The following is a 65,666-nucleotide window of genomic DNA, read 5'->3' as shown; positions in this document are numbered from 1 at the left end:
AAAAAGCCAGCGATGGAACACCATAATGACCGGGATGACTGGTCACTATGACGCCCACTGTGGCCAGGAGCCAACCAATCGGCAGGTGGGGCCGGTAGCCAGCCTCCTGCAGCCCTTCCCCATGGAAGCCTCACCCCCAACCGTCCCCTCCATCCCAATCGGGGGCGGGCCGCTGGCCCATCTCCCCCGTCTCCTCCTCTAGACAGGCCGGACCCCACCCGTGCACGGATTCCTGTGCTGGGCCTCTAGTATAACAATAAAAGGATAAATAATCCAATAAAAATGAACAGAGGATCGGAAGAGGCATTTTCCAGAGGCGATGATGAGATGGTGAACAGGTCCATGAAAAGACACTCAGCACCACTAACCACAGGGAACTGCAAACCAATCCACAGGAGACACCACTCCTCACTGCATCCAAACACCGAAAACAGCCCGCGCCGGTGAGCAGGTGGGGAGGAGGCACTGTGGCTGCTGGTGGGAACAGCATGGAGATCCCTAAAGAATAACATGGAGTTCCCGTATGACCCGGAAACCTCACTCCTAGGGGTATAACCCTATCTAATAAAGAGGGAATATGCTAATTGGCCACCATGCCCCTTGCACAAGATGGCCACCCCATGTTGTCACAAAATGGCTGCCACAAGATGACTGGCAGGGGAGGGCAGTTGTGGGTGACCAGGCCAAAACGGGAGGGCAATTAGGGGCGACCAGGCTGCAGGAGAGGGCAAGTTAGGGGTGACCAGGCCAGCAGGGGAGGGCAGTTGGGGGTGACTGGGCCTCTAGGGGAGCCGTTAGATGTTGATCAGGCTGGCAAGTGAGTGGTTAGGGGGTGATGAGGCTGGCAGGCAGGTGAGCAGTTGGGAGCCAGCAGTCCTGGATTGTTGGAGGGATATCTGACTTCTGGTTTAGGATCAATCCCTGAATTGGCAGTCAGACATCCCCCAAGGGGTCCCAGATTAGAGAGGGTGCAGGCTGGGCTGAGGGACACTCCCCCACTTCCCATGCACAAATTTTGTGCACCGGGACTCTAGTTTAGTATAAGAGACTTGAAAACACACGCCACACGAAAACGTGTACACAGATGTCCATAGCAGCATTGTTAGTAACAGCCCCAAGGGGAGCCAACCCAGGCATCACCAGCTAACTAGCGGGCTCTAGTGTGGTGTGTGCACACCGGGACATTCCTCAGCCACGGAAGCGAGGGGCACGCGCACTCCTGCCACTGCGTGGGCGGACCGTGAGGACATGCGCTGAGCGAACTCAGACACAGCGTGCAGGCCACGTGACTTCCCTGAGACGAACCGTCCATCACAGGCAGACGGACAGAGGCCGGGAGGCGGGGCCGAACAAAACACACGTGAAGAGGCAATGGCTGCACACGCCCCAGATTTGGCCAAAGATGTAACATGAAACAACCCGGATGTCCTCCCCTGGTGAACAGACGAACGAACGGGGCTCCATCCGTGTGACCACGTGATGGCGCCCCCTGCACGGCCTCCATGCCCACCCTCCTTCCTGCGACTTCCCAGCGGCTCCGTCCCCGCCGCCGTCCGTCAGAGAGCTCCAACGTGTCCTTCATTTAGATGACCTTCTGGAAAAGCAAAACCCTGGCACGCAGAGCAGGCCCGTCGCCAGGGGTCAGGGGTCAAGGCTGGAGAGGGGCCCCGGAGCGAGGGGGCGTCCTGGCGCTGGGCTGCTCTGGACGGCCCCCGTGCGGTGTGCTTACACACATCTGCACGCGTGTTGGAGCTCACAACACGGGCGCCCTGAGGCGAGTGGCCAGTGTGACCACGGAAACCATGAAGTGCGTCAGGAGGAAGAGCAAAGTGTTTTCTAAACCTGCTCATGGTCCTGAGCCAAGACTTCAGCACCGGATTAAGAAACGGTGGAAGCCGGCAGGCTCCGCGGCTGAGCGTCGACCTAGGAACCAGGAGGTCAGGTCCGGTTCCCAGTCAGGGCAGAGCCCGGGTTGTGGGCTCGATTCCCAGTGGGGGCGTGCAGGGGGCAGCTGATGGATGCTTCTCTCTCCCTCCCGCTTCCTCTCTGAAAACAATAAACATGTTTTCTAGATCCACCCTGCATCTCCAGGGGACGCTGAGTCCAGGGGATGAGGCTTATCGCTCAGGCAGCGAGCCCGCAGGCGCCTCCTGGGTGTCAGGGCGCCTCCTGGGTGTCAGGGCGCCTCCTGGGTGTCGGGGTCCAGGACTGCAGCCCTCCCCCACTCCCCCCGACAGGGGCAGCCGCGGGGAGGGAGGGGCAGAGCCAGGGCGCCCCGTGTGTTCTACCGAGGCCTGGCTGCAGCCCCCTCCCCCTGTGCGCCCCCTCCTCCCCTCCTTTCTCCTTCCCCTCCTCTCCGTCTCCCCTCCCCTGCTGACCTCTGCCCGGAGCCTGTGCCTCGCCTGCACGGGAATCGGCCTCCCAGCCTCCCAGGCGGGAGCACGGCCTCTGGAGCGAGGTGGCTGAGATTCCACGGGTGCCGCTGACCTCCTCCAGAAACTTTGCTGAGCAGCACATTCCTGAGCTCGGCCCTTGGCTGACGGCCTCTCCACGCTCCAGGGGCCCAGCCGCCCTGGCTCTCAGCGAGGCCGCATTCCTGCCTCTGTCCGTCCTGGGCCTCCGCGGAGACAGCCGGAGCCCGTGTCACCTCAGGGGCACCTCCCAGGAAGCCCTCCTGACCACCCTCGCCCCTGGGGCGGGGTTACTTCCCTCAGCACTTGTCACACTGTCTGTGGGAAAGGACCGCCCACCTCAGGCCGAACGGGGTCCTGCTGTGTGGGACCGTGTGCATCCCGTGTCACGTGAGTTGGCGTGTGCAGGGTCTCCAGACCCTGGCTCTCGGTGTCTGCGCTCGCCCTGGGCTCGTGAGAAGCATCTCAGGGACAGTCCCCCAGACAGCCCCGGTGCCGCTCAGCTCTGGAGCCTCGAGTGGAGGGTAGCTGTCTTCCCTGTGGTTGGTCCAGGAAGCCCTCTCTGACTGGAGACCCTGGGCACAGCCGCCCGGACACCCCCACATCTGGGGGCTCAGGGTTCGGCCTCTGGCCCAGAGGCCAGCGGGGCCTGGGGTAAGCGGGCTCTGCGTTTCCAGGGGCCACATGTCGGAGCTCTTGCCCTCCCCCCTGGAATCGCAAGGGAGGCCAAGACCCACGACCTGACCTGGGACCCCCTGGCCAGCGCCTGTCACCCCTCACCACACGGGTGCCCCTGGCTCCCGCGGGCTCCTCTGGCGCCAGGCTGGTGGTGGCTCCCCGCACAGAGAGACACACGGGCACCGCGACAGACTGGGTCAGCCATCGAAGGCTCCACCGCTTCTCCCTTGGCTGCGGGCCTGGCCATTTCCTGAACTCACCTGTTTCCTGGTCCGGAAAGCAGTGCCAACAGGTGACCTCTGCACCTTCCCACGTGTCAGGACTGAGAGTGGATCCTTACCACTATCCCTCTCCTGTCTGCCCCCCAAACCACCTCCCCCCGACCGAGCGGTCCCTGGGGCAGGAGCCGAGTCCGCCCATGGGTGTCCGTGCTGCTGAGCGGGGTGGAGCCCACAGCGGGCCTCGGGGGAGGGGAGGACTGTGCGGGAGGGCCAGCAGCCAGGACGGGGCCGGATCTGAAGGGCCAGCAGCCGGGATGGGGCGGGATCAGGAGGGCCAGCAGCCGGGACCGGGACGTGGCCGGGTCGGGAGGGCCAGCAGCCGGGACCGGGACGTGGCCGGGTCGGGAGGGCCAGCAGCCGGGACGGGGCCGGGTCGGGAGGGCCAGCAGCCGGGACCGGGACGTGGCGGGATCGGGAGGGCCAGCAGCCGGGACGTGGCCGGGTCGGGAGGGCCAGCAGCCGGGACGGGGCCGGGTCGGGAGGGCCAGCAGCCGGGACGGGGCCGGGTCGGGAGGGCCAGCAGCCGGGACGGGGCTGGGTCGGGAGGGCCAGCAGCCGGGACTGGGATGTGGCCGGGTCGGGAGGGCCAGCAGCCGGGACGTGGCCGGGTCGGGAGGGCCAGCAGCCGGGACGGGGCCGGGTCGGGAGGGCCAGCAGCCGGAACGTGGCTGGGATCGGGAGGGCCAGCAGCTGGGACGGGGCGGGGCGGGAGGGCCAGCAGCCGGGACCGGGACGTGGCTGGGTCGGGAGGGCCAGCAGCCGGAACGTGGCCGGGATCGGGAGGGCCAGCATCCGGGACGGGGCGGGGCGGGAGGGCCAGCAGCCGGGACGGGGCGGGATTGGGAGGGCCAGCAGCCGGGACGTGGCCACCATCCTCCCCAGCACTTGTCACCGGGGACGCAGCCCAGCACCTCCCGCTGAGCGAGCGGCCAGCCTCGAGAGGACTTCTCCAGATGGCCGCTCCTCCTGCATTCCGCCGCCCGCGCTCTCCGGCCGTGTGGCAGCCCTGAGCTGGCCGGAGGCTGGGTGCTGGGCGGGGCTGGCTGGGGACCGAGGGTCGCCCACGGAGGACACAGGGAGCCGGCTCAGGTGGGGGCCCAAGTCCCCGACTTCCTCTCCTGCCAAACGGCCTCATTGGGAAAGAAGACATGCCCAAAGCCCACCAGACCCTCCACAGGACTCCTTTGCCCTGGCTGGTGGCTCAGTGGTTAGAGCGCCGCCTGGAGGGCAGAAGGGTCTGGGTTCAATTCCCGGTCAAGGGCATAAACCTGGGTAGCAGGCCTGACCCCGGTCCGGGTCCGGGTGTGTGCAGTAGGCAACCAGTCAATGGTCTCTCTCACATCGATTTGCTCTCTCTCCGCTCCTTCTTGCCCTCCCTTCCAATTTCTGTTAAAAAAAAAAAACACACAGAAAAATCAGTGGAAAAATAAAAAGACTCCCGGGCCCTTTCAGGGTCCAGCCTGTGATGGGACAGGGTGGGAGGGGACGGAGACCTGGCCCTGCCCTCCACCTGGTACTGCCTCCCGGCGGGCACCCCCACTCCTCACTGCTAAAGGGCCCGGACTTTGGGGTCCGGTCCACTCCCTCACTCCTCTCTGTGCCTCAGGCTCCTCGTCAGCTAACGGAGGGCCTGACAGCCCCGCCCACCGCCATGGGGGAGTGGGACTTCCATGCCCCCCCTTCGCCCGCCCAGGTCGGGGCCAGCAGACAGGAGACAGGCAGAGGCAGCGGAAGCCAGAATCAGCTTCATCTATTATACGTAAGAGGCTGGACTCGGAGGAACACAGCTCAGACGTGCAGTAATAACGGTCCCTGATGCTGGCCACAGGGTGCGGCCACCACCAGCCATGCAGCTGCGACCCCGCAGTGCCACAGGGAGGCGGGACCACACTGCGCCCGCGTGGGCGTGGACGAGGGCGGAGAGCGGCACCCGCACCCACTCTGCGGGGAAGGAGGCCCGTGTGCCAGGGCCGTGGGCCTGAGGCCAGAGCCCAGAGGTGGGGAGGGGTCAGGAAAAGCCCCGGTGAGGGCACTGATGGGGAAGTGCATGCCCCCCCCCCCATGCAGCCAGGGCTGGGGCACCTTACTAGGGGCCTCAGCCCAGCCGCTTCTGCAGCCCCGTCAGGTTCCCTGCGAGCCGGCCTGGGGTGCCGGTGAAGACAGCCTCGCTCCTCTCCGGCTCAGGCCTGCTATTCCCTCCACCCGCCTCCTGCCTGCTGGGCGCCCAGCGTGACGCCGGAGGGCCCGGTGGGAGCGTGGCTGGCCGGGCCCGCTTTTGAGGCATTGTCCTTCCTCCGCCAGGTGCGACGTGGACAGGGGCTCCGGGGGGCCCTGTCAGCGGCAGGGAGGCCTCGGTCCTGGTGCCGAGAGCTTCTATAAGAAATAAACGTTGGCTGAAACCGGTTTGGCTCAGTGGATAGAGCGTCAGTCTGCGGATTGAAAGGTCCCGAGTTCGATTCCGGTCAAGGGCATGTACCTTCGTTGCGGGCACATCCCCAGTAGGGGGTATGCAGGAGGCAGCCGATCGATATTTCTGTCTCATCGATGTTTTTAGCTCTCTAGCCCTCTCCCTTCCTCTCTGTAAAGAAGCAATAAAATATATTTTAAAAAAAGAAAAAAGAAATGGACATTGGATTGTGTCAAAGTACTTTTGTGGGTTTTATTTTATTTTATTTTTTTGCCTCTGAGATCATCATGTGGTTTTGCATTTTTAGCTTCTTAAAGTGACAAAATTGCACTGATTGTTCTTGGATATTAAACCAACCTTGCATTCCAAGATAACTCTGGCATCTCAATAGATATGATCATATTTACACATTATTGGCTTCAATTTGCTAAAATCTTACTTAGAAGTGTCCTTCTGTTCATAAGGGAGATGGGTCTGAGCCTTTTCTGGTAGGGCTGTTGGGTTTGGGGTCAGGGTAACGGGGCCTTACAGAATGAGCTGAGAGTTACCTCTTCCTCTTCTATGTTCCAGAGGAGTTCGGGTGCAACTGGCAGAATTTTGGCTAAAATTTTCCAGTTCTGCCACCTGGACCTAATTTTCTTTGTGGGCAGGTTTTCACCTAGTAATTCAATTCCTCGGGCAGAGGCGAGGCTGTCGGATCCCTTTCTCCTCTCCAGTGAGCCTGGGTGGCCAAGGAATGTGCCGGAGACAGCCAGGTTATGGGACGCGCTGGCCGGAGGCTGCCCACCCGCCTCCTCCTCTCCTCTCCGTCTGTGGGATCCGCCGCAGTGACGCCTCCGCCCGTCACGATATTGGTCTATCGGCAGGCTCTGTGTGACAGGTCGCTCACCAACAGGAAACCCTCCCATCAGACGTGCCGAGCCAGCAGGCACCCTGTCCTCCTTCTCGTCCCCTCCGCCGGGGCCTGCGGAGCCACGTGGGACAGGGGACGGCTGCAAACCGCAGGAAACAGAACCAGGAGGCCGGGCAGACCCCGGCCACACTCTCAGGTGGATGCCAGCAGTGGGCAGGCAGGAGGGTGAGGCGGTGGGGACCAGCCCCCCTTTCGGCTTCACCATCCTCAGCGCATGAGTCTGTCTTCAGTGTCACCTGTGGCTGCTGGAGCACCAGCAAGCCCAGCTGCCTCCCAGCCAGGAAGGGAGGAGCAGGGCCCACGGGGGTACCTGCCGTCTGTCCCCCTCACAGGAGCGCTCCTGAGTCCCACTCGGGTGTTTCCACGGCACTTACGGCCCGGCCTGCAGCGGCGGCCTCACCCGCTCTGTGTGCCTGGGGCTCCCGCCCTGCGGCCGGCCTGTCTCCTCCAGCAGGAGGGCGCCGGGCTCCGGGGATGCTCACGGGCGGAGAAACGGGGCCCCGAGGAAAGGGGTCCCCCAGGGTCGCTGCAGGGATGGTGACTCGGCTGGGTGACCTCACCAGCCACTGTCCTCTGGGGCGTCGCTGCACTGTCCACTGGCTCTCTGAGGACCTGGCTCTGAGGACAAGGTCCAGCCAGGTCACCGGGGCAGCCAGGCCTCACCCGCACCCACAGGTGGGCTGGCCCTGACACGGGGGGCCCAGCGCCGGCTCCTGTCTCTTCCCAGGCTCATCCCTCACACTGCCCCCCACCAGACTCCTGGGAGCACAGCACAGATGGAAAACGGGGTGTAGGGGCAAAAAGGGGGAGAACAGGCAGAGCCCACCCACACCCAGGGCAGCAGAAAGCACTGGAGCAGGGAGCAGCCGTCCCCTGCCCCGGCCCCCCAAGGACAGGTAGGCAGCCGAGGTCCCAGTAGCCCGGTCCAGGCCGTGGACCAGGCGGGTGTGAGCACGTGCGCCTGCACCCAGGGCTCCCCTGTGCCCTACGAGGGGAGGGCTCCCTCCTTTGCAGGCGGGAGCTCAGGTTAACTGGCCCGAGGGCACCCGCCGCCAGGAGCGGGTGGGGAGGGTCCCACGGAGCCCCGCTCCCCAGCCGTCCCAGGACCCCGGGCTGTCCGCTCCGCCAGCGGCCGCCGGGCGGAAGCGGGCTTGGCAAGGGCCGGGAGCGTTCTCAGCAGAGATTCCTGATCCAACTCGGTTCTTGGAAATCCCTCCCTGCTCAGCCAGGCAGAGCGGCGCAGGCACGCCCTGCCTCGCCGGCCAGAAGCCGTGCCTCGTGGAAGCTGGAGAGCCGCCTCCGCCGGGGCTGCTGCCGGCGTGGCCGGAGCGGGGTCAGCGCGGGGGCGGAGGCGGCCACGTCGTCGGAGGGGCGGCTCTGCAGGCGTGTGTGGGGCTCGCTGCCGAGGGAGCGGGGAGACTGCCCGTCCCTGTCCCGTCCCCGTCCCCGTCCCCGCCCCCGGGGCAGACACGCAGGGCCTCCCAGCAGCCCGGCCACCTCCCTGGCCCCTCCCCGCAAAGCCAGGAGGGGCTGAGTCTTCCTTGAGGTTCGGGACCCCCAAAGGCTGTCGACATCAGGGGCCTGGGACCCCCCGAAGTTGAGGGACCCTAGGACCTGCCCGTGTGCCCCCGAGGCCCAGCGCGGGCGGCTCCCACTCGCACAGAGGCCCCTAGCCCGGGCACCCCGCACTCCCCTCTAAGCGCCGGCTCTCCCCGCCCCCTCCTCCTGCCCCGGCGTGGGGGAGGGGCAGGGCCTCCGCCGGCCAGAGAGACATTAAAGGTGGACGTCTGGGCGCCCAGTTGCCCCGCGCCCCTGGGCAGTGCTCTTCGGCCCGCCTCCCCAGGGAGGGGCTGGCCACAGCCGTGCCCCCCTCGCTCAGCGTCAGGATCAGCCTGGGTGCGCGGCCTCCGGAGGACGCTGCGGCAGAGCAGGCTGCCATCACAGGTCACAGGAGGTGGCACTGGGCCCCGCCCAGGCCCGGCAGCCGCCAGCACGGGACGGCTCGTTGGGGGGGCGGAGATGGGAGATGGGCAGCGGAGGATGGTGCCGGTGCACAGGCGCCCTCACTCCCTCCCTCACTCCCACGTTCATTCTTTCACAGATTTCCCCGGCCGAGCGTGGGCCACGCCACCGGAGCCCAGGTCCGCGGTGACTGGAGGCCCGGTCTGGGGAAGCTGGGCTCCGTGTCCGGCTCAGGCCGTCAGTGACCTGCCCGGCTCAGAGCTCCGGCCTTTTCCTGGCTAATCCTCACCTGGGGCCAGTTCTTCCATTGCCTCGAGAGAGGGGAGGGTGAGAGAAACATCAGTGAGAGACATCAATGGGCTGTCTCCTGTTGGCACCCCAAACCAGGGCCGGGGGTTAACCTGCAACCTGGTGTGCGCCCTTGACCAGGAATCGACCTGCGACTCCGGGGGTAAGCGTGGCTGATGCTCTAACCACTGAACAGCCCGACCAGGGCTCCTCCTGTTCTCTCACTTCCTGGGTTGTCCTCCTGAGGGTGGTTGTGAGGGACTGACATCCCTGATTCTGTCCCCAGTTCACAGGGAACTTCACGGTTGGGCATGTGTCCTGGTGGGGAAATGGAGTCAGGTCACATCCTGGTTTCTTCTCACGGCTCTGTGCCCCAGGGGCCAGGCGGGCAGGGGACCTGTGCTGAGGAGCTGGGCCGGCGGCTGGCGGGAGCTGCCTGCCACCTTGGCCCTAGCCGGTGGGGTGCGTGTGCACCGGGCAGGGAGCGCCGCAGAGGGCGGGCTGCAGGGAGGGAGCGGGTGCCTGTGAGGTGGGAGCAGGGTGCCCATCACGGGACGTTCCCGTGTGCTGACCAGAGGCCCCCCCGCCCCGAGGCTCCAGTGTGGCTTGGCAGGGCGGCCGTGGTCACAGCCTCGGCCCTCGCTGTGCTGCCAACAGAGCCGCCTGGGGTGCCCAACGGCACAGGCTCGCTGCCAGGTGCCCCCCCCCCCTGCTCTTTCCTGGGGCGGGGCGGGCAGGACTGGGGAGACCCCGTGTAAGGGCGGTGTTAGGTGCACGCTCATTGCTTCTCTGCTGCTCAGGAGAGTTCTGATTACAAACCGATTTACCTGAGCGCCATTTCTGGTTTCCATGGAAACCTGCTGCCTCCCATCTGCTCAGGGGGCTGGCTGGACCCGTAGGTCCACTAGCAGCCGGGCCTTCGGCGCAGTGGGGGGTGCAGTGGGGGGTGCAATGCTGGGTTGGAGGGAAACGGGCCCTGAAGAGATGGTGGGCCGGGACTCAGAACTCCCCGTTCCCCCTACACAGGCCAGCAAGCCGAGGCAGGGGTGGGGTGGGGGAGGCCCCAGCCCCGGGTGACAGCAGTGCTGGGACCCGCTGGCAAATGGGACTGCGTTGTGGGCAGAGCCCGAGGCATGTCAGAGCCGCTGTCCACGCCACCGCAGCCCAGGGTCAGGGTCAGCGCACACACGGCCACGGCCACAGCCACGGCCTCCCTCCCTCCAGCCCACGGGCCTCTGGGCTGTGCCTGCACAGGTCATCGGGCGGGCGCTCGGGGCTGCTGGAGGCCTCACCTCTGTGGCCATTCACCCGGAGGGGGCCCCCCACCCCCCACCCCGCTGCTCTGGCTCCGCCCCGTCACCTGCAGCCAGGCAGCCCCAGCCCTGCTGATGTCCTCACCACCCAGAGCTGCCTCAGCCCCGCGCAGACTCAGCAGGTCCCTGAGCCAGAGCCTGGGGTTCGAGTCCATGCCCCAGCTTCCCGGGGGGCAGTGGGTGCAGGCATTTCTGGGGCTTCGGGCTCTGCCTCCTAAGGGACCCATCCCTGGGGGCGGTGTGGGGTGCAGGGGGTGAAGGAGCCTGTGGACATGGGCTCAGCCCTGGCCCTGGGCTGGCCTCCAGGCTGTGGGCGGAGTGGGCAGGGGCCTCACTCCAGGGGATAAACGTTCTGGATGCAAGTAACACAAGCCAACCAGCGTCAGCCAAGAAGGGAAGGGGCCCCCACAAAGAGCCATCCGAGCCCATGGGGGCGGGGGAACTCAGGAGGCAGCCGGGCCGGCCCCCTGGCGCCTGCTCGCTGGCCGTGCTGCTGGGTGGCCACCCCGTGACCGTCCTCAGAGCAGACCTGTCAGAGCCAGCCCGCGGGGAGCTGGCCTGGCCCGGGTCCCGCTCCCTGCAGAGCGGCCAGCCCGCTGTGGGGGGCGAGGGGCAGGGGCGGCCGGCACTGGGCCCAGCAGGCGGTGCGGGAAAGCAGCTCCCCAGGCAGGAGGGAGGGGACGGGGGAGGGGGCCGGAAGTGGGTGTGGTCACAGGCTGAGTCCTGCTAGCCCCAGGCTGACCCGGGGTCAGCAGCCCCTCTGCCCAGCCTGAGGCCCAGGCTCCGCTGGCCAGCTCCCCGGCCCACCCCAGCGGCAGCCAGGCCCCGGAGCCCGCTGCCCGGCCCACCAGTGTTTTCCTCTGGAGCAAAGGGAGCCGAGCCAGTTTATTCCTGCCAAGAACAGCGCCCAGGGCTCCAACCGGCCGACCTGCAGGGCCCAGCAGGAAGTGCAGCCCGCTGGGCCCCTGCCCTGGGCAGAGCGCCCCGGGCGGGGAGGGACCCAGGACCAGGGGTGAAGTCAGGTTAAGCCGCGCTGCAGGCTGAGTGGAGCCGTGCCCTGGCTGAACGCTGGCTCAGCACGGGCCTGGTCCCCTCAGGGGGCGGGGCAGGCGTGGACTCTGCTCTGTGTGTCAGTAGCATGGAGGCTCGAGACCTGAGGATCCGGTCAGTGTCTCCTCCTGGGGTGTCTGGACTTAGGAGCCCCGGGTCCACTCACTCCCAGCCCTTCCTGCGGCCTGGTCCCCAGTGTCCTGGAGCTGTGACCCCCCACCCTCTCCCCGGGCCCCGTCTCCCAGGCCTGCATCGCCCCACACTGCGTGGGGTCCAGCTCCGGTGCTGCCCTTCACTGTGTGGCCTCGGGAGTGCCTCACCCTGTGTGTCATTCCTCAGGAGCGCGCGGAAGGGAGTGGGCAGAGGCCACTCAGCCCAGCACTGAGGGCAGGTGAGTTTCCTGCTCCCCTCCGCTGACTCCACCGAGACCTCGGCTGCCCACTACCCACGGGCACTCCAGGGCCAGAGCCTTGGGTCTCCCCCCCTGTCTCACAGGCCAGGAGCAGAGCGGGAAGCAGGAGGGAGTTTTCCGGAGGGGAAGTGGCCTAGGCCAGTGGTGGGGAGACTCATTAGTCAGCAGAGCCAAACACCAACAGGACAACAGCTGAAATGTCTTTGGAGAGCCGCGTTTTTTAAACTTCTTCCGACGCCACTTCTTCAAAGTAGACTCGTCCAGGCCGTGGTATTTTGTGGAAGAGCCACACTCCAGGGGCCAAAGAGCCGCATGTGGCTCTCGAGCCGGTTTGTCGGCCAAGGGGGTTGGAAAAGGCTGGGAGATGCAGCCCTTTCTCCAGCTCAGCCTCCACCCCCCAGCCTGCTGGCCCTGCCTCAGTGGCGGTGACGGGCAGGTCGTGGGTGGGCCTGCAATTCTGAATTCCTAAGGCACTGCCAGAGGAGCGGATACCCCGAGCGGCAATGACCTGGAGCCTCTGTCCGACGTGTCAGCCCAGGGGGGAGAGCCTTTCTTGGATATTTTATCATTTGTGACCACACAAAGTAAAATAAAAATTAGCCTGCTCTGTGTGGTCAGCATTTGGTTAACTCACCCAATGCCTCGGCAGGGCTGGACCCTGGTGCTGGCACGGGCCACAGGTGGCTGTTGGTGTTTAAACTAGTGAGAGGATCAGCCCTCAGTCCCCGGTGGCAGCAGCCACACTTCCCGCGCCAGAGCCAGCAGCCAGCACACGGACCTGCCAGGAGCGGCCGCAGCCAAGCCAAGGGTGTGCGCATGCAGGCCTCGTGCCCTCCCCCCCCCCCTCCGGGATCCTCCCTCGCTTTGGAACAGAGCCTGCAGCCACAGGGAGAGTCTGGAATTCAAGTGCTGCCACGTTAGGGGCTGGGCAGCACCGGGGCTCCCCACGAAACCCCGGAAGCCCCTTAGAAGGGCCAGCCCAGGCTGCAGAGACGTGGACGAAGCATTGGAATCGGGCAGGACAGGAACAGACCTGCCAATCAATGCCTGCTGCCCGCCTCCGTCCAATCACAGCGGCTCACCGATAGGTAAATGAGCACTAAGGGAAACTCCGCTCCCTGCACAGGAAGAATCTAAACTCTGCCAGTCGCCCACAATCTCCAGCACACGTGACACTGGTACATACGAACAAGCTATAGTCACATGAACAAAGTGAGACGCACAGTCAAGAGACTGGGTGAGACGGGATGGCACGCCCTGGAGCCCTCCCATGGTCCCTCTCCGGCCCCAATCATGCATCAGGGGGTCCCTCAGCCTGGCCTGCGCCCTCTCGCAATCGGGGAACCTCTCAGGGGATGTATGAGAGCCAGTTTGGGCCCGATCCCTGCAGGCCAGGCCTAGGGACCCCACCATGCACCGGGCCTCCAGTGTACATATAACTGGGAGCAGAGAGAATGGAGCAGGAAAAACATTTATGGACTATTGGCTGATTTTTCCAAATTGGATCAAAAAACAGTAACCCAGGGACTTATAAGGTTTAGCAAAGCCCAAGCAAGTTAACAAAAAACACAGCTTATGCCCTTACACAAAACTGTTGAATACTAGCCCTAGCCGGTGTGGCTCAGTGGATAGAGTGCCAGTCTGCAGACTGAAGGGTCCCAGGTTCGATTCTGGTCAGGGGCACATACTTGGGATTGTGGGCTTGATCCCCAGTGCGAGGTTGTTGATTGGTGATTCTCATTGATGTTTCTCTCTTCTCTGAAATGAATAAGAACATATTACAAAAATAAATTATTTTTTAAGAACAGAAAAACTGAATATTAAAGGTGGAAAAAGGTTTAAAATCAGCCAGAGAAGAGCACGCAATGCAGACAGGGGGCAATAGGAACAATCAGGATGACTTATCAGGAGCCACGGAGGCTCCAGGCCCCCTGGGGAGAGCAGTTGCTTAGAGCAGTGTTTCCCGAAGTGTGGTACGTGTACCCCCAGGGGTACGGGAAGTTTGGTGGGGATGTGCACTGCACCGTGCTTAGCTGCGCCTAATTCTACGTTCTCATGAGTACGAGGGGTACTCGGCATTACGAAAATTATAGAAGGGGCACACATATGTCAGAAGTTTGGGAAACACTGCCTTAGAGCATAATCCGGATACACCGAGGTCGAGGGCTGGGTCTCCGGTCGGGAACATGGAAGAAGCATCCCCTTGGGAGTGGAACACCGTTACCAGTGTGTCTCTCTCAAGTTAAGAAAAAGGAGAAACGGCAGCGGCCGGAAGACACCGGAATGGCGACCCGAGCCAGAAGATAAACGGTGCTGGGCTGTCCCCTCCCACCCTGCGGGGGTGCACAGGCCCCTCCACAGGAGCCGCGGGCAGGGCCACACCTGGCCGAGCTCACCCACGTATGGGGGCTGCGAGGCAGCGGGCAGCGGGACACTGGCTGGCCGTGACCTTTGAGCGAGGCGGGGTGCTGGGGCCTCTTGGGTAGGGATGGGGTGGTTTATCTGTTACTCAGAACGTGCTGAGAGTGCCCGCACTACGTGCCACAGAAAAACCACGGACCACGACAGTGTGTGTGTAAACTGCACAAATAATTTAATGGGAACGTATCCGCACTTGGTGAGACACCGCGGGGTGGGCAGGAGAGGGAGGCGCTCTGGCCGCTGGTCCCCATGGGTCTCTGGGGCAGCGGGCACTTCCGGTGACCCTGCCTCCACACATGGGCACCCAGGGCGGGCGCTGCCCGAAGAGCCGGCTCAAGCACTTCCTCCGTCTCCTGACACCCCCCCACCCCTTCCCCGATGCCGAGACCCAGCCTGTCAGCTCCCTCGTTTAACGCGAGCCCTACTTGGGTGGCCGTGGGGCTCGGCGCCTTCGGCTTCTCCAGCTTCCGTCCCTGGAGTGTGATGCCCCTGGAGCACTGATGGCAGGCGGAAGGCAAGTGGCTTGAGCACTGCCAGCCCTGGAACCGCAGGGCTGAGGAGCGGGCAGGGCCCCGGGCTCACAGAGGCCGCTTCCTCCCCTTGGAGGCGGGGGGCGGCCGCAGCTCCGCAGGCCCGTGGGCAAAGGGGCAGCCGTCCGCGGGCAGGGCGCAGCCGTCCGGGTGGTGCGAGAAGAACCAGCAGAGGCGGGTTTTGAATGCCGTGGAGAGCAGCCGGCGCTTGGCTTCCGGTTGCTTCTCCTCCTGCAGCTTCTCTTCCCTCCAGTCTCGAAAGCGCACCCGCCCGTTCAGAACTGCAGCTCGGACAGAGAGACACAGCAGTGACTAAGCCCATGTGCCGACCCCCCAGCTCCGCGCTCCCAGCACGGCGTCCTGTGTGCCGACATGCACCGGCCACGGGGGCTCTGAGGAGCGGGCACCGCCGCCACGCCTGCCACAGCCTCCGTGGCACAGTCCTGGCACCGCCTGCACCGCACACGTGATGGGAGACACGGCTCAGCAGCCCGCAGGCTCAGGCATAGCTCTCGCATGACGCACGCTGCCTGCTCCCACCCCACTCGCCGCCTCCTCAGCAGCGCTTCCAAAAATAAAGCTCCCCTGCGTACACCACAGAGGACAGCAGACCCATGCGCGCTCTAATGGAAAAAAGATGTTCCCGAAACCAAGCAAAGAACGTGTGGGGCACGGAAGGCTGCAGCGGCCTCCGAGCTGAGCTGCGAAGGCAGAGCGAGCCCAGGCGCCGACGGTCAGCTCAGGGCCTCCTCTGGCTCCGCCCAGCCCGAGGGCAGCATGCACCCAGGGAGACCGGGACCTCAGCCCAGCACGTGCACCCGCTGGGCCAACTCCAGCCCGGCCTCCCTCACTCCGGAAGGCCCCTCCTTCCCAGATCCTGACCCAGCGCCTGTCCTGCTGTGGCCCTGCCCGAGGTGGGAGCCTCCTCCGCCAGGGCCTGGGACAGGACAGAGGCCATCGCCCTGGTCTGCAGCCTCCAGCACAGCACACAAGGGACAGCCCTGCCCCGAGATGGCACCTCCTGGGCCAGACCTCCTCCTGCGGCACCACAGCCTGGGCCCCCGCGGCCGCCCTGCAGGGAGCTCATGGCCTCGCTGGGGTGGGGTGGGGTGGGGTGTGACGTGTGCAGGAGGAAGTGACAGGAGCACCTGGGGCCCCGGCCCGGAGGCAGGACCGGGATGGGGAGGTGGGGTGGAGGGGGGCAGGCGGCGTGGGGAGGTGACAGCCACAGCCACAGCCACGCGGGAGGAGCGGCGGGGGCGGTGCTCACCTGCGAACACCTGGTGGCTGTTGCGCAGCAGTGTCTGCAGGCCGCCGCACTCCCGCTTCAGCCTCCGCAGCGTCTCCCTGTCCAGCTCGCCCGCCACCTCCGCCAGGGAGAGGCTCGCTGTCCAGAAGGAAAGGGCCGTCACACCTGGCCGTGGGCACAGACCAGCCTCCCGCGAACCCAAATGCAGACGTTCAGATTAACGCGCTGTCCTCTACAGCCCCGAACCAGTGGCAGGGCCGCCCCGCGCTGCCCGAGGCGGCTCTCCGCCAGGCCCACCCAGTGCTGCCCGCAGCCCTGCCCTGCAGCCGAGCCCAGGAGCCGAGCTCCCGCAGGTCAGGGGCTGCGACGACCGCACCTGCAAATCCCCCTCACCTGCTCCGCCTGCCTGGAGAACGCGGGACGCTAGGGGGAGTGGGACGCTGGCCCAGAGCGCCCCACCTCCCGGCTCCGCCCAGGAGCTCCGCCCCACGAGCTCCCCGCACTGACCCTCACGCAGCTCAGCCTGGCCATGCCGCTCCCGGCTGCCGCCCTAGCCCCTTCCCCCGGTCCTGCCGCAGCTCCCACACCGCTCAGCCAGCTGCCCAGGTAGGTCCTTGAGTCCCGCAGCACAGGCAAGAGGGGCCAGGCCTGGGGCGGCGCTGGGAGGCTGAGATCACGCCTCCCCCTCACGGGAACATGCTCCCGGCCGACAGGAGCTGAAGCCTCCGACAGCCCTGGAGCACGTGCCCGGCTCCTAGACATCTCCAGAGTGTGTGTGTGTGGGGGGGGGCTGAGGAATGATAATAGAGCCCCCTCCACCGGGGCCTGGGAAAGGCCCGTCCTGCTCACTAGGAGGCACCCCAGGCTCCCGAAGGACCCCCCCACCAGGGAAGTGCCATCCTGGGAAGGAAAGTCAACCTCCCGCCTTCAGATGCACTGGGCTCTGGGCCCATCCAGCGTGCCTTCCTCTGCCCTGGCTGTATCCCTCAGGGGGATACACCTAGGAGGTGGGGTGTCACCCTGAGCTGCTGCAGCCACAGCGCCACCTGGGCCAGCCGCCCCGGATGCCAGGAGGGCGGTGACTCCTGGGAGGGGACATGCTGGACGGGGCGCTGTGTCACAGGACGAGACGGGAGGGGTGAAATGACGGGACACGCACTGCGACCACCTCATGGCCGAGGAAGAGCAGGAGGTTGAAGGGCCCACGATCCCTCCGCCCGGGCCTGTCCCGCCTGCGGGGCCAGCAGGGGGGCTGTCCTGACAGGCTCAGGGGGAGAGGGGTCCTCGATTTCCTCTGGCTGGTGACAGCTCCACAGCGCCCCCTGGTGGCGGGCCGAGAAGCCTGCCAGGCAGAGGAGCAGCAGGGAAACCTTCCCAGCAGCCAGGGCCCTGGGACCCCAGGAACAACTGTAGGAAGACAACTGGGGCTCACACTTGGGCCCCTACCCCCTCGGATGCCACTGGTTGGAGGGGGCACCCTCCTACGAGAACAGTCAGGCACACGCCCTCCCTCCTCACGCCTGCCTTGTCTGGGGCCTTCAGAGAATTACACCCACCATACCGGGTCAGAGCCCGCCCCGCCGGCACCCAGTCAGCCGTGTTCTGCTGGGACAGGCCTGCAGACGGAGTGTCCCGACTGACCTGCCCGCCCCGCCGCCCGCCAGCGGGACCTCAGGAAACCGGGCCTGAGCGTGCAGCCGCCTGCCTGCATCACCGTCTCTCACACACTAACCGACCAGCGCACCGGCCATGCACAGGGTGCAGGCACTACCGGGCCACCGCGGTTACCTCCTGGGTTCCAGGTCCGCGTGCTCCCGCTGGGAGGACTTCCGCTGGGAGGACTCCCGGGGCTTAACGGCGCTCCGCCCAACAGCAGGCTGGCCACCTGCAGAACCACCTGGTCCACGAACTCCCTCGGGAGGGTGGTGCAGTTCCTCACGCGCTCAGCTCTGTCTCGGGGGTGAAAGCCGGGCAGCCAGCGCCCCTCAGCCCCAGGCTCCAGGGCTCTGGGACCATTGGGGGGGTCCCCGGGGAGGCCATCGGGGGGACCGTCAGGGAGGCCTCGGTGACAGCAGTGCACGCTGCCAGTCTCAGCCCCGGGCGGGGCGGGGGTGAGGGTGGGGGTGGGCCCCGGGGCACGGCGGCTGCTGATGTACTGGGCCCTCCGCTGGTCGGCGAGGGCTTCTGCGGCGGGCGGGTAGGTCCTGGATCTCCCCAGGAGGCACACCTGCGCGAGCGAGAAGGGGAGTCACCCTCCGCCCTCGGATCCTGCGCGGAGCGGAGCGGAGCGGAGCACAGCACAGCCCCCCCTCCTCATGGGAGAGCAAGCGTCCTTCACGCTCCAGTGGGTCCAGTGACCAGACCGTGAGCAGCAGCGGAAGCCCAGGACACGCACGCTCAGGGCTGCACTGGACAGACAGACTGTGTACTGACAGCCGCGTCACTGCGCCCACATCAGCCCCCCTGCCCCGTGCCTGAGGCCACCCTAAGAGCTTCCGGGGAGCGACAGGAGGAGCTGTCTCTCTATCGGTCTCACCAGAACAAGGGAAGGCGTGGTGCCCGCTGAGCTTGGTCCGGTGCGGATGTCCACCTGGCCTCCCTTCCTCTCTCCCTCCCTCCACACCTGCCCAAGGCCCCCTGCCTGAGCCCTGGCGCCAGGCCATCCAGGGCGCCGCCCAGCACAGCGTCCGAGCTTCCTCTGTGGGCACCGACTACAAAGCCAGGCGACAGGAGAGGCCAGAGAGCGGGTGTGGTCGGCCCCTCCGGGGCCAGCTCCGCCTCCTGCAGCGTGTGACCGGGCAGAACTCCCTGTGGGGAACGGGGCCTGGTGCAGGATCAGCCCGCGCTGTGCGTATCCACTCCCGCCTCTGACCCCAAACCACCGTCACAGGAACCAAGGCTCGGAGATTAGGGAAGAGGGGCTAGTCTGAGGCACCTACAGTAAGTGCAGGGGAGCAGCTAATAAAAAATCAAACTGTGGCCGAGACCAGTTTGGCTCAATGGATAGAGCGTCGGCTTGGGGACTGAAGGATCCCGGGTTCGATTCCGGTCAAGGGCATGTACCTTGGTTGCGGGCATATCCCCAGTAGGGGGTGTGCAAGAGGCAGCTGATCGATGACTCTCTCTCATCGATGTTTCTAACTCTCTAGCTCTCTCCCTTCTTCTCTGTACAAAATCAATAAAAATATATTTAAAAAAAAAAAAATCAAACTGTGGCACCCCCGTGCCCACCCACACCTGTTTCCAGCACCTCTAACCTCAGGAGACACTGACCTGCCCAACGAGAGGGCAAGTGAGAGAAGGACGAGCCCTACGGAAGCCCAGGGTGCCTGAGCAGTGAGCACCGGAGCCCGGGCCTCCCACCGCCCGGGGACACCGCCTCGGAGACCAGGCCCTGAGCGCCTGGCAGACACAGGAGGGCGCCGACCACTCCACTGTGGGTGAATCTGAAGTGGAGGCTTTGGCTGAGAAAACCTCGCACAGCTCTGAGCTGCCACGACAGCCTTCAACTTCAGCCACGTGCTCGTGAACCCAGGACATGGAATGAGCGTGCTGAGCCTCAGACAACACTGCCCAGGCCAGAGGTCTCCGCGCAGGCCCAGCAGACTCCTGCCTGGGGCCCTCGGGAGCCGAGAGACGTGCCAGGTCCCCCGGGGAGGGAGTGTGGGAGAAACACCGAGCACAACCGTGTGCGCGACCGGCCCAGGCACCTCCAGGACACCCTCTTCCCAGCACCATGGCCCCGTGGCCCGGCCCTGCCTCAGCCCTCCCCCCTCGGCGCCCCCCGCCCAGGCGCCTTCAGGAACACCCTCCTCCCAGCACCATGGCCCTGTGGCCCGGCCTGGCCTCAGCCCTCCCTCGGCGCCACCCGCCCGGCGCCCAGGCTGCACGCACGCGCTTGGTGGAAGGGATCCGCAGGCAGTCCTCCTCCACGTGGAACCCGCAGGCCGAGCCCACCTCCCGGACGAAGTCCAGGTACTCGCGGTACTGCGTCTTCCCGCTCTGCCGCCGCCGGTACCTTCCGGCGAAGTCGAAGAAGCAGCAGGGGAGCACGAAGAAGCGGCAGCGGTAGGAGGACCTGCAAACACAGGCAGACACGGGTCCTGGCAGGCTCGTCAGGAACCCAGACCACCGCCACGGGCCCTCCCCACAGAAACCACCGCCACGGGGCCCTCCCCACAGGAGCCCCCACTGAGCCACGGGGCCCTCCCCACAGGAGCCCCCACTGAGCCACGGGCCTTCCCCACAGAAACCACCGCCACGGGCCTTCCCCACAGGAGCCCCCACTGAGCCACGGGCCTTCCCCACAGGAGCCCCCACTGAGCCACGGGGGCCTTCCCCACAGAAACCACCGCCCCTCCCCACAGAGGGGGCGCCCCGGCTGAGCCCGTGGCCCTTCCCCACAGAAACCACCGCCACGGGGCCCCTCCCCACAGAGGCTCCGGCTGAGCCCGTGGCCCTTACCCACAGAAATTACCACCACGGGCCTTCCCCACAGGAGCCCCCACTGAGCCCGTGGCCTGTCCCCACAGAGGGGGTGCCCTGGCTGAGCCCGTGGCCCTTCCCCACAGGAGCCCCCACTGAGCCCGTGGCCCTTCCCCACAGGAGCCCCCACTGAGCCCGTGGCCCTTCCCCACAGAAGCCCCAGCTGAGCCATGGGCCCTTCCCCACAGAGGCCCCGGCTGAGCCACGGGGCCCCTCCCCACAGAGGCCCCAGCTGAGCCATGGGGCCCCTCCCCCCCGAGGCCCCGGCTGAGCCTGTGGCCCTTCCTCACAGAGGCCCCGGCTGAGCCCGTGGCCCTTCCTCACAGAGGCCCCGGCTGAGCCCGTGGCCCTTCCTCACAGAGGCCCCGGCTGAGCCACGGGGCCCCTCCCCCCCGAGGCCCCGGCTGAGCCCGTGGCCCTTCCCCACAGAAACCACCGCTGAGCCCGTGGCCCCTCCCCACAGAAGCCTCCGCTGAGCCATGTGGCAGCCGTGGATCAGAAGGCAGACGTCTGCTGCCAGTGCGCTTTGTTTTACACGGAAAGTGAAGCACAGCCCTCCCCCGTGTGATTCTGGAAACGGCGCAGCCCCGCGGACCTCCCGGTGCGGTGCTCGGCTACCTGGAGTCAGAACTCGGTAAGAGAATGCCCCACGCAGCGGTCGGCAAACCAAGGCTCGAGCTGCATGTGGCTCGAGAACCAGTTTGCCGACCGCTGTCCTAGGAGACACGAGCGGACTCCCACAGAGATTCCCCCTCCAGCTGCTCTGCCCGCCCCCCACCGAGTGCAGGGCTCCGGGGTCTCAGGCAGCGGGGATGGGAGGCAGGCACAGTGCGGGCAAGACTGGCTCTGTGCCCGCGGCTCCGAGAGCTGGCACGGTTCACTAGCCGCCGGGGTAAGTCTCTCAGGGCGGCAGGAACTGGCACCGAAGGTCTCCCCTGACAGAGGCGAATGCCATCTGAGGCCCGGGACGCTGCCGGAGAGATAGAAGTGACAGGCTTTCCTTGAAGATAAACCCTCCTCTGATAAAAACAAAGCAAAAAGCAAAAAATCTTCAAAAAAGCGACGCCTCTTCCACCACTGGCTGTGTAGGCCGTTACCACAGAAAAATGTTCTGGTCGTCCCCGTCCAACAGGAAGAGCAGAGCCACGGGTGTGACGGGTTCTCTCTGGCGCCATGCTGTAAGCAGTAAGCTGGACGGAACTCCAACCTTGACCCAATATTCTCTGTATCTCACGTCAACAAGCGGAACCAGCACCTTGAGGCTCCAGCGCCTGTGCACTGGCGGCTGCTGCGCAGCCAGACGCTGCCCACTGCATCCCCCCCTCACCTGGCTGCGATGACGGGGACCCACGGGGTCAGCTCATCCGAGTGGTTCCCGATCAGCCAATCGGCGTCAGGGAAGAGAGTCTCGTCGCTCGGGGTGATGGCAGCTTCCTGAAAGGAAGACCGGAGCCAGATGGCAGGTCAGGGAACGCCGAGCCGAGGCAGGGGCGGCGGCCCCGCAGAGGCACCGCCTTGCCTGCCCCGTCCTGCCTGGCAGGGCTCAGCGCTCTGAGCTCGGGGAGGGGAGACCAGGGCCGGAGTGAGACCTGCCCTGACCTGCTGCGGCCGGCCCGAGGGCACCGCTAGAGAAACCAACCTCCTCGGGCGAGCCTCCTGTAGTCATGGAAACTGTTGCCTCACAAGCATACCGGGCCCTGGGGGCCGCGTGAGCTGCGCACATGCCAATGCCCTGAGCCCGTGTAGGCCGGTACCTTCTGACCCCTGACGGGCACAATGCCCTCCTGGCTGCTGACGAGGCCGCTTTTACCGTCGGAGGGCTCTCAACACCAGCCTCTGTGCTCTACCACAGCCGCCTGCCCCTCTCCCCGGCAGGAGTCTGCCCCGGGCCTGCGGACACGGGAAGTGTGAACTCAGCCATGTCACTCGGCCCCCTTCAGACCCGAGTTAAAATGCTTTGTTATAAGAGGGACCACGCGCACAAACAACCCTGTACGTGAGCAGAGCATCAACACACAGCAGTGTCTGCACCGGCCTCAGCCTCTAAAAGAAAACGTGATGCCACCGTGTGCCGAGCCCGCACCGGAGTGTCCTGGCTCCCCACTGGCCCCGACTTCTGTAATAACTGAGCACGTTCTGAGCGGCGTGCCGCTGGGCAGCGTCACTGTTGTGCGACCACCCCCCGGAGTGCCGCTCAGCTGCGCGGGCACTGCCGCGGCCGCCCCCGCCCTGGGAGACGGTGCTCCCTGGGCACCAGCACGATGGCTCTTGGCGGAGGCGGAGTGACCCGAACTTCAGCCCACGGTCACGGCTGGACTGGCTACCAGGCGGCTGAGAGCAAACGCTGCCCTCTCAGCAGCACGTCTATGGCTCCACGGGGCCCGGCCCGGCCCTCGCCAGCTGCCCTCTGCTCCAGGCACTCCCAGCACCAGGAAGATGCGGCCCCCACGCAGGGACACAACTCCAGCTCCAGAGGCCAGCATCCTCTCCGGCTGCACGAGAGGCTTTGGAAAATCTAAACGTTCCCCTTTTCCCAAACTTCAGGTGAACGGGTGGGCGGCATCACTGGGCCACACACACACACACACACACACACACACACTCAGCACACCGCAGTGACGAGGGCGGCCACGGGGAGGCAGGGTACCTCTAAGCGAGTCTGCGGCCCATACACGTCCCAGATCTTCCTTCTTCGGACATCAACCCCCCTGCCTGGATGCTGAGGGTTTCAGAAAACCAAGGTTAAGTTCTGTCACCAAACCAGACTGGCCCGCAGCACGGCCGTCAGCAGCAAGCACAGGGACCTGCGCCGAACCTGGACGTGACAGCTGTTTCTCAGAATGTACAGACGCCCCTGCCAGGCACCGGCGGCCCTGCGCTCTGCTGGCAGCCACCGTGCGCTTCAGCAAGGGGACGGGGCGGGGCAGGGAGCAGCTCTGGGGTCTCACAAGGGGACAGGGGTGGAAGCAGCAGCTCTGGGGGTCTCACAAGGGGACGGACGGGGCAGGGAGCAGCTCTGGCTGGGAAGAAGGGGGGCACCTTGGCCGTCGGGTTCAGACCACAGGTGGCTCCTCGTCCAGCTCGCATCCCCCCACCCCTCGCCCCAAGCCCATCCTCCTGGTGGCTTGGCACTGGGCACACAGGACCACACTCTGGAACCACACCTGAGCCCTCAGAGGCACTGCATTTCACGCCCCGGCCCCCGTCCCCACCCACCACCTCCTGGTCACCAGCAGCACAGTCCCTCTCAGCAGCAGCTCGGGAGTGCAGTGACGGGCCCGTCCACGCCCCCGTGAGGGCAAACATGTCTGACCCGCAGGCAGAGGCTACGGCCGGGAGGAGGTCAGCCTGGGCTCACCGCGGGCTTCCAATCCCAGCTGTCCCTGCGAGTGAGGCCGAGCCCTCCGGCTGCGCCAGGGGACCAGGGGGCCGTCCTAGCGCACGGGACCCGCCGGGCAGGTGAGACGGTGGCGGGAGGGGGGCGGGTGCTGGGCCCGGTGCAGTGCCACTGCCTACGCCTCGCAGACCAGGCAGCAGCTGCCAGCGAGCCCCGCAGGTCACAGCACCAGTGACGGCTGTCCTGAGCTGGACGTCAGCTTCCTGAGGCGGAACCCCCGCCCGTTCCCCTCTGGGAGCTGGAAATGGCAGTTTCCCGAGGGAAGTACTGACACCACCGAGCAGTGGAAGCCTGACTGTCCTGGCCCGCACGCCCCCGAACACCTCCTCCAGCGACCCTGCCTTTCCCGGCACAGCCACCCGCTGGGCAAGGCGCTGTGGCCGCCAGCCCGCTCGCCTCAGGGGCACCAACAGAAAGCGCTCAGCGAGCCTGTGCCAGGCATGAGGACGCTCTGGGAAAGGTGCCGCCAGGCCCCGGGCCCGCCTTACCCCCGCCCCGCCCAGGATGTGGCCCAGGAGACCCTTACCCCCGCCCCGCCCAGGATGTGCACCAGGAGACCCTTACCCCCGCCCCGCCCAGGATGTGCACCAGGGGCTGCCTTACCCCCGCCTCGCTGAGTATGTGCACCAGGAGGCCGTTTCCGCAGCCCAGGTCCACGAAGGACTGCTTAGCTGTCACACCCTGTGCGGCTCGCTCTTCTTCCCACAGAACCTAATAGCAAAAACAGTGTGTGTGATTCACTCTAACCTGGAAAATCCAGACAACAGCCCCACGTGGGCCTAACTGGTGCTCAGAGGGGTGGGAGGCCTCTGAGGCCCTGGCACAGGTGGCAGGCCCAGGTGGGCAGGCCCAGGTGGGCAGGCGGGTGGGTGTGGGTGGTGCTGCATGCGGCAGGCTCCCTCCTGCCAGCAGTCACATTAAGGGGCCGTCCCAGGGCGGCAGCTGGAGAGCAGCCCCTTCCTTCGTTCTGTTCTCTCACATTTTGTGCACAATCATCACCAAACAAACCACGCTGTTTCTAAGGAGCCTAAAGATGCCAGTGGAGAGGAAAAGGAGATGCTGGTTTAACAGTCGTAGGTAAGAAATCAAGAGCGGCGAGGCAGGGCCGGACCATGCGGTGGGGAGCAGCCGGTAGGCACGCCCCACAGCCAGGCCCCGAGCCCCAGACGGCGCCCAGCGCTCCAGGCGCCACCAGCGCCCGTTACTGCGGAGTGCTACTCAGCTCCGGTCCTAGGCAGGCTGCCAGCACCCGCGGCCCTCGGGCAAGATGAAGTCAACATTCGTGTGCACCCAGCCTTGCCGAGGCGAGCCCCCTAAGGGAGGTCGGCAGCCCTGCCAGCGGCCCTCCCCAACGCCGTGTCCGCCCACCAGTGCGTCCTTACCAGGAGGTAGGCAGCAATAGCCACGTCTTCATACACAAACTTCTCAGGATCCGTCACTTCAGGCCACACCTGAAAAACGTCCGAGGACAAGTGTCACTCTCCGCCTCCACATCTCACTGAGGACAGTGTAAGGCGGCAGGCACTCTGGGCTCAGGACACAGCAACGTCTAGAAAACACTGGTGCGAGGCCCTGGCGAGGAGACTGCCGGCGCCAAAACTGTGTCTGTGTGTAGAGCTGGCCCTTCGCCAGAGGATGAGCAGCAGGAAGCGAGGTGGGTGGGAGCAAGAGCCGGGCAGGCCCAGAGCTCGGTCTGCAGTGATGGCTGTCCCTCCCAGCTGTTCTGTCCCGCCCCCCTGTCTGTAAAGCAGGAATAACCCTCTAACCACCCCTCAGGATGACCCTGGGTGTGCAAGCATGGGGGGGGGGGGCGCCTCATCATTAACATGAACAATTGTGGGGGCGGCTACAGCATTTGCACAGGTTTAAGCCTCGGACTGATGAGCGGGCACAGTCCTCTCGTGGCCACGTGCAAGCCCCCGCCTGGAGGGCAGAGCCTCCCCGCACAATGACAGCCAACAGCTGTGGTTGTGAGCGTGAACCTGTGGTCACGTGGCCTCAGAGTCTGAGTGATAGAAGCTGCAAGGAAACAAAGCATGATCAGGTGCATGTAATTGAGTAGGATCAAACCCACAGGAACGTTGTAAGCATCTTGAGCAGCCCTGACTTTGCCTCCTGGCATCTGCTATAAAATAAAGGACCATAGTTCGTGGTCTGCTGTGCTGCGGGCTCCAATCGGGGAAGCAGCATCCCAACGAGTCCCAGCTTTCCTTCTCTTGTCTAAGCGGTTCTCGCCCCCTACTCAGTCCACCCTGGGCTGTGCTGGGGAGGCCCAAACAATGTGTGTAACGGCCCTAGCCAGGGTGGCTCAGTGTGGAGCATCAACCCATGCACTGAGAAGTCACTGGTTCGATTCCCAGTCAGAGCACCTGCCTATATTGCTGGCTCCATCCCCAGGAGGGGTGTGCAGAAGGCAGCCAACTGACGATTCTCTTTCATCATTATGTTTCTACCTCTCTCTCTCCCTCTCCCTTCCTCTGTCTCTGAAACAAAACAAAACAAACACAAAAACAATAACAATGCACAGCACAGGCATCTGGCAGAGATGAAAAGCCAATGGCTGATGGTCAGTGTCTGATTTCTGTCCCAATCAGAGTGGGCCAGACGGTCAGCACAAACCATCTGAAACTGGAAGAGCATGAAAGCCCCGGAAAGGTACCGACAGTTAACATGACCCCCCAGGACTCCGGGGCTGGGCTCCAGACCCCCACAGGTTTCAGCAGGGAGGGTGCTGCCCGCCCGGGGCTGAGGGCTCGTCACACAGCAACAGGTGACTGACACACAAGACACAGGGAAATGACAGATGGCAGCTACTTCGGGGAGGGAGGGAGGGAGGACGGCTAATGAGGCCGTACTTCAGCTCCAGTGACTACACCTGTGCTTGTCGGTGCCTGCTTTCTGCTTCTTAGCTAGAAAGTTAAGGCCATGTTACAAAAGTTATCTCCTTTCTGTAAGTACCTACTTTTGTACTTTAACTTTCACACATTTTCTTAAAATATCTAAGTTCAAACCAGAGAATTATGGTGACTTAGTAATTTAATGTCCAGTTATTTTAAATTAAGTATTTCCCGTTTGTTTTCTTGGGGTAAACTCAGTCATGTGCCAAAGAGCAAGTAAACACGTGCTTCCCACCACACAGCTGTGGGCTTTGAGCTCTGCAGCCCGAGCACGCCAGGCACAGCTGCGCGAGGTCAGGGCACCGAGTGCCTGCGCCTGGGGGACGGGAAGGCGCGGTTCCACGGGGGGGTGTGTGTGTGTGTCCACCCAGCATTACCTGCACCATGTGCTGGTACTTGTCTTTGAGCTCCTGGTAGGTGCGGCTGTACTTGAGGATGGGGAGGAGGGACAGGGTGCTTTTGAAGCCACTGCTCCCGCTCGCCACAGACCACCGGGCCAGCCTGGCCGGCAGCTCTTGCCCAAGCCAGGCGGGTTTGGGATAAACAATCCCATCCGATTGCCATCTTTCTGGACAGAAAATCAAAACAGATATGAACCTTAAAAATAAGAGAAACACGAATAAGCAGAGCTGGTTTCAGTCCTTTTTAAGTTACCTGTTTAACAAAGGGAGAGGAGGCAGCTAAATTACACACTATTTCACCCAAACACAAAACCACCGGGAACCCGCTACAGAATGTTCATCTGACAGAAAAACACGTGTAAGCAGCAAAGAGAGTTCCCCTTCTCGTGCTGTCATGCCCTGCCCGGCTCCTGGCACGGCATTAACCAGCTTACTAACTACCCGCTGTTTCTAAAGCCGCGTAGGCCTCGGCAAGGAATAAAAAACTGATACTCCCTCTCCATTACCAAGCTGTAAGAAATGAAATAACCAAGGGGTGAGTTTACTTGAATTCGTTGTAAAGCTAAGTGCTGCATGGGATGTAGGGACTCAAGATGCCCTCCCACCGGCCAGGACCACACCGGGCCAGGCCGCAGCCGGGACAGAAGCGTGGGACACGCCAGCAGAGGCCCCTTCGCACAGCCCTAACCCCGACAGACCTCAGCCGGCTCCTCCAGGCCGGCTCCGCTGCCGGAGACGGAGCAGCCAGGTACTCGGCTCTTACCAGTCGTCAGCGCTGTGGCTGAGCTGAATCTGATACACGTTGCTCATCTGAACCTTCCAGCTGCCCTGCTCATCTTCTTCCAGAGGCAGGAATGTTACAGCCCCACCGAGCACATCTGGGAAAGAAGCAGAGACCACGGCTGCTCAGCGCCCCATCAGAAGCTGCATTCCGACAGAATGAGCCAGGCGTTGGGCTCCCTGCCCTGCGGCCTGCTGCCCCGAGCCCACCCCGTCCTGCAGGAGCAGCCCTCACCCCCCCCCCCCCCAGGTCCACAGGGGCACCAGCTCCACGGCAATCAACGGTGGTGGTCCTTGGCACCCTTCACCACAGCAACCCCCATTTTGAGGTCCGATGGAGGAGGAAAACGTTCAGTGCACCACAGCCCAGGAGTGCTACAGCCCAGCTGTGAGGCAGCCTGTGTAGCCCGGTTCTGCTCAGGCAGGGGGACAAATCTTTCGTGGAAGGGGAAAGTGGCTTTCCGTACCCCAGGGGAGCTGGTTTATATAAACACAAGTTCCCGCCCCTGGTCCCTGATTGGTCTTTCCTCATGCAAATGAAGACTCCAAATCTCACAGTATGATTGGTCCAAAGGCACTGTCCTGATTGGTCAGAACACAGTCACTCCTATAAATGGCCGCCAGCTGTTTTTGTTGGTTTGTTTTTGTGTTTTAATTTGGGCTCCTGTAGCTACAAGGAGCCCTTCTTAGACGGTGTCTGCTTTCTCAGGGCCCTCTCCTCAGTGAGGCCAGCCTGAGGATGCAGAGGTGAGATGGAAAAGGTGATCAAACACAGCTGATAAAAGCGGGAAGACTCCTATCCTGGCGGGGCCAGCAGGGCTGCAGAGGGCCTCCTGGAGGAGGGTCACCTGGAAGTCTTAGGGGCGCAGAGGCACAGGATTGGGGTGGGGGAGGGAGGTAGACACCTACCAGCCACTCCGCATTGCTGCGTGCAGACAGAACCACCACCGCAGGTGTCCGCACCCTCATGCCCAGAACCTGTGGCCACACGGGTTACATGGCAAAGAAGAGCCTTGGCAGGTGTGGTTCAGGTTACAGACGCAGGAGAGGGAGATACAAGAGGCTCCATCTGGAGGCGGGAGCGGAGGGGTGCCAGAGACCCTGAGTGTGAGCGGCCCCCGAGACCGGTGTGCCGGAGCCAGCGGAGCTCTGCGCTCCTGCAGGAGCGGCCTTTCCCGCCGCTTTAGCTGCTCCTCCCCACCTGTGGGCCCACGTCCACTGCCTGGCCCCAGGCACCACAGTCAACACCCATCCTCTGTGCTAAGGACACGCGTTCCTATGCGCCCCTCAAACGGCAGTAACAAGCCTACAGCTTCCCTAGCACAGGGCGAGGTTCAGCCAGTGTTTGTCAACCTAAGGATTCTCCTCTTCACCCAGCTCAGCAGGGTGCTCAGAGCCCCATCTCCTTGGCCCCACGCTGGCCCCGAACATCTGAACAAACGCTAGCACGGCTCCCAACAGCTCGCGCTGCATCCCTAGGAGGACCCCAGGCCCCGTTACAGTGCCTGCCTGAGGAAACTCAGACCAACAAATCCACTCTTCCAGCCCACATGGAAGGGGCCGGCCTCCGGTGTGGGTGGGTGGGTGGGTGTGTGTGTACGTGCGCGGGCGGGGCTTTAGGAACCCAACTTCCACCTGCTCCAGGTAACAAACCCAGATGGGTTTCACATGGATCAACCCCGCCCCTCCTCTCCCTCAAACACGCCCAGGCACACATCCAAGAGTCGGAGCAATCCGGACTGTCTCCTGCTGTGAATGCATCCCCAATTAAAGTCTGTCCTGGCCACCTGAGCGTCGGCTGGTGTACCTGGACGCCTCCCGCCATCAGAAACACGCTTACCCTGCGCGACCATCTCCCTCCGCGGCGCAGCGCGCGGGCAGTGCCGGCTCCCCTTGGGGACGACGGTCCTGAGCACCACGTCGAGCTCGTGCGGAGCCTCTGCCCGCAGCCCTGCCCCTGGGCCTGTGAGGAAGGCCAGCATCTCCCGGTGGTCGCCGACGAGGCTCCGGGAGAAATCGTTCCAGAGAGCATCCAGGTCCGGGGCGGGGCCGTCGCCCTCCCCGGGCTGCCCGGGGGCCCCTGCGAGCAGAGGCGCTGCCGCGGCTGCTTCCCTCTCGGTCTCCGCTGCCTGGTGCCAGCCCCGGGACTCCTCGGAGCCTATGCCCGGCCTGGGGCTCGATCCGCCCTCGGGGGAACGCTGACCGGGTCCCGGTCCCTCCTCGGACCGGCATCCCGCCGCGGCCGACTCCTCCCGCCCGGGGTCAGCGCTGGGCCGGGGGCCGCGGGGCTCGGTCCCGGGCCGGGCCGCGCGCCGCCGGGCCTCCAGGCGGACGCCGCACAGCCGCTTGTTGGCCACCTGCGGCCGCTCCAGCCACACGGCCACCGCCGCCCAGAAGCCGCCCGGGAGCAGCGCGCCGGGGTCGCGCACCGCCGCCCGGCCCACCTCCGCCATGGTCAGCCTGCGCCCTGAGCCTGGCAGCGGCGCGCGGCGATGACGCAGGCGGCGCTGCGTGTGCGTGGTGACGTCACCGGGGCGTGGCACCGGGGCGCGTAGTGGGCGGGGCGAGGACAGAACCGCGCGCTCCAGGCTTTGATTCCCAGGCAGGAACCCCTGCGGGCTCCAACTTGGGCTTGACGCCGCGGGGTCCGCTCCGGGCGCTCTGGTCCTCGGAGAAGCGGGGTCGGAGCTGAGCTTGCAGCCTCCTGGAGGCGCTGCATTTAGGAAATCACAGGATCAGCCCCGCGTCCCGCAGCGGATTGACTCCGTGTGGATGAGAGGTCAAGGTCAAGAACCCCAGGTTGTCGATGTTCAAGGTTACCCTCTCCCGGAAGCTCGTCCTCCTCCGTTTTCCACCTGGGACTTTCCTCCTGGGAGAGCTACGGGGGTGCGTTCCTGCGCCCCAGCACGGCCCTGGGGTGTCTCCAGGCAGCTGTCCTCTCCGTGTCCCCGCGGGGAACGGGGCGGGGGAGGGGGGGGGCGCTGCCAGTTTGTCGGCATCACCCGCGCCGTCAGCGGAATCCAGTGACAACAAAAACATCAGAGATGCGTCACTCTTTGGAACATTAGTCCCTCGGTTGGGATTTTGCCCTTCCCGACAGGGTCTTTATTGGAAGCAAAGAGAAGTGAAAACTAACTCAAATCATGAGGTTTATCAGAGAGGAGATAAATGTCCGGAATTCAGCCTAAGACCCATGAGCGATGGAAACTGGCCGGCACTCCTGCTCGCCTGGCGGGCCCTGCCAGTCTCCCACCAGGTAGCTGACTGTTATGCTTAGGGTTTCCTAGGGTTGCCATAAGTTGCCATAACAACAGAGAGTTATTCTCTCCCGGCTCTATGGCTCCTGCCTCTGCTCCTGGGTGTCGCCATCGTCACTGGCTTTCCTGGGCTTGCGGCCACAGAACTCCGACCTCCGCCTCCGGAGCCGCGGGGCCTTCCCTGTGTTTCTCTGTCTCTCCTTCCGCAAAGACCCTGACTCCACACAGCGTCCGGGGAACAGGGGAGCGGCCCCGTGGGGAGGGCGCCCGGAGAGCCCCGGGAAAGTTCCGCTCCGCGCGCCATCCCAGGCTGAGCGCTCCGACGCGTTCACGTTTCCCGGGCAACGAGGAGGCGGGCGGCGCGGCGGTGACGTCAGGGCCGGACGGTGGCCGCGAGGCAGTGAGGGCCGGACAGCCCAGTGCATGGAGCTGCGCGCTCGGCACTCCCTCTGCCGCCTCCAGCCCCAAGGACGCGCACGGAGCCCGGGCTGTGGGCGCTGATCGGTGCGCGGAGCCGGCGAACTGGAGTGATCGGTGAGATCCGAAGGTCGAGCCCGCGTCTGCCTGGGGGTGAGGGGGCGTGGGGACAGCACGTGCAAAGGTCCGGGGGCACCCGGGCAGGGGAGGGGGCTGCTGTGCGCGCCCAGCCATTGCGGAATTGCGGGGCGCACAGGAGGGTGAACCCGCGGGACATTTTGAAGAATTCGGACTAGTCCCCCAGGGGCAGCTGTCACCCAGAGGGGGAGTGATCAGATCTGCATTTTGGAGTCACTTCTTCCTCTGCAGAGAGGAAGGCCGGCAGGATGAGGCCATGGAGGCCAGTTCCATGCTGGGAACGGTGCCAGGTGCCCTCTGCCAATGGCAACAGCCCAGACACCAACTAACCAGTACAGCGACCCCTTGCCTAACCGCGCTGGCTGGCGGACCGCTGGCTGGCGGCACAGGTTCTGCCCTAAGCCAGCGGAAGTACAGGGAGACAGTTGCACCTCGGGCTAAAGTCAACCAGAGTAATATTTGTTTCTGCGCCTCCAGTCCGCCTCCTGAGGAGACAGCCTGAGGGAAGGGAGTTACAGGAGTATTAGACTCCGGGCAGGCCTCCGGGTGCTCACACCCCACCGAGGCACCGAGAGGTGAGGACCTGCTGACCGAACAGGCGACTTCACCCAACAGGTGAGCTCTGAGGCCCGGCGGTGTGGGGGACCCCTTCTGCGTAGCAGGAATGTTGGTGACTCGGGAACCCAGGCTGTACTGATTGCTTAAGGCCCTGGGACTTGGGGTCAGATGAGCCTGGCAACACCTGCCTGACCTCGGACAGCTGGTTTCACTTTCCTTTTCCACCCCTACCCAAGGATATTTTTAAGCAATTATTTCTAGAAGGAGTGGAGGGGAGCGAGCAGGGGATAGAGAGAGAAACATTGGAACAGAGACACATGGATCGGTTGCCTCCCACACAGGTCCCCACCAGGGCTGGGGAACCTGCAACTGAGGTACGGGCCCCCAACCAGGACTCGAACCCGGACCCCCTTCATGGCACCAGCCGCTGCTCTGACTACCTAGCGAAATGGGCCAGGGCTGTTTCACCCTCAGCAGCGGGAGCACAGTTTGTCCGGTGATGCCACACGGCTGGGGCTTCTGCTGGCGGCAGGGATTGCCCAATGACCGGGGTCACTGTGCTCCATTCAGTGGAGGAGAGGCGGGGAAGGTTTCGGAGGCGTTAGGAGGGGAGTGTGGGCACGGGGCACGGGACAAGGGGGTTCCGGACGGCAGCTGGCTGTGGATCGGCCTGCGGGTCGGGCTGGTCAGGGCCGAGGAGCGCCCAGCGTTGGGCATGGAGTTCAAGGGCCCCAGGGGAGGGTGGGCGGCCGGGAAACTGCCCGTGGGGGTGGATGTGGAGCCTCTGGCAGGGGGACCGCGGCCTGTTGGCCTTGGCACTGCCCAGCCCCAGGGCTGCCCTTTGCCCCCTCCGCCCCCTTGCCACCTTTGTCCCAGGAGATCCCCCCCTCCCGTGTGGGGAAATGGACGTTGGCTCTCGGCGGGCCGTTCTCCTCGGCGGCCCCCGGCGTTCTGCTCTCGGCCGTCCCGCGTTGCGCACACAGTTGCTCGCGGTGCGTGAGCAGAGACAGGCTCCCGACTCAGGCTGACTTCTGTGCAGGCCCACGGCGGTGAGCGATGGCACCCAATGTGGAAGGAGGCGAGGAGGCCCTGCTCCCCGACCTCCCCAGGGGGCCCCTGGATGCCTACCGTGCCCGCGCCTCCTTCAGCTGGAAGGAGCTGGCGCTGTTCTGGGAAGGCGAGGACATGCTGCGGCTGAAGGTGAGGCTGCGGCCGGGGCAGTGCTGGGCTGACCACGGGGGGCGGAGGTGGCCGGGCTGACCACGGGGGTCTGGGAGGGTGGCCGGGCTGACCACGGGGGGCGGAGGTGTCCGGGCTGACCACAGGGGTGTCGGGGGTGGCCGGGCTGACTGCGGGGGGCGGAGGTGGCCGGGCTGACCACGGGGGTGTGGGGGGGGGGCAGGCTGACTGCGGGGGGCGGAGGTGGCCGGGCTGACCACAGGGGTGTCGGGGGTGGCCGGGCTGACTGCGGGGGGCGGAGGTGTCCGGGCTGACCACAGGGGTGTCGGGGGTGGCCGGGCTGACTGCGGGGGGCGGAGGTGGCCGGGCTGACCACAGGGGTGTCGGGGGTGGCCGGGCTGACTGCGGGGGGCGGAGGTGGCCGGGCTGACCACGGGGGTGTGGGGGGGTGGGCAGGCTGACCACGGGGGGCGGAGGTGGCCGGGCTGACCACGGGGCATCTGGTGGCATCCCCGGTCATTGGTAAAGGTGGGGCTTTGTGCCCTCATAGCCAAAAGGCTTCGCTGGGCCTCACGTCCCTCCGTGAGGGGTGCTGTCTCGGGTGCAGCCCAGGCCTGACCCCTGGTTGGGGAGCCTCCAGGCGTGCCCAGGCGCCACGATGGACGCAGACGGTGGAGCTCCCCCTTCCCCAGGAAGGGCTGTCCGCTCCGTCCGGGGTTCCTGGGCCGGACCGTGTGTCCCGCGGCCTCAGGAAAAGCCGCCGAGGGGGAACCCCGTGGGATGGCACCGGGGCCCCCAAACCGCCGCTGTCTGTGCCCTCCTTCCAGAAGTCCATCTTCTCGGCCCTGGAGAGCGACCCCGTGTTCGCGCGGCCGGGCCGGGGCCTCCCGGTGGAGCGGCTGCGGGAGCTGACCTTCCTGCGCTGCCGCCGCCTCCTGCAGCTGGACGTGCTGCGCGCGGACGCGCTGCTGCGGAGCCCCCTGCAGCTGCTGGCGCTGGTCACCGGCCTGGGCATGTACGACTGGTCCCTGGCCGCCAAGGCCTTCCTGCACGCCTTCGTGAGTAGGCGGGAGGGGAGGCCGGGTGCCACGCCCCCGGGGGCCGCGGGGTGGCCGGGGCAGGGCCGCTCACGTACGCGCGCACACCTGCACACTCGTCGCCAGATCCGGGCTGCGGCGTGAGGGGTGCAGACCTCGCCGGGCGGCTGGGGTGGTTTACTTGCGTTTAAAGTTTCCTGAGATGTAGGCGTTGGGGGATCTCACTTAGAGATTCTAAAATGCCTGCGGGTCAGTGGCAGGGGGAGCGGGCAGGTGTCCGTGCTCAGTGGGAAGCTCCAGGTTCCCCTTTACGCTGGCTGGCACGGAGCCCTTAGACGCCCGGGCCGCGGTGGCCAGGGATGTGGTTGGCAAACCGTGGCTCATGAGCCACATGCGGCTCTTTGGCCCCTTGAGTGTGGCTCTTCCACAAAATACCATGGCCCGGGCGAGTCTATGTTGAAGAAGTGGAGTTAGAAGAAGTTTACGTTTAAAAGATGTGGCTCTCCAAAGAAATGTCAATCGTTGTGCTGTTGATACTTGGCTCTGTTGGCTAATGAGTTTGCTGACCATGGACCCAGGGGAAGAGCCCTGTGGGCCTTTTTGGCTTCACACACACACACACATACACACACTCACATGCACACACATACAGGCACACATACACACACGCACACTCACACACACGCACACATACACTTGTGCACACACATGCACGCTCTCACATGCACACACACACACACCAAACAAACAGAAATCAGCCACCACCAAACAACCTGAAACACGAAAACATAATGAACAAAACCGCTTGGTGCGTCACGGGTCCGCCCGCCGCTGTCGGAGGGAAAGCGGCCCGCTGTGCCCTCTCGCACCCTCCTCCCGCCCTCCGTCCTGCCCCTGTCCGTCCAGTCCCTCGGGTCCTGCAGGCGTGTGAGTCCAGGTGACTGCTGAACCTACATAAATGGCCCGGGTGGGCCCAGGCTCCCTCGGGAGCTGGTGTGCCGGTGGTTGGCGCTCAGGGCTGCGGGGCTGTTGGACCCGTGGGTGCGGGCCGGCCAGGACAGCGCACTCACCAGCTTCCACCTGTGGGTGGCGATGTTACATTTCAGGTGTTTGGATCAGCGATTTTCAACTCCGGTTCTGAGAGGCATCTCAAATACATTCCGAAGATCTTCAACATGGAGGTCAGTTAAGGGTGGTGTGAGCCACGACCTCTCACCTGTCCTCTGAGGTTCGTGGGAGGGCTGCGGGGGGCTGGGGGCAGGGGGCGGGGACTCGCACCGTAATGAACGGTGATCTTGTTCTCGCCAGCAGTTAATGCTACCCTGGACAGACTGGGTCTGTCCCAGCGCTGAAGGAATTTAGCTTTTTCTTGTTTATTTTTGTTCATCCTCGCCAGAGGATAGTTTTTTTACTGATTTTCAGAGAGAGTGGAAGGAATAGGGAGAGACAGAGAGAGAAACATCGATTGGTTGCCTCCTGCATGTGTCTCATCAAGCCTGCAACCCAGCCACCCATTCTTGGCCAGAATCGAACCCCAGGGCTCCATCCACTGAGCTAAACTGGCCGGAGCTAGCTTCTTCTTATCAAAGCAAAGCCCCGTGTTCTGTGCTGCCTGGGCGCGGCTCTGGCCACTGGGCGACTGAGCCGGGCCCTGAGGGCATGTCTGGGCGGCTGGCAGCCGGCACAGCAGAGGGACGTGTGAGGTCGCTGGAGGGGCGTGTGAGGTCACAGGGGTGCGTGTGAGGTCACTGGGGGGGGGAGTGGTGAGGTCACGGGGGGAGTGGTGAGGTCATTGGGGGGGTGTGAGGTCACGGGGGTGTGGTGAGGTCACTGGGGGGGAGTGGTGAGGTCACTGGGGGGGAGTGGTGAGGTCACTGGGAGGTAGTGGTGTGGTCACTGGGGGGAGTGATGAGGTCACTGGGGGGGAGTGGTGTGGTCACTGGGGGGAGTGGTGAGGTCACTGGTCGGTTAGGTGGAGAGGAGATGGGGCTTTCTTCGTGGTCTCAGGGTTCCTGGGCTGCGGAGGAGCCTGTCCCCTGACGTTGTGCTGCCCGCCCGCCCCGTAGATCTTTGGGTGCTTTGCGCTGACCGAGCTCAGCCACGGCAGCAACACCAAGGCCGTGCGGACCACCGCCCACTACGACCCGGCCACCGAGGTAGGTGCTCCGCCCTCTCCGCCTCTGGGCTGTGGGGCGTGAAAGGTGGAGCGGTGGGGGCGACACGCAGTGAGTCCCTGAGACCCGCCTTCACCACGGGAGCGTGCCGCTGCACACGCGGTCCCCGAGGGGACCTGGGCGGGCCCACGGCTGGGCGGTCAGGAGGGGCCCGGCGGGAGAGAGCGGCTGGCAGGTAACACCTGGCGGGGCGGCCAGGGCCTCACTGACGGGACACCACCGGTGGCCAGCTGCGCGGTTTTCGTGGGTGAAGTTGTTTGACATGTTGGACACAGTTTTCTTTCCTTTTTTGCTTTAGTGCTCACCCGAGGTGTTTTTATTGGTTTTTAGAGAGAAAGGAAGGGAGAGAAACACTGATGTGGGAGAGAAATATCCGTCAGTTGTATCCCATATGTGCCCCAGCTGGGGATCAAACCCACAACCTCTTCTTTTAAAAAAAAATATATTTTATTGATTTTTTTACAGAGAGGAAGGGAGAGAGATAGTTAGAAATACCACTGAGAGAGCAACATCGATCAGCTGCCTCCTGCACACCCCCTACTGGGGATGTGCCCGTAACCAAGGTACATGCCCTTGACCGGAATCGAACCTGGAACTCTTCAGTCTGCAGGTCGATGCTCTATCCCCTGAGCCGCACCGGTCAGGGCCAAACCCACAAACTTTAGTGTACAGGACGACACGCCGAACAGCCGAGCCACAGGCCGGGCTTCGGCCTCGTTCTCCGTGGGGAGTCGGTTAGGCCGTCCGGCCCGGGGTCCGCTCCGCCCCCAGTGAAGAGGCCACGCTGCCCTCCGGGCGCTGAGACCTCCCGGTCCTCACTCTCGCCGCGAAGCCCGAACAGAGACTCCCGGAGGCACGGGTGCCCGCCCCCAGGCGGACCGCCGACCGGAACCTTCTCCCTCCGCAGGAGTTCGTCATCCACTCCCCCGATTTCGAAGCCGCCAAGTTCTGGGTCGGCAACATGGGCAAGACGGCGACGCACGCCGTGGTGTTCGCTCAGCTGTACGTGCCGGGCGGCCAGTGCCACGGCCTGCACCCCTTCCTCGTGCAGGTGGGCAGCGGGGGCGGGGCGGGGGACGCGGTCATGGCGGGGGCGGGGCTGCGGCATTCCTGTGCAGACAAGGATGCTGCTGAGATCCTACAGCACGGGGGTGGGGGGGGGTCCCCTGGGAAAGGACCGTGCCCCCGAGGACCAGCTGCTGCGGAGCCCTGGGACGGGGTCACGGGCGGAGGACTCCCTGTCCCAGCGGCCACCTGGGCGCCGTCTCAGACGCGGCACAGGTCCTGACCGCCCGGCCAGGTCTCTGCCCGTCTCCTCTCGCGTCCTGTCCTCTCTGGCTCGCCTGGGACACGGGCTGGACACGTTGGTTCTGGGTTGTGTGCTCAGCGTGCTGTGTTCTGTGTGTGTGCAGATTCGGGACCCGAAGACCCTCCTCCCCATGCCCGGCGTGATGGTGGGCGACATAGGGGAGAAGCTCGGGCAGAACGGCCTGGACAACGGGTGAGTGCACCCGCGCTGTGGTGGGCCTGCCTCCCCAGACAGTCCTGTCGGGGACTGGAGCTCAGCATGCACCGGTGTCCCCACTGATCCAGGTGGAGGGCGGGTGGCACGTAGCGTGGGCTCCAGGGCTGGGAGGGGAGGCCCAGCAGGGGGCGTCCGTGGGAGTGGTCATCTTGGTCGCCGGCCCCAGCCTGTAAGGGTCAGTGACTTGTCTGGGGTCCAGGGCTCATCCCTCCTCCTCCTGCTGTGGAGCGTACGCCCAGCAGAGGGCGCTCGGTGCTAAGGACAGGAAATGCTGGTGTCCGGGCTTGCCTGCCGTAGCCTCTAACTCTGCCAGCAGCCAGCAGCCAGCACGTTAGAACCGAGTGATGTGGGTTTGGGCTGAGGTCCTTATCTTGGAAACATAGGTCAGGCTTGGCCATTTCACAGGAACATCAGAGGATGTGGAGGACTGGAAATTAGGGCAAATGTGACTGGTGTGGGTATATCTCCTGAGTAACTAAAAGCCGAACAAAGGCCCTCGCCGTGAGCGTTCAGCTCCGACCCTGCGTGGGCAGAGACCTCACCGGGGCGTGGAGGCGCGGGGCCCTGGGCGCGGGGGCCACCTCGACAGCGGCCCAGGGCGACCCGGGTAGGGCCGCGCGCTTGGTCCCGGGCAGGTGTGTGCGGTGCCTGGGGGCCTGGCCTGCCACCCGCAAGCTCCCGGCACACGCCCCTCCCCAGGCCACTCCATGCCACACACACACCCTGTGCCCTCTGGACACGGACTGGGCCTGCAGGCCGGCCGGCCAGCCCTGTGGAGGGAGATGCTCGGCTCTTGGTGAGCCGCGGACGGCGAGCCCTGCGCACGGGCAGACATACTCAGGCCGTCCCGTCTCGGGTGAGAAGGGCTGTGTCCCCGGCGACGACAGGCATGGCCACGGTCGCTGGCCAAGGCCCTCCTCGGCTTCTGGTGACAGCGTCACTCGGTGGCACTGAGCCCGCCCTTGCAAACCACCTATCAGATCGGAGGCCCCCGATAGGCCTCCCGGGGCCTGGGGCCTCCCCTCGGCCAGTCAGAGCGTCCCACAAGGCCCTGGCGCCAGGCTCACCCACAAGGCCCCGGGGTGCCGAGGCCGGCCCAGGGCCTGCTCCGCCGCTGACCCTCCGCTCCCCCTCGGGGTGGGGGTGGGGCGCCCGCAGAGGCTGGCCCCGGCCTGGGCGCCTGCAGGGCCTGGTGACCGCTGAGTGCCCGCCTGCAGGCGTCCTGTCGCTTCCTGGAAAGGAGGGGAGCGGGCTGGTTTGAGGGTCACAAGCAGACAACCCGCTGCAGGCCTGGAGGAGGCCGGGCCCTTGGCGCAGTAGCGGGGTCCCTCCAAGGCCTCACACCGTTTTTGGGGTTCAGGTTGTAGGGTCGAAGGTCTCGGGCAAGGCCGCTGCTGTGCGCCCGGGACAGGCTGGGGGCCGGCAGGAGTGAGGGCAGCTGCTGCAGGCGGGCAGGCGGGGGCACCAGCAGGGCAGAGCCGGGGCCAGGGCCCTGGTGGTGGAGGGGAGGATGGGAGCAGACGGGCGCGGGGGGCGGGCACAGCCGTGGGGGGAGCTGTGGTAACCCGCTCCCTGCCCGCAGCTTCGCCATGTTCCACAAGGTCCGGATCCCACGCCAGGACCTCCTCAACCGCACCGGGGACGTCACCCCCCAGGGCGCCTACGTCACCCGCTTCCAGGTACGGGTCGGCCCGGCGCCGGGCGGGTGGCAGGCCTCGCAGGTTTGGGTTCCGGTGCTCGGGTCAGCCACCCCTGGGGTCCGGGCGACGCCAGCTGCTGGCTGACAGTGCCCGCCGCCTCCCCTCCCCCGCGCCCCCGCCAGCCCTCGGGCTGATTGGGGAGCCCCGCCTAACGTGGGGTGCAGAGGTGAAGGCGGCTTGGTCCACAGACAGGGGTGCGAGTTCCCTGGGTCTGGGGCTCGGGGCCCTGTGCTCTGGGGGCACGGCGCTGGCGCTCGGAGCCGAAAGCGAAGCTGAAACGCGGGCGCCCACAAGGCGACTGTCCCTTTAAGAGGAACACGAATGAGCATCACGCCCTTTAACCTGGGGTCGCTCGGGGGGAGAGGCATTGGGGGTCCTGGGGGCCAAAGGCAGGTGTTCTTTAAATGAAACGTGGGCTCCAGCCGAGGACTGTCTGTCCGGGGCCGCCCACCTGCACATCTGGTCTCAGCCAACACACGGTCCCGCCCTGGTGGGCGCCTGCAGACTCCCTCCCCGGGACCTCCCTGTGGAGCTGAGCACCCCGGGGCCTCCCCACCCGTCCCCTGAGGGTTCATCAGGCCCCGCTCCTGCGCCGGCTGCCTGCCCGGGGCCCGGGGGCACCCCCCGCGGCGAGCGGAGGAAGGAGCGCCCGGTGGGCCCATCCCTGCGCCCAAGGGTGGCCGTGCTGACCGCCCCTCTCCCCCAGGACAGCCGGCAGCGCTTCGGCGCGTCGCTGGGCGGGCTGTCGGCCGGCCGCGTCTGCATCGTGGGCATGGCGGTGGCGAACCTGAAGCTGGCGGTGTGCATCGCCCTGCGGTTCTCGGCCACGCGGCGCCAGTTCGGGCCGGCGGACGGGGAGGAGGTCCCGGTGCTCGAGTACCAGCTGCAGGTCGGCCCCCAGCCGGTCACCGCGTCCCCTTTCCGCCCACAGACAGGCTCTGCCCCGGGCCCTGCCTTTGGGCTGCTCAGGCAGGCCAGAGCCGTGGGCGGCCGCAGGGAGGGAGGCAGGAGGCTCCTGGACCTGGAGTGGAACCCAGGACCCTCCGGGCTCCGGCAGCGCCCCAGCCACCGAGCCGCACTGGCCAGGGGTCTTGCTGGTCTTCGAGGCGAGGAGGCCCCGGTTCACAGGGGCGGGGAGGCGGGGGAGAGGTGGTGGGGTGAGGAGGCCCCGGTTCACAGGGGCGGGAGGGGGGGAGAGGTGGTGGGGTGAGGAGGCCCCGGTTCACAGGGGCCGGGAGGGGGGGAGAGGTGGTGGGGTGAGGAGGCCCCGGTTCACAGGGGCGGGGAGGGGGGGAGAGGTGGTGGGGTGAGGAGGCCCCGGTTCACAGGGGCGGGGGGCGGTGGGAGAGGTGGTGGGGTGAGGAGGCCCCGGCTCACAGGGGCGGGGGGCGGTGGGAGAGGTGGTGGGGTGAGGAGGCCCCGGCTCACAGGGCGGGGGGGTGGGAGGGGTGGTGGGTGAGTCTTAGGATCCGCAGGGACTCCGGTCGGAGGTTGCAGTGAGGTCTGAGCCGGACCTTGGGCTGAGCTGCACGTAGGCAGCGTGTTGAGCGACTCTCCCAGCTGGTCCCCGAGCGCTTCCTGCGCTGTGGCTGCCGAGCCTGCCTCCAGCGGTGGGAAAATGCATGCCTGCCCGTCCCCACCACCTGAACCCTCCCCTCCCCTCCCCCCTCCCGCCGTGGCCCGTCCCCACCACCGACCTCCCTCCCCCCTCCCGCCGTGGCCCGTCCCACCACCTGAACCCCCCCTCCCCCCTCCCGCCGTGGCCCATCCCCACCACCTGAACCCCTCCCCTCCCCCCTCCCGCCACGGCCCGTCCCCACCACCTGAACCCTCCCCTCCCCCCTCCCCGCGTGGCCGCCCACCGAACCCTCCCCCCCCCCTCCCGCCGTGGCCCATCCCCACCACCGAACCCTCCTCCCTCCCCCCTCCAGCCGGCCCCGTCCCCACCACCCGAACCCCCCCCTCCCCCCTCCCGCCGTGGGCCCGTCCCCACCCCAACCCCTCCCCTCCCCCCTCCCGGCCGTGTGCTCCCCACCACCCGAACCCCTCCCTCGCCCCTCCCGCCGTGGCCCGTCCCCCCACCCGAACCCCTCCCCTCCCTCCCGCCGTGCCCGTCCCCACCACCCGAACCCCTCCCCTCCCCCTGCCGCCGTGGCCCGTCCCCACCACCCGACCCCTCCCCTCCCCCCCTCCCGCCGTGGCCCGTCCCCACCACCCGAACCCCTCCCCTCCCCCCTTCCGCCGTGGCCCGTCCCCACCACCCGAACCCCTCCCCTCCCCCCCTCCCACCGTGGCCCGTCCCCACCACCCGAACCCCTCCCCTCCCCCCTCCCGCCGTGGCCCCGTCCCCACCACCCGAACCCCTCCCCTCCCCCCTCCCGCCGTGGCCCGTCCCCACCACCCGAACCCCTCCCCTCCCCCCTCCCGCCGTGGCCCGTCCCCACCACCCGACCCCTCCCCTCCCCCCTCCCGCCGTGGCCCGTCCCCACCACCCGAACCCCTCCCCTCCCCCCTCCCGCCGTGGCCGTCCCCACCACCTGACCCCTCAGCCTCCCACCTCTGCCGTGGCCCGTCCCCACCACCTGAACCCTCCCCTCCCCCCTCCCGCCGTGGCCCGTCCCCACCACCTGAACCCCTCAGCCTCCGCCTCCTGCCGTGGCCCGTCCCCACCACCTGAACCCCTCCCCTCCTCCCCCCTCCCGCCATGGCCCGTCCCCACCACCCGAACCCTCCCCTCCCCCCTCCCGCCGTGGCCCGTCCCCACCACCTGAACCCCTCAGCCTCCCGCCTCCTGCCGTGGCCCGTCCCCACCACCTGAACCCCTCCCCTCCCCCCTCCCGCCGTGGCCCTCCCCACCACCTGAACCCTCCCTCCCCCCTCCCCGCCGTGGCCCGTCCCCACCACCTGAACCCTCAGCCTCCCGCCTCCGGCCGTGGCCGTCCCCACCACCTGAACCCCTCCCCTCCCCCCCCTCCCGCCGTGGCCCGTCCCCACCACCCGAACCCCTCTCCTCCCCCCTCCGCCGTGGCCCGTCCCCACCACCCTGAACCCCTCCCCTCCCCCCCTCCCGCCATGGCCCGTCCCCACCACCCGAACCCCACTCCCTCCCCCCTCCCGCCGTGGCCCGTCCCCACCACCTGAACCCCTCCCCCTCCCCCTCCGCCATGGCCCGTCCCCACCACCTGAACCCCTCCCCTCCCCCCTCCGCCCGTGGCCCGTCCCCACCACCTGAACCCCTCCCTCCCCCCTCCCCCGCCGTGGCCCGTCCCCACCACCTGAACCCCTCCCCTCCCCCCCTCCCGCCACGGCCCCGTCCCCACCACCTGAACCCCTCCCCTCCCCCCCCGTCCCCACCACCTGAACCCCTCCCCTCCCCCCCTCCTGCCATGGCCCGTCCCCACCACCTGAACCCTCCCCTCCCCCCCTCCAGCCACGGCCCCGTCCCCACCACCTGAACCCCTCCCCTCCCCCCCTCCTGCCATGGCCCGTCCCCACCACCGCTGACCCTGCGGCCTCAGGAGGTTGCCGCCCCTCGGCTGCCCGGGCATCAGCGGCTCAGCGGTGGGGAGCCCACGGGGGCCAGTGCTGGGCTCTCGCCCGGGGCCGCGCCCACACTGAGTGCCCTCAGCCAGGCCCTGGGCCTCTGCGCTCGTGTCCTCCCCTGTGAACTGGCAGGACCCCATTCTGGGTTGTGTAGGATCAGACACACGGGTACAGAAGAAGCAGGCGGCACAGTGTCGGGCACATGACATTGGGCACCAACCACGGGGTGGCGGTTCCCAGGCCCTGCCCGGCTCCTCCCCAGGCCCCGCCCACGCGGCCCTGCTGTGCCCTGGCCGAGCCGCTCCCGCCTCGGCCTCTGGCTCTCACAGCCTTGGCGTCCCATCTGCCTCCGAGGCTCACGGGCACCGGGCACCACGGGCCAGCTGTGCTCTGGGCAGGACAGGCCAGCGGGCAGGCTCCTGGCGGCTGGCCCGGTGCCGGCATCGCCGTGGGCGGCGGGAGGGTGGGCGTGTGGCTGCACACGGCGCGGCGGTGTCTGTGTGGGCGGTTTGGCGGGAAAAGAGCCGGCGAGTATCTCGGAGACGGCAGACACGGCGGACCTCCCGTCCCGGGGCGGGGGGCTGACTTCCACAGCTCCTGTCTCGGCGTCCTCGGAGCGCCCGGGGCGCGGGTGGGGGCGGTGGTGGCTCACGCCCCTGTGTCTGCCCGCTGCAGCAGTGGCGCCTGCTCCCCTACCTGGCGGCCGCCTACGCCTTGGACCACTTCTCCAAGTCGCTCTTCCTGGACCTGGTGGCGCTCCAGCGGGGCCTCTTGCGGGACGACCAGAGCGCCAGGCAGGTGAGAGGACTCGCTTTTAACAATGTATGTTTCTATTGATGCCAGAGAGGAAGGGAGAGGGAGAGACGACGAGGGAGAAGCATGGATCGGCTGCCCCCTGCACGCCCCACACTGGGGATCGAGCCTGAAACCAGGGCCTGGTCCTGAGCGGAGTCGAACACTGACCTCCTGGCCCATAGGTGGACGCTCGCCATTGAGCCACACCAGCCGGGATGAATGCCGCTGTGTTCAAGCGGGAAGTGGGGTGCTGCCTGCTGTGGAGGGGGGTGTTGGATTACACTGGAGGCTTTGCCGCTCCGGCGACCTGAGCGCCCTCCGGTGTCAGAGCCTCTGCTCACCGCTCCCGTCGGGCTCGTCCCCCAGGCCGAGCTGACGGGAGATCCACGCCCTGGCGTCGGCCGGCAAGCCCCTGGCCTCGTGGAGCGGCCCAGCGGGGGATCCAGGAGTGCCGCGAGGCATGCGGGGGACACGGCTACCTGGCCGGTAGGTTCTGGAGACGCGAGTGACCGTGTCCTGTCCTGACCCTGCCACACGGCTCCAGACCGGGGGTCAGCACCTGGCCTCCCGGGCCAAACCGGCTACCGCCGGCTTCATGGCCGCGCCTTCCCGCATGTCCCACGGCCTTGCTCCACGGCCCTGCTCCCACGGCAGCTGTGGCTCCGTGGTCCCGACAGAGCCGGAAGGTCGCTGTCCGGCCCTTCCCGCACGTTCGCTGCCCCCTGCCCTGGACGCTCCCCGTGTTCCGATGCCCGGATTCCTAGAAACCTGGAACTCGGGTGCTGGGGTGTGGAGGACCCCTAAATACCAGAGAGGGGAGGAGATCACCTCTTCATTTCCATCGTGACTGTCTGGTTAACGACGAGGCTGTACATCCACATCAGCTGCTGTTCCGACGAGAAACTCATTCATCAGGAAGAAGTCTCAGTGGCCCCGGCTGGCGGTGGGGCAGCCGGCGTGTGGGTAAAAGAGCGGGACCCCGTCCTGGCTCTGCCCTCGCCCCCTGCCTCCGCGGAGCCTCAGCGTTCCCCTCTGTGAAATGGGTGCGCCCCCCCCTCCCCCCCTCCCCCCACCTGAGGAGGTTCTTGTGCGGGTCAGGAGTTAACACACGCACAGCGTCCGTCCGGCCCGCGCCGGCATCCAGGCCGTGCTCGGGAGCTTCTCCGGCCGTTGTGACGGGAGTGACCGTGGTGACAGTCACTGTCACTGCAGCGGCCCCACCTCCAGTCGCTGCCGGTGAGAACCGTCCCTTCGAGAAGGCTGTGTGCACGTCCGAGCATCAGGCTTGGCAGAGCCCGGCGCCCACACCTCCGGCCGCGCAGGGGCGTCCCGGGACGGCGGTGGGCAGTCCCCTTCCCGCGGGGCCTGCCCGGCGTGGCCCTGCGCCCCACGCTCCGCCTCCGCACGAGGCGAGCTGGACACCCCGGCTCCACACGGGCCCCCTCCGTGCTTCGGCTCCCACGAGATGCTCTTAGCCTTTGTTCGTCGTCGCAGCTCTGGGAGACGCCGGGCTGGTGTAGAGTGCGGACATGGAGCCCTGCAGCGCAGACCACGGAAATGCCCCGGTGCGGCTCACCCGGGCGGGTCAGGGCTGGCGGGCGGCCCGAGAGGCTTCCCTGCGATTGCAGGTTCCTTCCCCGAGGGCCTGCCGCCCTCCCGGCGGCGTCCGGTCTGGGCAGGGCCGTGAGCCTGGAACAATCCATCCGTGTGATGGGAGCCACATCTAAGGTGACCAGACGTCCGCTTTTGGCGGGACAGCCCCGATTTTTAACAATTGGTCCCGCGTCCTGCGGTGATTTCCCAGAAACCGGGGCTCTTTTAAAACGCCCCGGGACGCAGGGCAAATTGTTAAAACTCGGGACTGCCCCGCCAAAAGCGGGACGTCTGGTCACCTTAGCCACATCCCAGCAGCACGTGACCCTGAGGAGCCGAGTCCACTTTCCCTGCCGGCCCCTCCCCCAGCCGGGCTCCCAGAACGCTCTCCCCGAGGGCACACCATACAGAATACGTGACAGAACCGGGTCACTGACAGGCAGGAGAGACCACGAAGAAAACAGTTTCCTTCCGGGGGGGGGGGGCTCCCCATGTGGACGAGGGTTCACTCAGGACCCCACGCTGCCGGCGGCTTTGCCAAGGCCTGCGAGGACGGGCGCTGAGGACGGCGTGCCTCTGACCCTTTAATTTAATTCTTCCCTCAGCTTCCGTCCCCCGTGCCCTCCGGCCCGCGCCCCCCCCCGCCCCCCGCCCGCGATCCCACGTCCAGAGGTTCTCTCTCCTCTTTGTGCTCCCCCCTCCACCGACCCTGCCTGCTGCCGCGTGCTCACGGCGGCCGCTGTGCCTCCTCGGGGGCTCTCGCCAGCACCCCCTGGGCCGGCGCTGTGTGTCCTGGCCGGGAGGGGTGGGGTGTGGAGCAGGTGCTGCGTCCCCAGCCCACCTGGGGGCCACGGCATTCCCGCGGGCACCGGAGGTGACGGGACCTGTGGCTCCTTGCAGTGAACCGCCTGGGCGACCTCAGGAACGACAACGACCCCAACTGCACGTACGAGGGCGACAACAACGTGCTGCTGCAGCAGACCAGCAACTTCCTGCTCGCGCTGCTGGACCGCGAGGGGGCGGAGCCAGGTGAGCTCCCGCTCAGGCTGCTGGACCGTGGGGGGGGGGGGGGGGCTGGTGAGCTCCCGCTCAGGCTGCTGGACCGTGGGGGGGGGGGGGGCAGGTGAGCTCCCGCTTGGGCTGCTGGACTGTGAGGGGGGCCCAGGTGGGCGCCCGCTCCGGCTGCTGGACTGTGAGGGGGGCCCAGGTGGGCGCCCGCTCCGGCTGCTGGACTGTGAGGGGGGCCCAGGTGGACAGCCGCTCGGGCTGCTGGCTTGGGGGAAGGGGGAGCAAGCTGAGGCTCCGCGGAGCTCCGGTGGCCCTGACCTCTCAGGGGCGTGGGTTCCCGGCCCCAGAGGGAGCGCTCCGCCCAGATGGCCGTGTGCGAGGGAGGGAGGGGCCCCGGCGACCCCGGTGACCCCGGTAACCCAGTGCTCCTAGGTGGCGCCCGCTTTGAGAGCCCGCTGAAGAGCGTGGACTTCCTGGCGGCCTACCCCGCCCTGCTCGGCCGGCGGTTCGCGGCGGCCAGCCTGCAGGACTGCCTGGACTCCGCGGGTAAGCCCCCGCCCCGTCTGCGCGGCCGTGCCAGGAGGGCCTGGTGTCGGTGTGCCTCCTTGTCTCCCAGCGTCTCCCTGTACCCACGCTGAGCCGGCATGGGCGCAGCCATGGGGCCTCGGGCCCGTCCCGCCCCTCCCCTTCCTGCCTCGGTGCCCCTGCGCCCAGGGAACCGCGGTTGCCGCCCGTCGGGCTTTCCCCAGGACAAGGCGCTAATGCACAGGCGGCCGTCTCCAACGCCCAGCCTCCCTGTCCAGGTGCCCAATCCCACCGCCCGCAGATCCCGGAGCCTCTGCTGTGGGGGCCCCAGTGTGCATGTCCCCTGGGCACCCTGGTCCCGGGCCGGCCTCCTGTGCCTGCCGTGCCACACGCTCCCCCGCTCGTGCCATTCCTCTGACCCCGGGCGCAGGGACCGGCCTCGGTGTGCCCGCCATGCCCGCACGCACCCCCCCTCACACCGTCCCTCTGACCCTGGGCGCAGGGACCGGCCTCGGTGTGCCCACCGCACCCACACACACACCCCCTCACACCGTCCCTCTGACCCCGGGCGCAGGGACCGGCCTCCGTGTGCCCGCCATGCCCACACGCACCGCCCCCCCCCCCCACGCCGTCCCTCTGACCCCGGGTGCAGGGACTGACCTCTGTGTGCCTGCCGCGCCCGCACACACCCCCCCTCACGCCGTCCTCTGACCCCGGGCGCAGGGACCGGCCTCCGTGTGCCCGCCATGCCCGCACATACCCTCCTCGCGCCGTCCTCTGACCCCGGGCGCAGGGACTGACCTCCGTGTGCCCGCCATGCCCACACGCACCCCCCCTCACGCCGTCCTCTGACCCCGGGCGCAGTGACCGGCCTCCGTGTGCCCGCCATGCCCACACGCACCCCCCCTCGCGCCGTCCTCTGACCCCGGGCGCAGTGACCGGCCTCCGTGTGCCCGCCATGCCCACACGCACCCCCCCTCGCGCCGTCCTCTGACCCCGGGCGCAGTGACCGGCCTCCGTGTGCCCGCCATGCCCACACGCACCCCCCCTCGCGCCGTCCTCTGACCCCGGGCGCAGGGACCGGCCTCGCACGGCGCCAGGGCAGCGTCATCTGTTTTCCTCCGAGTGCCCCAGTTTTTGCGAGATCCAACGACACATTTTCTGGAGGAAAAAAACACAACTGCAGTTCCCGTGGCCAGAGCGGCTTGGCACCGCCCGGCCTCCTCCCTGAGCACAGAGAGGGGAGCGCCCGGCCAGCCCCGTCCCCGGGGCATTCGGTCATCGGCCACAGCCCCGCCTTCGCCCCAGCTGCCCCGGGAGCCGCTGGGGATTTACGGAGATTTACGGCGGGAGCCGGAGCCAGAGCCGGAGGGCGGCCGAGGCCTCTGCAGCATCGGGGAGCGGGCGGGGCGGGAGCATCCCCGGGGCTCTGACGGTTATGGGGAGGGAGGGGCAGGTCCATCCGGGCCCTGAGCACGCACACGCGTGTGCGGGGGCTGGGCTTCCCACAGGGCCCGCCCCAGGCCTGTGCCCGCTGAGCGATGCCAGGCCACTGTGCGTGGCTCTTTGCAAAAGCGTTAAGTAGTTGCAGCTCTGAGTGTTTGCAGCTCCGACAACTGTGTGCACGGGCCCCGCAGTGTGCCAAGCTCTGCACCTGGCCCTGTGCCTCGGGGTCCCTTGGAGTGGGCGCGGGGCCCACCCAATTCAAGACGAGACCCTCAGCTATTTGCAAAGACTCGGGCGTGCGGGGCACCTCCTGCCGGGTCCTCCTCGGAGGGGGCACGTTTCGAGGGCAGGTGCTCTGAGGGCCCCGGGCTCTGGGACGTTCCTGGTCGGTAGGAACCCCCGGGTGGCAGGTCAGCCGCAGCCCACCCTGTGCCGGCGAGTCGTCCTGATGCCCAGGCCGTGCCCGGGGACGCCGAGGGCACTGAGCCCCGGCCGGCGTGTGGCCGTCAGCGAGGGTCACGCAGAGGGTGCTGCCAGCAGAGGGGGGCGGGGGGTGGCTCCTCAGCAGGAAGCGCCCTCCCCGGGCCTGTCCCGCCACCACCGGTCCCCGCTGGGCCTCGGTTTCCCTGTCTGTAAGCCGGACCCACCTCTCCCGTCCATCAGTACACGCAGGTGCTCCCCCTGCTGGGAGCTCGGGTTCGCGAGCACCGGGCCCGCGGGGAGCCCGGCGGTCACGGCCCTTGCCCTCCCCAGTCCCCCTGGCGGCGTACGAGTGGCTGGTCTGCTACCTGCTCCGAGAGAGCCACCAGAAGCTGGCTCGGGAGAAGAGAGCTGGGAGCAGTGACTTTGACGCGAGAAACAACTCCCAGGTGTGTGTGTCTTATTCGCCCAGTGCCCGTGCTGCCGGGCCCCCGAGGGGCCAGCGCTCCGGCCGTGGATCTGCGGGGGTGGTGCCCCCTGCGGGGCTGCGGAAGACGCTGGGCACCGTGTTTAACGCGCCCGCCGGTGCCCGCCCCATGGCCGGAGCGGGGGTACTGGAGGGGCCGTGGGTTGCACAGGTTCCCAGAGGGACCGGGCACAGGCGGTCCCGCCCAGCGGAGCGGCAGGGGGATCGGTGAGGCTCACCGCTGCTCAGTCCTCGTCCCCCTCCCCCAGCCCCGGGGCCACGGTCAGGGCTCACACTGAGCAGCCTGTCGGGTCCTCGCGTCCTGGGGAGCCGCTGCAGGAGCCGTGCTCTGACTGCGGCCTCGCCGTGGGCACGGCCTCTCCTAACCAGCTCCAGGGTGGTCGCTGTGACATGGCCGGCAGGCCCGGGAGGTCCCAGCCGGGGTCACTGAGGGGTCCCGGCCGGGGTCACTGAGGAGTCCCAGCCGGGGTCACCGGGGGGTCCCAGCCAGGGTCACTGGGGTGTCACCGAGGGGTCCCAGCCGGGGTCACCGAGGGGGTCCCAGCCGGGTTCACCAAGGGGTCCCAGCCGGGGTCACTGAGGGGTCCCAGCCGGGGTCACTGAGGAGTCCCAGTCGGGGTCACTGAGGGGTCCCAGCCGGGGTCACCGGGGGGTCCCAGCCGGGGTCACTGGGGTGTCACTGAGGGGTCCCAGCCCGGCTTGCTGAGGGGTCCCGGCTGGGGTCACCGGGATCACCGAGGGGTACCAGCCGGAGTCATTAGGGTCACTGAGGGGTCCCAGCCTGGGTCATGGGGGGTCACTGGGTCATCAAGGGGTCCCAGCTGGGATCACCAGGAGGGTCACTGAGGGGTCCCAGCCGGCTCACCTGCGCGGGCCTCTGCCGCAGGCTTACTGCTGCCGCCCGCTGGCGCTGGCCTTCCTGGAGCTCACGGTGCTGCGCCGGTTCCACCAGCACACGCACCAGCCCGGCGTGCCGCCCCCGCTGCGGGCCGTGCTCCGGCGGCTCAGCGCGCTCTATGGCCTGTGGTCCCTGAGCCAGCACTCCGCCCTGCTGTACCGAGGTGAGGCCACTCTGAGAATCGCCAACTCCGGGCACCAATTCCACGGCAGAAAGCAAGCAGCAGGCGCTGCAGCCGGTGTTGCCCATGCACAGCCGCCTCCTATCTGCCCCACGGCCGCCCGCCCGCCCGCCCGCTGGGGCCGGAGGCTGAGGAGTTGGGGCGGCTTCCCTCCCAGAGGGCTCCTCGCCCAGATCCCTGCTCTGCACGCGCCCGGCAGCCCTCAGCCCCGGCTCCTGTCCCAGCGCCATCCGCCTCCCTCTCCCCGAGCCTCCTCTCTGCCTCGGGGAGCCCCTCGCCCCGGCACCCGCAGACCAGCGCCGCCCGCCCAGGCCCGCTCTGCCCGCCTCTCGCTCTGGCCTGGCGCGTCCGCCAAGGGGTCACCCCTCGGCTGTCAGAGGGCTGACCTGAAAAGCCGCAGGAGGGAGCCTCTTGGAGGGTGCGGGGGCGAAGAGGCGGGCCGTGGCCTGGGCTCAGCCCGTAACCAGCCGGTGCTTACAGGCGGCTACTTCTCTGGGGAGCAAGCCGGGAAGATGCTGGAGGACGCCATCCTGGAGCTGTGCTCCCAGGTGAGTGGGTGCCCCCCGCCCCCCCACCCGTGTCCCCTGTGACGGGTGCTCCCACACGGCTCCCTGCACCCGTGTCCCCTGTGACGGCTGCCCCTGTGTCCCCCGCACCCGTGTCCCCTGTGACGGGTGTCCCCCCCGCCCCCTGCACCCGTGTCCCCTGTGACAGGTGTCCCCCCGCCCCCTGCACCCGTGTCCCCTGTGACGGGTGCCCCTGTGTCCCCTGCACCCGGTCCCCTGTGACGGGTGTCCCTCCGCCCCCTGCACCCATGTCCCCTGTGACAGGTGCCCCTGTGTCCCCTGCACCCGTGTCCCCTGTGATGGGTACTCCCACACGGCTCCCTGCACCCGTGTCCCCTGTGACGGGTGCCCCTGTGTCCCTTGCATCCGTGTCCCCTGTGACGGGTGCTCCCACATGCCTCCTGCACCCACGCTCTCAGCTCCCACCTCGCTCCCGCTCCCCCTGTGCACGCAGCCGTCAGCGAGCGGGGCAGTGACCGGAAACTGCTCCTGCCGAACCAGGGAGGGTTCTGTGGGCCTCTGGCGCTCCGCCCAGTGAGTGCCCACGGGGACGGCGTGTGGGGAGCCTCTCGGTCCTGTGGTCGCCGCTGACTGCGGAGTGGCCGTGGCAGCGCGGCCGGTGGCTGAGCTTTTCTTCTTGCCTGGAATTAATTTAAAGTGAGAGCGCCCCGCGTGCTATGGCTGCCACACGGCCACGCAGCTGCCTGCCCCGAGTGCCGGCTCCACGTGGGGTCGTGGACGCCCTGGGCGGCTGGCCATGCCGTTCTCCGGCAGCGAGGTCAGGGTGACCAGCCCGCGGACATCTAGTGGGTCCGAGCAGGACGGGGCGGCTTCCGGAGCACCAGCGGCTCCCTCTCCAGGGGGGCAGCCCTCCCGCCCCTGCCCTCCCACAGGGGGCAGTGACGAGGCCTCGTCCTCCGTGGCTGACGTTTGAGCCACGCTGTCACAGCCGCTGTCCCGGGTGCTCCCCCGCGCCGCTCCCTCTATGGCGAAGGCCGTGGGCTGCGGGATACGACTCTGCCGCCTCCCCACCCGCCCCGGGGCCCAGGGCCATCGTGACCCGCAGGTGGGGGGGTGTGGGCTGTGGGACACAGCGGGTGCGAGAGGCCAGCTCCGCCCGTGGGGGCCGCCTGGCCTGTGTGCCAGGGCCCTGTGGCTCTGTGCTGACCGCTTGCTTCCCTCTAGCCCTGTGGTCGGCAAACTGCGGCTCGCGAGCCACACGCGAGCACTTTGAGTGTGGCTCTTCCACGGCCTGGGCGAGTCTGTGCTGGAGAAGTGGCGTTAGAAGAAGTTCAAGTTCAAAACATGTGGCTCTCCAAAGAGACTTCAATCGTTGTGCTGTTGCTGTTTGGCTCTGTTGACTGATGAGTTTGCCGACCACTGGCCTAGACGGTCTGGGTGCCGCCAGCTGCTGTTCAGCACAGCTGTGGCGTCTCACAGGGGTTTTAAGAAAGCATGTGTTTTTGCATTTCAAGAACATTCCTGGGCGTCTTGTGTAAATTCCACCCTGAAGACTAACGCATGTGCAGGACAGACAGGGTCCCAGCCGCCGTGGGCCTGCCCGTGCGCCCACAGGTGCAGGGTGCGCCTCTCCTGGCGGCTCTGCCGGCTTTCCCTGCCTGGGACCGCCGCTGCCCGGTGGGTGGGGGGCCGGGGGCGCCATCCCCTTTACGGGGGGCCCTCCCCGGCGACGAGACACAGAGGGTTGGAGGCGGGCGTGGAGCGGCCTGGCGGAGCACTCGGAGGCCGGCGCCGGCTGGCGGGAGGCCCCGGGATTCGGCCTCCGCCAGGGTCACCATTGCTAGTGGTCGAGCAGCAAACTCGGGGCTCGTTCCCCCGCGTCGCCATGGAGGCGCGGGCCGTGCCCAGCGTGCCTGTGTTTCCCGACAGCTGAAGGACGACGCCGTCGCCCTGGCGGACGTGCTCGCGCCTCCCGACTTCGTGCTGGACTCCCCGATCGGCAGAGCCGACGGCCAGGTAAGGCCGCCGGGTGTCCGGGGCCGCTCTGGGCCTCGGACCCCGCCTGCCCGTCACACACCAAGCGGGCCCTTCCTTCCCTGCCCGCCGCCCGCTCCGGCCCTGGGCGCTGGCTGAGCTGGAGCGGGGAGACTCGCCCTCTGCCCTCAGCGGTGCGGCTCCCGCGGCCCCTGTGGCTCCCGCGGCCCCCTCCTCCCTGCTGGCCGCTCTCTCCCCCGGGGCCGCTCTGCTTGGAGCCGCCTGTTTGGAAAGTCCTGGAGGAGACGGCTGGGCAGGCGGAGGGACAGTGAGTGCCAGGCCCGCCCGCCCAGGGGGCCGGGACCACAGGGTGAGGCCAGCCCCACGGCCGTCCTTCTGCCGCTAGGCTGCACCTCCAGCGCGGCGGCCGCCCGCAGTGCCAGGGAGGGGGGACTCAGCGAGAACCCGGGCGCAGACCCCCCTTTCCCCCCGGGCCCCACCAACTGGACACAGGGTCTGCCCTCCGCGAGAATCCCCACAGCTGAGGGCCAGCGATGCTCCTGCTAGCAGGCTTTCAGATTGCGTGTCCCTGTTGCTTCCACTCGGGGGAGGGGTGGGTGTCGTTAGATGTGAGCTCCAGGAGGAGAGCGTCCGGGGCACCCAGGCGCCGGCGGAGGCTTCACCGCGGCCTGTCCTCCCGCAGCTCTACAGAAACCTGTGGGGCGCCGTCCTGCAGCAGCCCCGCGTGCTGGAGCGGCCGTCCTGGTGGCCCGAGTTCGCCGCCGGCAAGCCCGCCGCGGGGGCCGCGAGCTCGAAGCTGTAGCCGCCGCCGCGCCCGCCCGCCCGCCGTGAAGCCCGCGCGAAGCCTCTGCGCCCGCCGGCTGGTGACCGTGGCCGAGGGGCCTGCCCTCCCGCTGGGCCCCGGGGTCTCAGGGCAGGGGCAGCCCGGGGTCAGGGGGATTTGCTGTGGGAACAGCCTGTGTGATGGCGCCTCCCAGACGATGGGCCGTGGACTTGGACAGGAGAACCCTCCGGAAGCCAGTCACTGTCTCCCGGGCAGGGGGTGTGGGCGGGACCCTGAAGGCTGGTCAGCGTAACCGCTCCGAAAGGCAGGGCCCATCGCTCTCTGTGGCGGAGACCGGTAGCCGAAGCAGCTCCACCTGGTGGCCTTACGATGGGCTGTTACTGCAGTCTCCTGCCTGGGGGACAGGGTGTATCCCATCGTCTTAATAAAAGGGATGGCAAGGCCGGAGCGGGGAGCAGTCCTCTCTTGGGCTCCCACCTGGCCCCCGTTTCCCAAATGAATGCTCTTCGAGACCTTTTTCATTCGTGCGGGGCCTTCTCCAGAACCCGGACCCTGAACCGGAACCCTGGACCACCGGGACGTGAAAAGGGCTCCCACATCTCCCTGCATGGACCAAGGCCGCCGCTCCCCTGGGCTTTCCCGGCGCCGGGCCCACGCTGTCCGGGGCCCACGCCGGCCGGGGCCCACGCTGTCCGGGACCCACGCGGTCCGGGGCCCACGCTGTCCGGGACCCACGCGGTCCGGGGCCCACGCTGTCCGGGGCCCACGTTGTCCGGGGCCCACGTTGTCCGGGGCCCACGCGGTCCGGGGCCCACGCTGTCCGGGGCCCACGCTGTCCGGGGCCCACGCTGTCCGGGGCCCACGCGGTCCGGGGCCCACGCTGTCCGGGGCCCACGCGGTCCGGGGCCCACGCGGTCCGGGGCCCACGCGGTCCGGGGCCCACGCCGGCCGGGGGCTGCCACCACCTCGCCAGCCGGGCGCTGTGCTGTGATGCTCTGCTGTTGCCTTCCCACGGGATCAGTTGGTGAGGACTGTCTGAGCTGCAGACCACGGCACTGTTCCTGGTTCTTTTTTCTTTCTCTTTTCTTTTTTAATATTTTTGATTGATTTTGTACAGAGAGGAAGAGAGAGGGATAGAGAGTTAGAAATATCAATGAGAGAGAAACATCGACCAGCTGCCTCCTGCACACCCCTCACTGGGGATGTGCCCACAACCAAGGTACATGCCCTTGACCGGAACCGAACCCGGGACCCTTCAGTCCACAGGCCGACGTTCTATCAACTGAGCCAAACCGGTTTCGGCTGTTCCTGATTTTTAAGGGAAGGAGATCAGTTTTCTGCTTCCTGGTGTGGAGCTGGCAGTGTCCCCCAGGACATGACCCCAAAGAACACAGTTCCTGGTCACGGCATGTCTGGTGTCCAGCCCGGCCTGCCGGCTGCATGCCGTTGCTCGGCCGTCCCCACAGCCGGACGATCCCGGGCCACCTGGCCCCGGGGAGCTGTGCTCAGCAAACCCTTTGACACGTGTGCGTGTGTGTGCATGGATCATGCTCCTTGGCCTCTAATGAGCCTGGGGGGGCGGGGGTGTCGTCAGCAGCAGCCCCAGTGCCCTCCCGTCTGTGCCCGGGAGCCCAGCGGGCACAGGTGGCCCCTGCCCAGGGGGCGCAGACAGAATAGCTGGAGAGCCCCGAGCCCTCCAGCTATTTATTTTTTATTATTATTTTTTCTCTGTTTTTATTTTAAACCGTCTGTCTGTAACGACAGTTGTCTGGCTCTGGCAATTACCTGGTTGGTAAGTTGCCTTCTGAAGCCTCAGTTTTCATGCCTAGAAAAGGGGCGTGCACACACAGACCTGTTTATTTTAGGGAGAAAAAGGGAGAAAGAGTGGGGGGGGGGGCGGAGAAGAGAGGAGGGAGAGAGATGGATTTGTTGTCCCTCCTATGCACCCTTTGGTGATTCCTATGTGTGCCCTGACCTGAGATCGAACCACAGCCTTGGCGTGGGGGTGGCGCTCTAACCATTGGACTGCCCGGCCAGGCTGAGTGGCTGCTTTAAGGAGCACTTCCTGACGCTGGGAGGTCTCTCCTTCTCCCGGACCCTCAGGCCGCTGTGTGAGGGGAGCTGTGCTGTTGGCCTGCTTTATCCTTGGGGAATCGGACCCTGGGAGGCTCAGTGGCCAGACAAGATGGCCAGGAGGCAGCCGAGCCGGGCTGGGCCGGGCCAGGCTGACCTGAAGCCGCTCGTGGACCCCGACGCTCCGGGCCCAGCGCGTCCTCAGCCGGCACGCAGCTCGGCCGCTAGCGTCAGTGCCGGTGTCTCCCGGGAGCCCTTGGCCGGATGGAGTGTGCCTGGCCGCCGTTTCCTTGGTTTCAAACAAACCCCGTGTGCGCCTGTTTTGTGCATCAGCCCCTGGGTCCCGCCTCCGGACAGAGGGAGCCGCGGCCACTGTCCCGGAGCCTCGGGGTTGGACGGCGCTTCTGAGCGCACATCCAGGCAGGGGCGCCAGGCTGAGCTGGGGCTGTGTCCCCACAGTCCTGTGTCCCAGCCTGAGCCAGCACCTCAGGGGGCGGCTGTCCTCGGAGGCGGGTCTTACAGGGGATGAGCCGAAATGTGGCCACGGGTGGCCCTGACCCCGCTGACGGGTGCCTCGCGGAGAGGTGAGGACAGACACGCACGGGCCCACCCTGGGGACACGGGGAGCAGACGGCCGTCCACACGCCAAGGGAAGGCCCTAGAGGCCCGGCCCTGCCCACACCTGGTCCTGGAACCCAGCCTCTGGGTGGGGCCGGCGAGGGGGGGTGACGTTCATGGTTAAGCCCCGTCTGGGGTGTGGCAGCCCAGCCAGCTCCCTCCTGTGTGACCTGAGGGCCCAGCCGGGGCCGGTGACCCCACCCTTTCAGATAAAGAGACGGAGGCAGGCAGTGGCTCGGCTGCCCCGTCCCTCGGCTGTGAGCACCCTGTACCCATGGGCCGGTTTCACCCCCGGTCCCACCACCGCAGGGCTAGGGGGGCCTAAGAGAAGGTGAGGCCCAGGGAGGCCGATGTGGGGCGCTCAGAGGGAGGGTGAGCGGAGTGAGCATCAGGCTGGCCCGGGCTGAGTGTCCAGGGCGTGCCAGGCAGCCAGCATCCCGGCTCCCTTCTCCTGCCAGCCGGGCCGAGCAGGGAAGCCGCTCCGAGAGGGCAGGGCTGTCCCTCCGAGCGGGACCCACCACCCTGCCCAGGTGCCGCCTCCCGGTGCTGCCCGTCCAGGGAGGGCACTCAGGGCCCTTCTCTGCGGCCCTCCCCGTGTCTCCCTCCCCTGGCCGTGCCCTGGGCCACCGCAGACTGGGCCTCCTGCCTCCCCCCAGGCCCCCAAGGGCCCCCTCTCACTCTGATGGGGGGACCACGCGAAGCCCTGCCGTCCTGCACTGGGGTGGGGTGCAAAACAGGGGGCTGCCATTCCATCCCAGCCCTCCCCGGGCCACACGGACGTCAGAGCCCAGCCTGTGGTCCCCCCTTGGCTCCAGCCGGCACCCTCCCCCAAACCCCACTGCCTCTCCCCTTTCCCGCTGGACCCAGGTCTCCGGGAGAGGCAAGAGCTCACAGGCTGATGTCAGGGCGCCCGGCCCAGGCAAGTGCTGCCGCGGGTGGTGCCTCAGTTTCCTCATCTGTGAAATGGGTCAGCATCACCCATGATGCTCAGGGAAGGCTCTAGGAGACAGTGGGCCCGGCTCAGTCGGAGGCTCTGTGCGTGGGGACCTGCTGTCGCTGCTGCACAGGGTCCCGGCGCAGAGGACGGTGCTGGGTGCCGGGGGCACGGGCCGGGCCGGCCCTGTGAGCCGGGCTCCCGAGGGAGACACACTGAGGGAGCGTGTGAGGCCCTCGCCCGCAGGAGGGAGGTGCCCTGGGCACACGGGGTCCAGGCCGCGCGGCCTGAGCTGTCCCCTGTGCTGACCCGGCAGCCGCTCAGCCGGCCAGCCTGCGGCGGGGCCCTGGGGGCCGGGCGCCAAGTTTGAAGGCTGCCTGTGGTCTCAGGAGTTTCTTGAAAACATGTATTCTCTCTCGGCTTGGCAGCTGTTTTTCCTTAAAAAGAAAAACACAAACCAAAACCAAACACGGGGCGGGATCGGGCGCGCTGCCAGGCCGCTGCCGAACCTGCCCCCCCCCCCCCCCCCCCGCAGGAGCGGCCGCGGGGGATCCCAGCCTGGGGGCTGCCTGCCCCCCCAACACGACCCGCTGTCCCCCCAGAACCCTCAGCCTCAGGGCCTTTGCACGGCTGTTCCCGTGCCTCCAACACCGTTCCTCCCTGTCCTCCCAGCAGCTCCCCTTTGGGGCTGTGCCTGGCCCTCCCTCCCTCTGCCTTTCTGTCCGGGGACTGCTCCCGGCGGGGGTGGGGGGCCGAGGCTGGTGGCCTCCTCTGGGTCTCAAGCCGCGACCACGGGACAAGTGTCCAGGCGGCAGCTGCTGGTGAAGCAGTGGAGGCTGGGGCAGTGAGGCTGGGGCAGGGGAGGCTGGGGCAGGGGAGGCTGGGGCAGGGGAGGGCTGGGGCAGTGAGGCTGGGGCAGGGGAGGCTGGGGCAGTGAGGCTGGGGCAGGGGAGGCTGGGGCAGTGAGGCTGGGGCAGGGGGTCTGAGGCAGGGGAGGCTGGGGCAGGGGGGGCTGAGGCAGGGGAGGCCGGGGCAGGGGAGGCCAGGACAGGGGAGGCCAGGACAGGTGAGGCTGGGGCAGTGAGGCTTGGCAGTGAGGCTGGGGCAGTGAGGCTTGGCAGTGAGGCTGGGGCAGTGAGGCTGGGGCTGGGGGCCTGGGGCGGGGGGGGGGGCACAGCTGAGCCCAGGTCGGGCTGGGCAGGGAGATGGCGAGGCTCCCGCACTGTCAGCAGCTGCCGGTGGTTCTGGGCATCCCAGGTGGTAGAAGGTTCTAGGTCTGCTGGGGGCCGGGGAGGGAGGGGGACAGCCCAGCCGGCGGACAGCTGTCCAGGGAGCAGGCGGGACAGTGCAGCTTGGAGGGTGCAGACCCAGGCAGCGGGGCCGGCGTGGAGGGCGGTGGGAGCCATCGGAGCCGGCTGGGACAGATGCCGCCCCGCACCCAGGGGGGCCCTCGCGGCCCCGCGTCACTGCGGGGACCCAGCCAGGCTGGCGCGGACTGGGGTGAGCAGACCGAACGCTGCGCTGGCGAGGCCCGGGAGAGGCGGGTGCTGGCAGCTGTGCCAGAGCGGTCCCAGCGGCAGAGGGTGAGCTCACAGCCAGGCGGCCCCCGCCCCCCGCAGCGTGTTTGTTCCCACGCGGCCAGGGCCAGGGCCTGTGCTTTTCTCAGAATACAAATGAGTCTTGGCTGGCGCTTCCGTGCATTTCAAGTGGGAAGCAGTCAGCGCTGGCTTCCCACGTGGCGGGGGCCAGGGCCCAGCACCGCGTGGCGGGGAGGGGGAAAGGGGGAGAGGGAGGGGGAGGGGCGGGCGGGGGCAGGGTGGTGGCCGCTGCGCACAGCCCCCCTCAGCCCCCCTCAGCCTCCCCGCTAGGACCTGGGGGAGGTGAGACCAAGGTGCACATGTCCCTGTCCTGGGCCCCCCCCAGCCTCTGCAGCTGGGACCCCCCCATCTCAGGGCACTCAGCCAAGTGTGTCCCCCAGCTGTGGACTGGGAGGTGGCCACACCCCCAGAGCAGGGACACACACACATACATGCACACACACACACACACACACACACACACGCACGCACGCACGGTCTCTTGGACGATGGCGTGTGTGTGCGCTGTCTAAGGAGTCGATGATTCCCGGCTCCTCATGCAAACAGCCGCCCTGCCCTCCGCCCACCGCTCCGACCTCCTCCCCGGGGGCAGCCGCTTCCTCTCCTGTGTCTGCTTTAGGCGAAGTTTTCCGTATTTATGTCTGCGTTCCGAAATAGCATGTTTGTGCTGCGTCTTCTTTCCAGCGCGATCAGCGCCCACGGACTTCCGTCCTGGAGAAGAGCTTTGCACTGTCAGGGCTGCCCCCCCACTCCCCGCGGCCCCCCCACCTCCCAGCGCCCCCCCATCATGCGAGAGGGTGTGGCCTAAGTCAGGTGACCCCTTAATGCGACTAGCAGAGCCAGTCAGCCACCGAGGCCTCTTCGTGCCTTATCTTCCCCTCCATCATCATGGCTCTGCCCCGTTAGGCTTGTTTTTTAAAATGTGCTCATTTCTCATCCGATGCCCAGCTCCGTGTCTTGTCCGGGGTGAGCTGGCCGCAGAGCCCCGGAATAACCAGCCCAAGAGTCTGCTTTCCGCCCCGATCCCTCCGAGCGGAGCCGCTGGGGCCCTGGGAGGTGAGGGGAGTGGGGTGCACGGGCCTGCACCCGCCCGCCCACCCCGGACGGAGCAAGGGGCTCCCCAGCACACACCTGGCCCTGGTGCCCCCACCTGCGCCGTCCCAGGTCTCCATGGCCTCAGCGAGCGGAGCTGGCCTCACACCTCTTCCCACCTCGGGGCACAGGGGGCACAGGAGGCCCAGAGACCCCAATGCTGTGGGCGGCCCTCCTGTCTGCCTTGGGAGGGACTCCCGGACCCCACACGGGTAGCAGGCTCAGATCGCGCGGCTGCCTCCTCGTGTGGGCCCCGGGCCCTGGTCTCCGTCTCCTCGTCTGTAAAACGAGGAGTGGGCCGTTTTGAAAATTAAATCAATAACGAGATGTGGTTGGATGAACACGTGGTAGCACACAGTAGGTCCTCACAGCCCTCCGGAGCACACAGTAGGTCCTCGCAGTTGCTGAAGAACTGCCACTGAGCGGGCGTGGGTGGCCGGCTGCTCGGCATTCTGGGAGGCGGGGCCCGGCTGGGAAGGATGGGGCCAGCTCCCTCTGGTTCTCATTAGGGCTGTCGCCTCCCCGCCCAAACCCTTCCTGTTGGCAGCGTCGCTCCTCAGCCCCCGGGGAGCTCCACAGCTCGCCGGGGTCGGGCCGGGGAACTGTGCTTCCAGGAAGGGGGTGGGGAGGCCGGGCTGGGCGGTGGGGATGGCGGAGTCCAGAAGGCCTGCTGGGAGGAGGAGCCTGTCCCCAAGGCCGGGGCCCCAGAGGAGACTGAGGGGGCGGCGTGAATGGATGGGCCGGTGGCTGGTGGGCGGAGGTGTCTAGGTCACTGGGTCCGGCCAGGCGCTGGGAGAGGCCTGCTCATCCACTTGCCCTTCCTGGATCACCGCCTGGGTCACCCCCTGGGTCACTGCCTGGGTCACCGCCTGGATCACCGCCTGGGTCACTGTCGGGGTCACGCCCTGGGTCACCGCCTGGGTCACCCCCTGGGTCACTGCCTGGGTCACCGCCTGGATCACCGCCTGGGTCACTGTCGGGGTCACGCCCTGGGTCACCGCCTGGGTCACCGCCCGGGTCACCGCCTGGGTCACCGCCTGGATCACCGCCTGGGTCACTGTCGGGGTCACGCCCTGGGTCACCGCCTGGGTCACGCCCTGGGTCACGCCCGGGTCACGCCCTGGGTCACTGCCAGGCCCTGCCCTTGGGGTGTCCTTCCTTGGGCCCTGGTGCAGAGGAGCCAGTGTGGGGGTTGGGGCTCCCCCCCCCAACTCCTTCACGGAGTTTCCAGGAGGCGTCTCCCCTGCACGGCTGGGCCCCCAGTTGGAAGGCTCCCTGGAGCCATGGGGTCAGGCCTGAGCAGTCCCCACTGGCCACGTCCCTGTCGCCAAAGCTTCTGCAGACGCGCCCCCTACGACCGCGGCCTCCCTGCGCCCAGGCTGGACCTGTGGGGCTGCCCCTGCCCAGAGCTGCCCGTCACAGCCCGGGTGTGACCTCCGCGTAGCAGCGCCGGCCTTGGGTGTTTCACCGTTAACAAGCGGCACCTTCCGTCCGTGACTGCCTCTTTCCACGCCCTCACCGTCTGCTGGGCGGGAGGCCAGAGGGGTTGTGCCTGCCGCTGCCCAGGTTGGGGCTGCGGCCTCAGTGGGAAGGGGCGGGGCAGGCCACCGGGGCCCCACCTGGCTCCTGCAGGGCGCTGCCTGCCTCATCACTCTGGCACGGACCCGGCTGGCACAGAAACGGCCTCACCTGCCGGACCTGCCAGCCAAGGGGAGGAGGCGAGAGGCGACCCTGGAGTCTGTCATTCTGAGGCCCAGAGTCCAAGGTCAAGGCCGAGCCCGGGGCGGGGCCGGGGGAGGAGAGAGCAGCACCGGGTGTGGCATTTGGGACGGTCGCCCTGCACTGGCACCGCCCTGCGAACAGATGGCAGACGCCTGCAGAATGCTGCACCTCAGCGTCCGTGTCCTCACCTTTCCCCGCCCGGCAACTCCACCGACATCCCCCTGGCTGGGCGGGGGGGGCAGGGGTGGGCGGGACTTGGAAATCTGACTTTGCAGGCAGGGTGCGTGGGGCTCACAGTGGCTGTGAAATCAGATGGACCCAGGCCCACATTTCAGCTGTGGCCTGGGCACACCCTCACCCTCTGAACACGCCTCCTCATTTGCATAAGCAGCACACAAACTCAGTTACGGGTCATCAGGGGACAGCACGGCCTGGGTGCCACGTGCTCGGAGCGATGCCTCCCAGCTGGTGCGTGGTCAGCACGGCGCCACGGTGGCCACTCTGGTGAGTACGACCGGGGACTGGAGGCAGGAAGCTTAAGAGACGGCTGGCCCGGATGGTGTCCTTATCCCTGGGGGCAGGGAGGGGGCAGCCCCCCAGCAAGTGAGGGGCTTGGGGAGAACAGCTCACCCAGAGAGGGCCCCACAGAGCCTGTTGGTGATGGCGATGGTGATGGTGATGATGGTGATGATAATGGTGGTGATGATGGTGATGATGGTGATGATGGTGGTGATGGTGGTTGGTGATGGTGATGATGGTGGTGATGGTGGTGGTGGTGATGATAGTGATGGTGGTGATGGTGATGATGGTGGTGATAATGGTGGTGATGATGGTGGTGGTGCTAGTGATGATGGTGGTGATGGTGGTGGTGGTGATGATAGTGATGGTGGTGATGATGGTTGTTATAGTGATGAAGGTGGTGACGGTGATTGTGGTGATGGTGATGGTGATGGTGATGATGGTGATGATGGTGATGATGGTGGTGATAGTGATGATGGTAGTGATGGTAGTTGGTGATGGTGATGATGGTGGTTATGATGGTGATGACAGTGGTGATGGTGGTGGTGACGGTGATGATAGTGATGATGGTGATGATGGTGGTGATAGTGATGATGGTAGTGATGGTAGTTGGTGATGGTGATGATGGTGGTTATGATGGTGATGACAGTGGTGATGGTGGTGGTGACGGTGATGATGATGGTGGTGACGGTGATGGTGGTGATGGTGATGGTGGTGATCATGATTCTTGTTTGCTAATATTTGGGGATCCTCACTCATTTACTTGAATTATCCCCTTTAACCCGAATGAGACCTCTGGTGTATACATCATCATTTCTCCAGTGCTGAGTGCCATGCCCAGGGGAAGGGGCTGCTCATGTGGACACAAGAGTCCAAGGGCAGCAAGAAAAGTGAGGTGGGGGATGACGGGGGCGGGGGCACCTGTCAATTCTGAGGCTCACAACCACCCTGTGAGGAGGGATTGCTGCTCTGCTCCACGTGCAGACAATGAGGGCCCAGGAGGGAGGGCGACTTGCAGAGGCCACACAGCTGGTGGCAGAGGCAAGCTGAGCCCTCTGGTGGCTCCAGCTCAGAGTTCTCATGCACATGGGCCAACGCTTGGCAGGCGAAGATGGCTGAGCCTCCAACCCTGTCCCTGGAGCTCACAGGCCCTGGGGGAGACCAGCTCACAGGCCCCTGGGGAGACTGCTAGGAACCAGTTCCAGCATGCAACAATTACAGGAGTTCCATCAAAAGGTTGATGGGACTTGGGGAGCTCAACAAGGGTGAGCCACATATGTAGTTTACCTGTTGGAAATGGCTCAGGGGCACTTCCCCCAAACCTTAATAGGACTGTCTGCTGCCAGACAGCTCAGGGCACTTTATTGCCTCCTGTTGGTCAAACACCTGAACAGCTGTAGACTATTCCCCACACTGACAATGCTTCTGAACCCTGCCCTTTGAAGTGTATTATCTCCATCTTGCCTTAGGAAAAATTGTGTTAATAAAAAGCACAGGGTCCTGAGACAAGTTGAGTCTTTAGCTTCTTCAGCTGAAGCTCCTCTGACCCCCAATGCCTTTAAAATTATCTTCCATCTCCGGACTCCTCTTTAGTCATCTACGTGAGCTCCTTTCTCCAGACTGTTGAGCCTTCGTAAGGCTGGGACAAGAACCCCGGCAGGAGACCAGCTCACAGGCCCCTGGGGAGGCAGGCAGGCAATCTGACAGTGGAAGGAGCAAGGAGGCCCCAGCCCAGAGGTCTCGGAGACTCCCCAGAGCGGGAGCATTTGGCCCTGGGGAGTCAGGGGAGCGTGCTCAGGGTGGGCCTCGGAGCCCCACAGGCCCGTCTCACACGTGCTCCCTCACCTCAACGGCCCATCCCGGGCCCCCAGACCTGCCGCTGGCCACGAGCATACTGGCCTCAGCAGCCACCTCTTCCAGAACTGTTTTTAGACCCAATTAAGCTCTAAAGGCAAACACGTTGTCAAGATAATGGCCAACTTGGACCGCATCCAAGAGCGGGCCCACTCTGAGACACCAGAATAGAAACGCCTTGAGCGGTGTGTGCCATGGGCGGGGGGGGGGGGGGGGGGGAGCAGAGGCGGCGACTTCCCTCGGATGGAGGGGGTCGGGCCTCGGCAGGCCTGGCACGGGACAGTGTATCGATGCTTCCTTCCCAAATACAGTAAAAATGCCAGGAGCAGGAGCACTCAATCCCGTCAAAAGGCAGCTTCATCCTGGGCCCAACTGCAGGGGCGGGCATGCAGACAGACCCGCAGGCAAGCGAGGTCCCTCCCCCAGCCCCCGCCCTCCCTCCTTGTTGTGAGAGAAATAACGCCAGTCTTGCACAAACTCTCCCGGAGGACAGAAAAAGCGTAAACACTGCCTAGTCTCACATGTGGTCAGGATAATCCAGGAGCCAGCGCCAATGCAAACATCGGGAAAAGGGAAAATTACAGACCTGTTGTGTTTACGCACACCAAGCAAAACAGTAACGAAAATATTTAAAGAGGATGACACCTCGGCGTAAAATGCGGCTGTGTTCAGTAATGCATGGGGTTTTACCACATGAACAGAACGAAGGAGAAAATCATTGAATCCTTTTAGTAGAAGCAGAAAAGGCTTCTGAAAAATTCAACCCTCCGCCCTGGCTGGGGTGGCTCCGCTGGGTGGAGCGTGGGCCTGTGCACCGAAAGGTCGTGGGTTCAAACCCGGGTCAGGACACTTACCGAGGCTGCAGGTTCCGTCCGGGGTACGGACAGGAGGAACCTGTCCACGTGTCTCTCTCATGCCGACGTTTCTCTTTCTCTCTACAAACCAATAAACACGTGTTTTTAATATATTTTATTGATTTTTTTTACAGAGAGGAAGGAAAAGAGATAGTTAGAAACATCAATGAGAGAGAAACATCGACCAGCTGCCTCTTGCACACCTCGTACTGGAGATGTGCCCACAACCAAGGTACATGCCCAGGAATCGAACCTGGGACCTTTTAGTCCGCAGGCCAATGCTCTCTCCACTGAGCCAAACCAGTTAAGGCAATAAACACATGTTTTTGAAAAGTTCAGT

General features: G+C 66.2%; 2 protein-coding genes and 1 long non-coding RNA gene across 4 annotated transcripts; 1 reads left to right on the top strand and 2 right to left on the bottom strand.

Moving 5' to 3' along the window:
• Positions 1 to 13,170: 13,170 nt before the first annotated feature.
• On the bottom strand, positions 13,171 to 30,435 carry TRMT44 (tRNA methyltransferase 44 homolog). 2 transcript variants are annotated; one of them, XM_084906915.1, is made up of 11 exons: positions 29,716 to 30,435; positions 27,859 to 27,973; positions 27,072 to 27,291; positions 25,180 to 25,248; positions 24,401 to 24,508; positions 23,048 to 23,119; positions 21,728 to 21,834; positions 19,810 to 19,993; positions 17,704 to 18,142; positions 15,937 to 16,053; positions 13,171 to 13,473 (listed from the first exon to the last, which is right to left on the bottom strand). In XM_084906915.1, exons 1-11 carry the CDS (start codon positions 30,326 to 30,328, stop codon positions 13,337 to 13,339), a joined length of 2,181 nt encoding a protein of 726 aa, XP_084763041.1. In that variant the 5' UTR covers positions 30,329 to 30,435; the 3' UTR covers positions 13,171 to 13,336. The 2 variants fall into 2 exon arrangements, with proteins under 2 accessions (XP_084763041.1, XP_084763040.1); XM_084906914.1 differs by having other exon boundaries at positions 13,171 to 14,947; positions 29,716 to 30,387.
• Positions 30,436 to 31,510: 1,075 nt separating this feature from the next.
• ACOX3 (acyl-CoA oxidase 3, pristanoyl) lies at positions 31,511 to 54,567 on the top strand. Its single transcript, XM_084861103.1, is given in 21 exon segments — positions 31,511 to 31,666; positions 32,165 to 32,302; positions 33,285 to 33,445; positions 34,252 to 34,482; positions 35,568 to 35,642; positions 36,528 to 36,617; positions 37,543 to 37,686; positions 38,048 to 38,136; positions 39,743 to 39,839; positions 40,567 to 40,749; positions 44,079 to 44,201; positions 44,565 to 44,572; positions 44,574 to 44,625; positions 44,627 to 44,684; positions 46,692 to 46,820; positions 47,232 to 47,345; positions 49,524 to 49,639; positions 50,564 to 50,738; positions 51,237 to 51,304; positions 53,213 to 53,299; positions 53,961 to 54,567. Coding segments are annotated over 19 exon segments (2,103 nt in total). The 5' UTR covers positions 31,511 to 31,666; positions 32,165 to 32,302; positions 33,285 to 33,301; the 3' UTR covers positions 54,081 to 54,567.
• On the bottom strand, positions 41,322 to 44,010 carry LOC311621372. The gene is made up of 3 exons (XR_014794827.1): positions 43,359 to 44,010; positions 42,634 to 42,674; positions 41,322 to 41,503 (listed from the first exon to the last, which is right to left on the bottom strand). It is a non-coding gene; the product is annotated as an uncharacterized lncRNA (long non-coding RNA).
• Positions 54,568 to 65,666: the final 11,099 nt, after the last annotated feature.

The sequence above is a fragment of the Pipistrellus hanaki genome (genome assembly GCF_964339955.1).
Source record: "Pipistrellus hanaki genome assembly, chromosome: 1".
Lineage (NCBI taxonomy): Eukaryota > Metazoa > Chordata > Mammalia > Chiroptera > Vespertilionidae > Pipistrellus > Pipistrellus hanaki.
The sequence above is the reverse complement of the archived record's forward strand: the minus strand, read 5'-3'. Positions and strand labels throughout refer to the sequence as shown.

What these genes read in the sequence shown, in the direction of transcription:
- TRMT44 (XM_084906914.1), bottom strand. Translation starts at nt 30,328, where the DNA reads ATGGCGGAGGTGGGCCGGGCGGCGGTGCGCGACCCCGGCGCGCTGCTC. An exon ending in GTCCCCGTCATCGCAGCCAG is followed by an intron (nt 19,994 to 21,727) that starts GTGAGGGGGGGA and finishes CTGTGTTTGCAG; the next exon opens with GTCCTCCTACCGCTGCCGCT. An exon ending in GGATCCCTTCCACCAAGCGC is followed by an intron (nt 18,143 to 19,809) that starts GTGCGTGCAGCC and finishes TCGCTCGCGCAG; the next exon opens with GTGTGCCTCCTGGGGAGATC.